The sequence below is a fragment of the Nuphar pumila genome, chromosome 16, assembly GCF_984573655.1.
Source record: "Nuphar pumila chromosome 16, dmNupPumi1.hap1.1, whole genome shotgun sequence".
Classification (NCBI taxonomy): domain Eukaryota; kingdom Viridiplantae; phylum Streptophyta; class Magnoliopsida; order Nymphaeales; family Nymphaeaceae; genus Nuphar; species Nuphar pumila.
The window spans coordinates 76,773,836-76,845,924 of NC_143264.1; the positions used below are offsets into that span (position 1 = coordinate 76,773,836).

Consider the following 72,089-nt stretch of genomic DNA (forward strand, 5'->3'; position numbering starts at 1 on the left):
ACAAGGAAGACCAGATCATGGAAAGGTACCCTGGGTACTTGCCTTGAGGACAAGACAACTCTTGAAGAGGGTGGGAGTTGTTATCGACCCAACCCCTTGGGTGGACCTAGGACGATTACTAGGCTTGGGTGGTTGCGAGGGGCATTGTGGGGATTACTTGTAAAGCCTAAGGGCTACATGGAAATGGGTAGTTGGAAGGTTACTTTGGTCTTTTTATAGACTTGCTAGAGCTATAAATAATTTCTCCCTCTCACTAGTATTCATTCGTGATCATTCTAATGATAATTGGCTTCGTGTGAGAATTGGCTCATCTAGACTCTCTAGTTGAGATTAGACTCTCAACCACTTTTGGTTGTGTGATTCCCCTTCCCTAACTATCCAATCACCCCTCTAACCTCTTCCTAACCACTCTCATCCTCCCTAATCCCTCTTTCATCTTCCTTCCATCTTCCCTAATCCCCTTGACATAGCCACTCTCCATTGATCCTCACCATAGCCAATCCTACCAACCTCCCCATCAAAACCATTTCCACCATTGAACCCTTGTTATCTCTAATTGTTCGCCATTAGAGGGTAACAATTCCAAATTATGATTAATCTGTAAAATTGCAATTGTGAATTTCTCATTATTAATATAAACAGCTACATTTCAAAAAAATAAATAAACAAAAGCTCACTCTTAAAAACATTCTAAAAAAAAAACTATACTCTTAAAATTGACGGAATGTTAATATTTTAATAAAAAAATATATTTGTAGAACCAATAACAACAAATTGCTATAATTGAAGAAACCTGAAAGAAAATATATGGTATACTTAATGCTAAAAAATGATTAAATTTCATTTTATTATTATTTAAGTAAGATGATCGTAGTTGAATATACACTAGAATATTTTCATTGTCTTGCACATTTATGTTTATTTTTTTTCTAAATGTGTACATTACTATTGTTCCTTCTTGTAGATAACCTGCAAATAATTTTGAACATAATAAGGTAATAAAGCATCAGACCTTTTAGTGCACAATGAGGAATAAAGTCTCTCTCTCTCTCTCTCTCGATCCGGCGATCCCTATGCACAAGCCCATACATTGTGGAAAGGCCGTAAATTCGCTGTTAAATTGACAACTAGGGGACTCAACGATTTTCAAGGAAAATCAGGGTGGCCAAATCGTTTGCAAAGAAGATAGTAATCTATCGACAATTTGGCTGATCAACCATCAATCACAGCTTCACTATACTGACAGTAAATAAACCACGTTAAACATGTCTCTATAGTTCGAAAGAGGTCAATTTTGGTGCACATTATCACTAATAATTAGGGGGCTTCTATACGTGGAAGATGCATTCACAAGAGCATCTTGCTTGCACGTGAGTTGCTTGATTTGGTTTTGACCTATTGAACTCCTATGGTTTCCCTAAAGATGGATTTGGAGAAAGCGTAAGATTGTATTAATTGGGACTTTTTAGACAAGGCTATGTTTTGGAGAAAGCATATGTTATGGGCTTCCATTCTACTTGGACAGATCATATTATGAGTTGTGTCAAATCTGCCTACTTCTCAATGTTATTGATGGCTCTCCAGGTACCACCTTCTTGTCAATGAGACTCTCTCCCCTTACTTGTTCCTACTCGTTATACAGTATTTTACCCATATGATTCATGATGATATTGATATTGGACGTGTTGGAGATCCTAAGATTCACAAACGTGTAAAACCAGTCACATCTCTAATGATGCATTTTTTTGTTGGCTGCACATAAAGAATCTCTGCTTAATCTTGAAGAAACATCACCCAAAATTAGTGTGCAGGTATGAGAATTAGTGTCTAAGTCCATCATGATTCCTCTTAATTTGAATGCTAAGCAAATAGATGTCATGAAAGATTCTTTAGTAGAGATGGTCAATGGGCTTGGCAGCCGTTGGTGGGACCGGCCCAACCTGCCACAGGCTGGGCTTATAAATTATACCTAAGCTCACCCAAAATCGGGCCGACATGAGCTTGGCTGACATGGCAAGCACTAAAGCATTAAAGTATAAAGCATAACATAGCATAGCATGTTCTGTTCAAAAGAGAAAACAAAGAGAATGAAACTATGGAGTGGTCCTTCTAAGAGACCCTCGGTTGTATATATATATAGTTCCTGCCCGACCCAACTAGGCTTGCAGGTCAAGGTTTTTTCAATGGCGCGGCCCGAACCGAGGCCAGGCCCGTCCGGTCGGCCTGTTGCCTACTACTACTGTTTAGTTTGGAGGCTTGGAGTGAAGGGAAGTTGCTGATTATCTTGTTCTGACATTATTTAGTGGGAAACTCTCGTTGGAGCTTACTTTCTGAGATACGAAGTCACATAGATGGATGGCAAGCTGGTTCTCTTTCATTTGTTGGGAGAGTATGTTTAATTAGACACATCCTATCAAGTCAACTGTTGCATTGGTTGTTAAAAACTTCCTTTATCCGTCATTTCAAGCATTGAACGTATGTTCTGCAATTTCTTATGGCATGGTGTGACTTGTGAGTATTCAATGGCGTATTCACTTGGTGAAATGGAGCAAACTCTGTAGCTGATAGATGAAGGTGGTGTTGGGCTTAGGCGAGTGGATGGGCACTAGAGCTAAGTTGGCTTTCTTAGCCTTCGACTCAATTTTTTGAATTCATTAGAAGGGAGTATCTGCACAACAAGAGTCTCTAGGCAATGCGTTTATCTCCGAGAGAGAGAGAGAGAGAGAGAGAGAGAGAGAGAGAGAGAGAGAGATGAATCAACGAATTATTCCAAAGCTCAAAACAGATGAATCAACGAATTATTCCAAACTATGAATCATTGAATAGTTCCCAAGTTCAACATCTCTTTTCTTAATGGGATGGAGCACGGAGATGCTTTTCATGCACTAGAATCACCAGCAAACATCATCAAGGAATCTTAGGCCGAGGGCATGCTCTCATAGGGGTTACCAAAAGCACTCAAGTTCCCAGGCCGAGAGAACACAATCTGCATTAACAGGCGAGATTGGTATCAATATTCCTTCCTGATCAGGACATGAAATAAAAGGTTGACTACCCGTTTAACAAAGAAAGTAGATAACATGATGTACTGCACAGGAGAGCTTAAAGTCTGACCTGATAATCACCAAGTATACGTGACATGAAACCAGCTGCACAGTACATAAAGTAATATTCCCATGTACGAATGAACTTCTCGTCGAATCCCAACTCCAAAATTTTACTGAAACACATAAAGCTAGCAATAAGGGTGTTGCATGCCTTGTAGGGAGATTTCTTCAACATAAATACAAAATAACTTGTACCTTCTGTTTGCCATGAAATTCCTTCTCCAGTATCGTAATGTCTGGTAGTAGTGTATGCCAATATCTTCCAAATGCACTATGCTGTATTTCATCAAGCTTTCAGAATTTTTCTGCGATGAACAGAGAGGAGAAAAAGGGAAAACAGAAGAGGAGAAACTAGAAAATGAAGCATGTGCAACAAGGCTTTTACCAAAGTTGCGACGCAGCAGCCATGGATGATGTTACTCTATTCAAGGAAGGAAGACATCCTCCAGGGAAAATGTACTCCTTAACAAAGCCAGGGCTTATCCGGAACTCATCATAAAGTTGATCTGCTATTGATATAAACTGGGAACATAAAGCCATGACCACCGCACAGTTAGTTAATATACATCCTCAAAATAACAGTAGGTATAAGATCAGTATCTGGAGCTTTTCTTGCAACAAAGCCGCCTTTGAATATTTGGAGTGATACAGAGTAAGAAACTAAACATTGCAATAGGTACTCCTAGAAACAGGCAGGTGCATAGACATACATAAATGCATTCATGCACCTATATTTGGTTTAAGCGGACATAGCTAAAACATAGCAAACACAATTTTGTGGAGTGGCATATTCAGAGGTGCTCATGAGAAATAGAACATGAAGAGAGATTTATCTTATATGTGAAAACCTGAAGAACAAATATGCCATCCTCAGCCAAAATTGAGTTGCAACAGCCAAAAAATTCCTCCATGTATTCATGCCCGACAGCTTCTAGCATCTCACTGTTGAAACAAGTGGGGAGAAAAAGTACATCAGAACAAAGCAAGCAGTATCATGTTCTAGTTTCAGAGAAAACAACTTACCAAGATATGATCCTATCATATTTATGTGACTTGGGAAGCTGGCGGTAATCACATAATATGAGTGTAATTCTGTCCTGAAAATACAAATTCAATGCAGATAGGGTGAGGTGAAAAGCAATAGAAAATGGCATGGACATTAAAGTACAAGTTCACCCTTGTTCTGAAAGGTCCAACTGTGCAGATATTGAACTGTCAACAAAGGTGGTAAATCAAGTCATCCCTAGGTCTTGCTTCTGTGGTAAATTTGTAAGGACAACCAGGAGCGAGGAGGGTGAAAGGGAAAATCTTACAAATAAAAAGAAATAAAACATGAACCTAATCCCCGCCTTGCGCTATGAGTGTAATGGTTATCTTGCCATCTAGTTTGATATAGCTAAAATAACCAAAAGACAGGAATGGAGCAGCTAAATTAAGAAGGCATGGTAAATGATAATAACCCAACAAAATGCTTTTATTGGATAAAATTGGACAAAAATGCATCAGGTTTGTCATCGTCAACTAAGGATCCTCACAAGGAGGCTACCGGGCATGAATCATGAGAGGCACCAGGGATAGATTTTTCACAATGAAGGGATGCAAAGGGACTCAAACCCTTTATAGAGATGAGAAGCTGGGCAATATTCTAGAAAGTGGCTGATTGAGGACTGTCACAATGAAGCAATGACTTGACACAAACATTATAGTTCCATTCAACAGATAAACCACCTTCACTAGTTTTGATTTCTTATTCTTCTTAAAGAGTACGGGTAGATAGGTCTGCAAAAATGTCCTTGTACAAAATAAAAATAATTGCTTGATTATTAACAGCATGTTTCCATATTCTTGCATAGAGTTTAGAACTTTAGATCAAATTCCACAAAGCAGAAATGCAACTACAGATGGTACTTTCTTTCTCACAAAAATTACAGCTGCAACTTTGGATAATGTTCAGAGCAAACCACTCACTTCCAGATGAGCTTCCTTGACTCTTTCCTGGGCATATTTTAGTTGCTCTTCAGACAGTGTGATTCCAGTATATCTGCATCCAGTTTGCTTGACAACCTCTAGAGCTAAACTTCCCCAGCCACAACCAATCTCAAGAACTTCATGTCGGTCAGTAATCCTTGCCTATATATAAAAAAATTGTTAACTAGAAAAATCATAGGGGGCTACAGATTACAGAATTAACTAAGATCTTTAGCAAAATGCTTCACCTTTTCAATCAAAAGAGAGATTTTTCTCATCTGCGCAAGTTTCAAGTCTTCATCCCCCCCCTGTCATACAATATAGAAATGATAGCATATAGTAACCTCGATCTAAAGTGAAACATGTTATCTAGATTAAGAAATGTTTCCACAATCATCCAATTGCATGTGTATATTCTTTAAAGTTACTGAAATTGACATTGAAAGTATGCAAACCTTGAAAATTGCACAGGAGTATGCCATTGTATCATCCAAGAACAGAGAAAACACCTCGTTGCTCTGGAAGCATAAAGACAAGGTATCAACTCCCAGAGACAAATATTCATAATGATACCAGTGTCAAGAAGGTAAATTAGCTTTGTTATGGGCAAAATCTAGAACTTGTCAGGATTTCAAAACTCAGAAAAGTCACACATGATTCATGTGACCCTCAGCTAGGGACTCAAAGTTGTGCAACTTAACACAATGCACTTCTGAGACTGGTCCTTCTTTCAAACTTTCTATGATATAGTTGAAAATATGGAAACTCTATTTTTTCAATAGAATAAAATAAATACACAACCCCCCAATTAGGTTGTAAATTTAAAGGAAATCCTAGCCAATAGAGTATTCATTGAGAATCCATTTTGCTGAAACATACACACACAAGTTGCACACTTGCACTCAAGATTCTAAGCCAAACATAAATAATGCCCCAGTTTTTAAATATAATGGTCCACTACTAATGAGCTAAATCTACAGGCATTTCCTGGGACTGGAATGGTAAAGGAGCACACAACAATTTCCAACTTATTAGATGCTACAACTCTCCCTCGCATTTGGTGTTGGTTTCACTTTCATGATGCTGGCGTAACAATTTAGATAGCATAGCATATTCGATACCTAAACTTCAATGCACATGTTATGAAGGCTAACACTGAAACACTAAACTCATTAACATTAGGGTAACATACCTATAAATGCAATAAATTACATAAGAATTATGATAACTAACAATATCCTGATCATATTTACAGAAGTTTCATGACTAAACAATCCCAAGCCAACAAAGAAAACAAACAGCCATGGTCGATCAGCATATAACACTCAATCCATGCCACCAAAAAAAGCAAAGAATATGCCTAAAATGTAATATTCAAAACTCCCTATACAAAGTCACCTAAAGACCACCAAAGAAACATGCAATTGTTAGTCCAGCTTGAAGCTCCTGAAAACAAGGCTATTTTCATTGTTCATAGTTATCGATTTGAAAATTTTATTATCTAGAAGTGGCAATGAGATGATAAATGTGCAGTTATATGATCTGTGTTTGGAGGAAAAGAGTTTGAAGTGAAGCTGCACTACAAGTCCCTTGAATCATGATGAGACGCTCAACTTAACACAAGGCTGGGAAATGTGCTTCTGCTTGCTTCAAGCATAGGAAAATTATCCATGCATTTTATGTGAATCTGTAGCGAATCCCAAAAATCTCAATGCATAGAATCAATAGATGTAAAAGAATCTGAAGCATAACTGGTGATATCAAAGTGCCTTCTTATTGGCCATGACTTTTAGTTGAGATTTGCAGGAAATCAATTAGTTATGATAATTTCATAAATCAAGCTTTATTTTAAACAATGATAAACTTAGATGCGGACATACTTCAACAAAGTTAGATGTGGATATACTATTTCTCCAACATCAATGGTTGGCAACACTAAGGTATGCCAGCAAACATAGGGAAGGGTAAACCATATTGCTGAAGGGCCCATTTTATTTCAGAGAAGGGGAAAATGAGACAGGTTGCATTTTCATAAGAAAGGACACAACCTTCCATGTTTTCATAGGAAGAGAGAAAATAGTGTGGGACAGTGCTTCTCAAGGTGAGAAGGTATGATTGCACTTTTATAGGAAAACCATGGGCTGACTTCCCCAAAGTATGGTTCACAAATTTGAGAAAAAAGCTCATTTTGTGAGAATGAGCCATTTCTGAAACAAGTGGGCCATAAAAGATCTGTCATAATTGACAAGCACAACGTAAAAAAGTGAATTATTCTTGTTTCAAGTTTACTAAAATAGTGGTGCCTAACAACACAAGGCACCATAATCATATGTTAGGTTAGAACGACAAGAAGATAATAAATACACACTTTACAAGTGTGTGTGTGTGTGTGTGTGTGTGTGTGTGTGTGTGTGTGTGTGTGTGTGTGTTACACACGTCTAGAAATTAAACTGAAGAGAGGTTTTGTATGGATTTCATTCAGGAAGTTTTTTTCTTGCAATCCCTATCCTTAAGAACACGAGCGATCAAAGCTTACAACACAGGAAAGACTGATTCTCATACCCCAAAATAACATGAGTTTTCACACAAAATGATTGAGTGACAGAAGACCAAATGTCTGAGACACAATACACCAAATAACTATGCAAGACAAATGACAAAAAGTCTTATGCATTACAGTTAGACATAGTTAAAATATTTACTTTTCACACACAATGATCAACTTCTGTAACCGAACCAGAAAAAGCAGAATGATTTATCCAACAGAAAAACAGTTAAGTTAAAGCACTATAATATTTTTATTTCATATATCATACCAGATCATAGTGATCGGAGATGTTTCGACGAGCTTGTGTGACTGTATTTTTGCGCAAAAGGTGCCGGAAAAAATATTTTGCATATGCTAACCCTGCAGTTAAAAGTATTGAATTCCACCAACCCCTAAAGCATTTACATCAGTTTGTGAGAAAAACTTCAAAACAGTAGCCAGTCTGTTATCTTATTCAAGAAAACTAGCTAAATCAGCAATGATAAAGATGTTACCCATTATTTATGTAGTTCATACAAGAGTCACTTTTATTCCTACCAGCAATTAAAATCTGTCAAAATGCACAAAAGAATGAATTTCTCTGTTTATTAATTCAGAACAACATGAACAACTGAACTTCTAGCACTAAGTATTTGGTTGCAAAACAACAATTACCAAGAATAGGTTTAGAAGGCCTTCCTCTTTATCAACAAAAGATATATCACCATTTATATATGCATCTGCAAGCCCTAGGTCAGCCTCGGCAGCAATCTGTTAAACAATTATGGAGAAAATAATTAACAAAAAGAAAAACTCAAACAATCATATATTATAAACTCAACATAAGGATGTGACCATGAAGCATCAAACTTAAAGTTTGATTGGTCAAGTAGGATGATTTTCAAGATCACTTTCCAATACCTTCCAATAAAACGAAGGATTGTGAATTTTCATCACAGATTTGACCAAGAATTTTTTATTGGTTCCTTGAAATTCAAATACTGTACCACCGACCTCTAGCAAACTGCAGTTATTACCCAGAAAAAAAAGAGAGCAGTGAACAATTCAGTCAGAGAACAAAAAAAGCTTAAGAGCATATGTTTCCCAGACTAGAACTTGGATTGAACAATTAAAGAAACTGCAGACTGTCCATGTAATTCGCAGTGTCAAATGACATAAAAAATGAAACCTAATATATTTGTCAAAAGACAGAATATGCAAATTCGTACAAGAAATATGGGAAGCCCCTCTGATTCAGTTAAAAGGGAGAAATTATTAATCCATAATCATATCAAAATGAAAAATGAAATACACACTAGAAAACAAGTAGATGCCGTAAATTCTCTTCTATAATTTTCATCTATGCAAAATGTTGGGATCACCACTGCCACAAGAACCCTAACCACAAAATCGCAACTGTTGTTTGTGTACACGTGTGTGTAGACACACACACACACAACCACTGATGATCAGGCGAATCTCCTTCTCCGAGGATTGAGTGTTTCATCAATTGGATCTGATGTATTTGATTTTTATTATTTTTTTATGAATAACTATGTTTTAGATGATGATTTTTCGACATTTAGAGATGTTTTCCAAAACATGAAAAATCAACAGCTCACAATGCATCTAAAATGTTACGACACAAAGTATTGCGGACCTTTGATTTTTAGCATTATACAAAACACGTCTAAATATCAAAAAAATCATTAATCTAAAAAATGTTAATAAATAAATGATAAATATGAGAGAGAAGGCATGTAAGGCCACACAGAAGTCCAATAGCCAACATACCTTAAGTAACCTGAGGATATGTACTTTTTAAGGAACCTAGTGACAATAAGACGTGCTCCACTCTCCAACAATGAAGGCACAATACATTCTCTATTCTCCAGAATAGCACATTTCAGCCCCAATAGACCATGTGCTGCAACCATCCCAGCCTTAAAAAGAACAAGAAATGCAATTACTGAAAAGAACTAAATAATGGATGCATCAGATAAATAAAAATAAGAAAACGCCTAGTTGAAGAAAAACAATGAAACACATCTTCATAATCAGACTAGCTAAACAAAAGAAATGGAAGACATTTACACAAAAATTGTGGTGATCTAGCATGAAAAAAGCATCCAGGGAAGGTAAGATCAGGCACTGATTTTATGGTCTAAAGACTTTACACTTCAATGGTATACTTATAACAGAAAAAACATATCAAAATTCAAATTTATTTGTACATTACCAATCCAAATTGTTTTAATGCTTGTAACAAACAATATTTACCTTCAATCCATCCTCATGGAAACCATATCCTGCAGAGCAGATTTAAAATGTAAGTAAAAGATGATCCATTATGAATAATTGATAAAGTGAAACACTATAAAATAAAAGGCATACATATACAAAAGACCAAATAATTAAACATCCCTGTGGCTAATGACTGTAGAAATTGGAAAAAGATTTAGGGCTCATCTGAATAGGAGTTTATAGAAAAGAAATTCTGCACTTACGCAGTTCTAACACCTAAATTTACTCTAATCCAACATTTTAAATCTGTGTTTAGCATCTAGTTTACGAACATGTTGTCAGGATGACATTCTGACTATAAAATTAATTTTGTATACTCCACATTCCAGTCCTCATCATTATTATCATGAAGTCATTCTTATTCTTCCTATCCTAAACCCTAGAATCACAAGGAATGAGTGATAGTTGATCTGTCAATTCTTAGTAGTCTTGCATCAACTCAACTGCCTTCCTTGGCCAGGTAAGCAGTGTGAAATGTGCGGGAAGAAATGATCTATGTATCCAGCTGGCTAGGACTCGGCTAATGACCAAGGCGGCTAGAAATGGTTATCTATGTTTCATGACAGTTGGCAGCCGAATACTACAACATCTAAATGCTATTTATGAATTGCTGTTGCCCAATATGCTGATAATTGCATTTATTAATTATTCTGGAGCATCTGTTTAAAATCCATACTTGGTGAATCTGTTGCATAACAGTCTTAGTTTTTCCGACTGGATTAGAGTAGACAAGTGATGATATCAATGAGAGAGTCTGTGTACCCACCAAATAAAAGCCAGAAGAAGGCACTGCTTTAAGAACCCAAAAGGCATCACAACTTCTAGAACAATATGAAGCTACTGGAGGGGATGAAAAGAATTACTGATGTTTAAAATGATTGGGAGTTCCTATCATTACCTCTAGAATCCAGAGCAACAAGAAGAGGTTACTTATCTTGTTATCATACTCTTTTATGCACATTTTTTTAAGTTATATGTTCTTTACAATTTCACTACATATTTCAGTTGATAAATCCGTAACCATTGTGTCTGCTTGACCAGATCATGGCTGTATGAGACAGGTATAATCAATCCATTGGTGATTAGATAGGAGAATACAAGTCTCTCAGTGAAGTTTTAGTATCTTCGTCACATAGCCTCTAATTCTACCAAATTATACTCTTTTGACAAATCTTATATTTGCACACTATTACACATCCACATTGCATGTGCAAACCCCATCATCAAGTCAAGAAAGATATAACTTCCAAAAAGGCTCAAGGCAAATCGGATGGAATTCAAACACCAAATTCTGTTAGACATGATACTCCTAAAGAACTGCAAATTTATACCTGTTTCATTTGTAAGAATGCAAAGGAATCTCCCCTACCCCCCCCCCCCCCCACACACACACACCCCACACACACACACACAAACCCCTCCAACTGAAAAAAAAGAAAGAACAAAGAAATAGAACCAACCTTGATACGCCCCACAAAACCAGATTCCTCGCTTTCCTTGTATTTTACCCAATTCAAGCGAAGCCCTCACAGCAGAAACCGTTGGAACTGGATGACTTGTTGACCATTTAAGTATTTTATTCCGAGGTAGATGAAGCGGATTCAGGGTTAAAAGAAAAGGTATATCAGTCTCCAAATCCTATGAATTCATGAATTTCATCTAACAGTCAGAGTGTAGCCATATTTACATGAAACCAGTAGAGAATAAAGGTAACTGCACCGCAAAAAAACACATTGGCACATATAGAAGTAAGCAGATAAACCAATAAATAACTCTTTTAACATCACATAGAGGCCAAACAAACACCCCATGTGGAAATATCCTATTCTGTCCACAAAACGTTGTTGGAACCCTAGATATGCTTGAAAACATAGGCATGTTTAAAGATATTTCAGTGTTATTCATATGAAATGAATAAAAGAACAATATTGTCTACTGTATATATGCATTTTTTCAACGATTCATTAACAAGAAAAAGGTTGTTGTCTATATGTATGCATTTTTTTAATGTTTCATCAAACAAAAAAGAGAGCGCCAACATATAAAAATCATATTCAGTACTTAGCTCCCTTTGTATGGGTGATTGCAGTGGTAGTTATGACTTATGGACATCTCTCTCTCTCTCTCTCTCTCACCATACACACACATATATTTTTATGATAGTATAATTCTACTCTTAAATTTTTCAAACAAAATATCACAAAAGTTCCAGTCTTTCTTACATTTTGTATTTTTTATTTTTCCTCTTTTTAAAATGCCAAGATTTTTTCAAGATCTATAAAAAAATTATCCATTTTTTTTCCTCACTGAGATATCACTTAGACTGATTTTGGTGATTATATTCATGTGTATAGGTATACATACATACATTAATATATATATATATATATATATATAAGATTTTCTACAATCATTTGTATGCACAAATGACTTACCAAATCCTCTTTTTTTCGGGTGTAAATCTGACCCTGTGGCTCTGATGTACATGGTCTGTGTTGTTAGGATCGACATTTGGATCACTGGACTCCAACATGTGAGTGGGTTTTTCTGTCAATCCAAAAATCGATAGCCATAACACTTCAAAACTTCTCTTCATAAAAACGTTTTTTTTGGTTCAAAAAACATGATCCGAGGGTTAATTCCTAACAAATCAACCATGCTGAAGCAGCTGAACACATCTATGATGTGAGGTTTGAGTCAAAACAACTTGCATCATGAAATCCCTATATATATATATATATATATATATATATATATATATATATATATATATATATATAGAGAGAGAGAGAGAGAGAGAGAGAGAGAGAGAGAGAGAGAGAGAGAGGACTAATGAGGGATAACATGAGCAGGAAATGTTACAAACCTGAACCACATTGAGCCAATATGTCACGCAAGTTCTGTTGCCCTTGGCTCCAAGAAAATTCCAAGCACCCCAGGCGGCTGGATTTTTGGGCATTAAGGTATCATCATGGTGGAGATATATATCACTGCCAATTAAAATGAAATAAATGATTCCTTACTAGAAAATGATATGAAATGACATTGTTCTGAACACTATATACAAAGTTACAAACACTGACACATGCCCTTAGGGCTCAGTGTTATGATAGCAGGAATGTGGATGGTTGTTTTCATTACTGATCAGAAACACAACAAAATCCGCCTTTATGAACTTCAAGTGTACTTTATGTAAAGATGCCAGCAGCGTAAAATCAAATTGCATAAAGTTTAAACAGGTGAATTAAGGCGAAGTAGAAGAAACACAAACCAGTTTCTAGACCAAAAGTAATTCAAAATTAAGCAGTAAATCTCTCTGTTTAATCAACTGTTCTTTGTTGGCATTGTGCACTGAAAAACAAACATCTAAATGTTAACAGTTACAATCCACATTGGCTGGAATACTTGAACCAACAGCTGTGACCCTATTTGCTTCCTGTCTTGATCACATAAAGCAACTGGTGAAGGCAATAGTTCATCTGCTACTGGATATTCCCTTCCCTGTGATTCATCCATTATAAGATTATTAACCTCTAGAAGGCCCTGTATTTCACAACATGCAATCCTCAAGACTTGTCTTTCAAACCTCCCATTGTGAAGAGGGATTAACCAAAAATATGTAACTTCATTCCCATTAGGTGCCAAATAACTTTTGATCTTTATCATAGACAAAAAGGAAGATTGAGATGATGACTGTTTTGGAACCAAGAATTTGTGATAGTTTTGTTAATTTTAGGTTATCAAAAAGTTTTTGGCATAACTTAACAAATGGACCATGGCTTCTCACAGTTAATGAATCTGTAGAGAACTTTCTTGTAAAATAATATCATCATCATCATCATCATCATCATCATCATCATCATCGAGAGAGAGAGAGAGAGAGAGAGAGAGAGAGTACCAATCAGCATATTGGAAAGCACCAAGAACTCTGGCCTCCTCAAATGTGGCAGCTTCTCCTAGTATTCTTAGAGCATCAGGTGCATGGACAGCCATTATGCATCCATCATATGTATCTACGATAGAATTTTCAGTCATAATGGAACATCCTGAAAAATTAAAATGGTAATCCTTAAATATTATCATTCAAAGCAAGTTCCTATTAATATATTATGAAATGCTATGCAAGTAGATTGAGAATACTTTCATATTATCGTTCATAGCAAATTTCTATTAATGGTTGATTAAATTATAGCACTAAACTACATAAACATGCACGAAACACCATGTATCAAGCTAAAGGCATTTTACAAAGGCACACACTTCTGTGTTGGAATTTCCAATACACAGCTAATAAATGTGCCTTTCACTATGTGTAGATTTTCTTAATTATCCTCGGTGACAATTGATGTATGAAATTATTTGGAATTTCAAAATTCAGTAGGCACCAAGAAATTGTGTTAACTTGCTAAGATTCATTGAAGACCATGAAATTCAACAAACCTCTCTCATATCATATATACAGTCTCTGTTATATCTCGGCAAGGCAAAATCAATGAATATTATAGGTTTCTTGATAAATCTCGAGAAAATTTCTGGAAGATCAAAGCACTTTGGAAAATGAAAAACTAGCACAATAAGAAAGAAGAGAATTGGTTTAGATAATCTTAAAAACAAATAAAAAAATGTTTTATGACATTAAAAAGGTGAAACAAAGAAGAAAAAATCATGTTTAAAATAGAGAGAAGGAATACAAAAGTAAAAAGAATTGAAATATCGTGATAATATTGCAATAATTTCAAATTTATTATATTTTGAAAGCATCATTGTATTTTACCTATTTAATCATTTTGTCATCGTATCACAATCCTTTTATAGTTTAGACTGCTTGTTCATTCATATAGCTATGAACACTTCCAAAAATAAAGCTAGTTACCTCCGGAAGTTGCGGAAATAGATTTTACAGCACAATTTGTTCTTATCTGACAACCTCGTTTCTCCAGTTCATCTCTGATCTGTTTATCATTTCAAAAGGACTTAATAACATGTTGTACACTTGATCAGACAAAAAACTTTAGTCCCCTTTTGTTGTTTACACTTTAGACAAGCAGAAATTTGCTACCTTATCGACATAAGAACGTGAACGATTCTTCACTGTGAGCCACTGTGGCCGTCCGAAGACCTGCAGCAATAATCCACTAACATTCACTAACCAAGACAAACTTCGGCTTAAACCCCGCCACATATTAATAAAAAAATCATTAAAAACTCACACAGGTTGAAAACAATATGCCAACAAACATTACAATCTATACTGAGTAATGCATGAATACATATAGGCTTCTATGACAAGTAGACCTATCAACACGTCCCAACTGCATCAAGAACCAACCTACTCATAATGTATTCTAAAATGCATTCGGTTTAGCTCCACAACTATGCCTTTCTAGGAGATTCCCCTCTACCACTCTGGCTTCTTTCTAGATTGCTACACGTTTTTCCATCATATTGGTATAATCTGCTCCCGTTTAGATTCACCATTCTATCAATTTCCATAGCTTTTAAGGGTTTGGGGCATATTTAGTCTGTTGGGTATCTTACATTCTTATATCTACGGCATTCCACGTTTTCCCACCATATTGGTATAATCTGCTCCCGTTTTTGCTTCACCTTTCTATCAATTTCCATAGTTTTAAAGGGTTTTGGGCATATTTAGTCTGTTGGGTATCATACATTCTTATATCTGCGGCATTCCACAATTAAACCCATTTTCTCAAGAACCAATCTCATTAACTCTCAATCAACGATTCTTAACAAACCCATCTTTCTTCCATCACTTACCTTCAACAGACGCTTCTCATCGCCACCAACGAGGCCGGAAACTTTGGGGAGAAAGTTGCGATGATCAGCAACAACCAACCATCCAAAAAAGAACCAAAGGATCACGAACTCATGATGGCTTTTCCACCATGTTGATTACCCAAACATTTTTCTAGGGATTTTGGAAGGTTGGTTGTTGTTAGTCTTAAGGCGGTCACCCTTCTGGGGTGCCCTGGCTCTGCTCATCATTAGATCTTCCCTCCTTTTCCCATTGCCACAGTGCGGCAGTGTCAGATACATCTCTAACCATTTGCTCCAAGACAAAACTAGACGTAACAATCTCAAAATCGATCTTCCCGGGGTTTCTCCCTTCTCTCTCCCATACTGTTTGCCAATTGCATCCATTCTTCCCGCGGTCCCTTTCGAACGCGATGATATTTTTTTATATGGAAATAATCACTTGGGTGCGTCGAAATGACGTCCTACGATCAGATTTAGTAGGCCTGATTAAATAATGCAATATTCTTTTTTAGGCTTTCCCGATCTGGGTACGATCAATGATTCAGGGTAGGTCGGTTAGTGATGCTGCTTTTTTGGGTCGCAAGAGGAAAATCGAAATGAGTTTCTTAGGTGCTGTTTGACGTTCAAAACTCAGTTTAAAACTCATCATAAAAAAAATCGGTTTAAAATTGGGTTTAAGGGATAGATTAGGTTTTGTGTGAAAAAACCTGATATGGGTATTGTGTCAACGGGCCTGGTTTACCCGGACCCGACCCAAACCAAACCTTATATAATCTGGGTATGGTGATAAATAAGAAGACCCCATTAAGACTCGAGTCCAGACCCAAAGGTCCCATTAATACATGGACCCGTGTATAGTTTGTGAAATTTTATACCCGACCCGAGTTTCAATTAAGAACCACAAATTTTTAATGTAAAAATGATAAAAATATGGTTTTTACCATGTATGATCCGGGTTTGGTTCATGTAGTTTTTATCTGGTCCAGGTATGATTTTTCTTATAGTGAATCCAATTAGACCCGAGTCTAGACCTGAAAATCTTGTCCAAGTGTGGTTCCACTGAGTCCGAACCAAACCCAACCCGTTGATACCTCTAATATGCAGGTGCCACACGATTCCATGGAGCGACCCGGCTGTCAAATAATTAAGTCAGGTACCGGACCATTCAAGGTGTAATTATCTAAATATCTAATCCACCCAAATAACAAATTGTTGGATTTCGGGTTTTACCCTATCACAAAAATGAAATTTCAAACCAGGTATAATTTCAAAAGTTTCCCACATGTTCCATTTACTAGAGAATGCACTTTTGATTGAATGGTTTCAATAAAAGCCATGATTTTCTTAATGGTTTTGGATTTTAGCCCCAAATATGAATCTCAAACGGGATTGAAGTACAAAAAATTTATTAAATTTTGGGTAATTTAAGAAAAAAAATAAGAATTTATATTTTTTATATACAAATACAAAAACCATAAATAAATTATAAAACTCTAAAATAAAAGTAACTAAATAATAAATAAACCAAAGCCTTAATCAAAGAAAAAAACTCTAATCAATGACAATCAAAGAAGAACTCTCTAATCAATACAAATTAAAGGAAAAAACCCTAATAAATGAAATTTTAAAAGATGCTTAATTATTTGAAGAAAACCAAAGAAGATCAAAGAAAATTTTAAAAAATCAAAGAAAAATAAAAAAAATATTAAAGAAGAAGAAAAAAAATCATAGAAGAAAAAACCCTTAGAAGAAGAACAAAGAAGGGAGAGAGAGAGAAACTAAGAAGGGAAAGAAAAGAAGAAGAAAGAGAGAGGATAGAAAAAGGGAAAGAAAAAAGACGAGAGAGGAACAGAGAAAGGGTACAAAGAAGAAAAGGGAGGGGGGGGGAGAAGAAATGGGAAGGTCAGCGACCCCTTCTTCCTGATATTTTTTTTTAAAGTATGTCTCTTCATATCCCTGTTCTCGGTGTAATAGGGGGTGGAATGGTAAAATATCGTTCTAGAGACGCAGCATATGTCATCAGGTCGGGTTCGGGTATGGTGATAAATAAAAAGACCCGATTAAGAACCCGGTTCGAACTCGAAAGTCCAATTAATACATGGACCTGGGTATAGTTTGTAAAATTTTATACCAGACCCAAGCCCAACCCGAGTTCCGATTAAGACCCACAAATTTTCAATGTAAAAATAATAAAAAATATGGTTTTACTGGCTATGGCCCGGGTTTGGTTCATGTAGTTCTTATCGGGTCTGGGTATAATTTCTCTTATGGTAGGTCCAATTAGACCTCATGTCCAGACCCAATACCATGTTCAGGTCCAATTAGACCCATGTCGAGGTCCAATACCCACATTTTTCTTTTTTCTTTTTTTCAATTTTCAACTTTGATGGTGGTTGGGAGGCCATTCTATGGCCAGCAACCAGCCGAGAAATGGCCTGCTTGGGGTCGCCCAACTATTTTTTTTCATGTTTTTTAATTTTTGATCTGGCCGGTCATTTTCCAGCCATCCACCGGCAAGGAAACGGCTGGTCGGCCATTTTCTAGCTAGCAAGGTGATTTTTCAGAATGAGGGAGGGAACCATGAAAGGCAGGTGAAGGACACTCTATGTGTAGTTCGGGAGTATGTATTTCCCATTCTGCATGAGGTGGATCATCTGGTGACCAATAATTGGTTGTATGAGGCAGATAGAGGCTGCTTCCGATGGGATGGATCTCAATGTTGGGGTTTATTGTTATAAAAGAAAAAATGGAGAATAGGCTTTGCTGTTCGTAACAGTGAGGGATTGTTTTTGAAGCTGGGATGGATTGTGCGGCAGGGGTGACAGGCAATGGAAGTGGTGGAAATGGATCATTGGCGCAAGACCGGTGGTTCGAAGTTATTATTAAAACCTCTCGAAAAGATGTGGTCAGTAGATTTAATAAGGTTATAACGAATCAGGCTCAAAACAACATGATAGAGAAGAACTCATTGGATTAATCTTTCAAGAACCTTGTTCGAGTGCAGTGTGTGTGGTTTCTGAAGGAGTGTAACAATATTGCTAGAAATCTTGCAAATTTTGGAGTCCTTGATTGTGATAGAGAGTGGAAGGACAAACCACAGATTGGTGGCCTTCATCTAAATCCTTTTGATTAAAATGGTAACATTTTAAATTAGACAATCATTGAATTATCGTTAAAGTAGTTATGCTATATATGTTACGATATGTATGGAGAACATGAAGCTGGAAACCTGTCACCACGTCATATTATGTGTCATATGCCCAACCAGATATAGAAACCTGTCTCATCACTGGACAAGTCTTGTAGACAAGGAGGCAAGGGCTATAGGATCCCCCATTAGTACCTTCCACCATATGGCATAGGCGAAGGAGATAGGACAAGAAATTTTGATCCAAATTTACCACACCCCATGGACAGAAATAGTGCAGATATAAGCCAAGGGAGTAAAATTATAACTAATAAAGTGGTGATAGACGAAGCTCACCTCGTAGCGTCATGATTGAACGTGAATATTTCTCTAAGCATACGAATGAATGAAGGACTGAGCATGTTCCTCTTCTGTGCAAAGAGGCTCGATAATCCGTTCCTGGTTCCCCATTCACATCCTTTCCCACCATCCAAGCTCACCGAGAAGGACATGTCTGCCACTTGCATGTCAATGCCCAGCTTCTCAAACAGTTCTATCATATTCGGGTACGTAACCTGGCACCATAACCCATAACAAGAAGCAACTCCACGTTAATGACATCAATATATATGTAAGAAAAATATTTTAAAGCTTGAAAATCAACCGTTCAAAACTTTTATAAATATGCAAGCATAAAAAATCACATTTCTTGATTCGATTACGTTGATCCAATAATCGATTTCAAGCAAATGAACCCCACCAAATGCATCTATAGAATTAAATTTGCAAAAAACAAAAAAAACTATGAAAAATCTCAGTTCATGTCCGTTTACTTATTCCAATCTCTCTAACTATATAGATAGATAGATAGATAGAGACAGAACAAGAGGCAAGACTACACTTGTAGACACTCAAGTGTCATCATCAAGCGTCGTAATGACGGATAAGACCAGTCAGGACTGGATATCCATATGTTCTGATGAAAGTTGTCATAGTTTGTCCAAGCGATGAAAGGATCCTATGGTCTGATGGATGATGCCATAGGATCCTACCCCGATCCTGGCTATCCAACAGATGCATTTGGATGGCTCCATATTTTGACCTGGATTGGAGACTAATCCTAATCATTGGTTGAAGGGCTAGAATCGACACATGACTAATTAGAATGTGACCAGAACCGAACAGGTGCATTAATTTCAGATACACCTTAAAGTCTAGCTATGATGGAAGGGACAGATGAAGGGCAATAAAAATAAATTCGTACTGCGTTGAACACCATAAAGGCCAGGTCCACATTGACACCATCGACGCAAACGGTTCGGGCGTGGCCGCCCAGATAGTGTTCCTTCTCGTAGACCACCACCTGAACCCCTGTCTTGGCCAAGACGTAGGCAGAGATGAGCCCGCTTACTCCGCCACCAATCACAGCAACCCTCTCCATTTTTATTCACCTGCACCACAATATTTCACTCCCATCAATCACTTTTTTTTTTTGTTAAACCATGACTAAAGAGTCGCGCAAAAAGAAAGAAAAAACCATTGAGTGAGGGGAATCAGGTCAATAAATAAGTATCGCAATCAACAAAGGGTGGCAAGAATTTTTTTTTTAGAAAATTTCATTTATCCAATATGAGCACATATTTATGAAATTCCAAATATGAGTCGCCTTTTCGAAAAACGGACCTCAGGTCAACACCTATCGTATTGGAAACGTGATTTGCTTTTAACTGAAAAGTACTTATCCCTATAAAAAAAAAATTCAACTACGTTGAACGACAATAAGTTTTTGTTTCTTTAGATGGTTATCCTTGTGGGTCACTTCAGCTTGTTAACTGTTTTTATTATGTTTTTGCAAAAATTGGAAATCTCTCTCTCTCTCTCTGGTTCTATGCAGATCGAATACTGATGCAGTTATGACATATTTTTTGATAGATCTACACTGGCTTTAGACCATACGGCCGTCGCAATTTGAAATGGCGACGGCTCCTGACATTTTCCCGACGGTCTATGGGCTATTACGATGTTATGGTGTAGTGCAACTTCCAAACCTCAAAAGTATTCAAAAAGAAAAAGAAAATAAAAATGGATAAGTGGATCCAAACACGACTGTTGCTTCACGTTTAGTATTGTCCAAAACTACTGAAAGCCATTCAATGTAAGCGTCGGCCATTGAATACAATCATGTATACTATAAAAATTTATACACTCAATTATTTTTTCTCCGATCTCCCTGAAATTAATCTGAAACTGAACCTCTCTAAAAAGATATCATTTGTCAAATCCTTCATCGGTGACGAAAAATTTTAGTTTTTAAGCGATGCTTAAAGTCTTTCTTAGGAACTCAAAACGACACATTTAGAAACATCATTTCACTAATTTGACGTGAAGATGAAAAAAAATCCTTAACACGTAAAAAGTTCATAAAGAACCAAATATTACCAAAACTTACCTCCTAATAAATATCAGGGAAGAAGAATATGGCTCGATACCCTTCTTCTCCAATGCACTTTGTGCTGAGAATGAAGAAACTTTCTCGGTTTATATAGAAGAAATGAGCACGTCACATGGCATACGTCACATGGCATATGATCACATGAGATAGACACCTTTCCCGTGGCGAGAAAGATTATTTTTCTTTTAAAAAATAAAAAACAAAAGTGGCCACCTCCCTTGCTTCCCGCAACAGCTCACTCGGGTTGGATATCCTTTCAACAGGAATCCATTTACTTGGATTTGATAGATTTTTCAATCCACTTAGCAATTCTCGTCAGGTTGGGTTTTTAGAATTTTGCACCTGAATTTGAATCCAACTAGATTGCGCTCCATTTAAGTTTATGGGCAAAGATAAGTTTCTTTTCCATTGTCATTTCGGATGGTGTGTGGATCTCTTAATTAGGGACAAGTCATCAAGCAAAATAGGGGCTGTGGAGAAAGATAACTTTGGTGAGGGTTCCTCGTCATAAAAAAAACTGAGTTTTAGATAAAGCATTATTTCTTGGACCCCCGAATCCCACTCTGGATTTGGGCTGGTTTGGAATCTCAGGATGGGCGTTTATGCATTTGGGATGGAAAGTGAGGCCCTTTCTCCTTTGTATTTACACTAAAGGATGGATTTGGGAGCTACCGTCTCTTAGAAGTTATAGCTGGCAAAGCAGCTGCCACTTCCTCAAATGCATAAACTTCATAAACGCCCATCCCAGATACAGATCCCAAACGGGGCCTTATATTCAACCGATTCTGATCCATTTACATATTTACCTGGCCCTGCCAACCTGCTCCACATGCAAACGGGTCAGACATCAGACAAAAGAAAATCCAATTACGCGCTCATTCAAGGGTTCAATGCACTACCACAGCATGATCTATCTTTAATCCAGCCCATATCATGAGATCCAGATGCTATGTATTTGATGTTGGCATTTTCTGCAAAATCCAATACAAACATAGAAAACATATATGTAGTCGCCGTAGAGTGCACATGCAGAGTAGAGTATTCGACGATCGATGCTCACGATGAGTTCAAGCCTTAGGTCGACGGTGACCCTTTACCATGTAAGCCTTGTGTGGTATTTGGGATAGGCTAATTGCTATGAATCTCTCATCATTTTTTATGGCAGCCTACCTCTTATATAATGAGGGAAATAGGCAGTTACGTGAATGTGGTCTCTCCACATTCACATAACTTTTACCCACTAGCCCCATTATGTGGCCCACTAATGGTGTCAAATCGGGTTACTCTGTGGGTTAGACCCAAACACATTATGTCCAACATTGTTCTATTTGACCCATTGATACCAAAAGTGCACTAAATCAATGTTCATATCGTTATCTCGATTTAATTCATCATGTAGGTTCACATGCTACCCTTTATCATAAGGATGAATCATATGAGTTATGGAGATAAACACTCCTTTATGAAATGCCATATTCTCATGTACTACACTATAATTCACCTTCAGTTCTTAAGCAGGTTGAAATTAACTTTATGAATAGGTTGGTCTCTTACCTATTCTATTAATCCTTTAATATTGTTATTCTGCTATTCTCTCTAACCCATATGAGAGATCCTTTATGCAAAATCAATAATACATAAAGTCATAGAGAATCAAATTCAGATACACAAATGTGATCACATAATATATTATCATATATCAAAAGAAATAAAAAAGACTCATCCCATTTACATGTTGGGAATACAATCCCGGTGCTAGCCTTTTAGTAAAGGGATCCACAGTCATTTCTTTTGTTTCAATTGTATCAATACATATTAGATGATTCTCAGTTCTTTCTTTAATAATAAAGTATTTTAACTCTATGTGTCGACATGAAGTTGAGTTCTTGTTGTTATTTGAAAAGGACACAACTGCTTCATTATCACAAAAGATCTTTAGTGGTCTCTCAATAGAGTCCACAATACCAAGACCTATAATGAAGCTTCTTATCCAAATGGCCTGAGATAAAATCGCTTATAAAATCAATAATTTTTGTTCCAATAGATTTCAAAAATTTCTTCATTGTTCTGTAGTGAGAAGTGACACCTCGAATATTCCGAGTCACTCATAATTGCAAAAGCAACAAGCTAAGAATATTCGAATACTCTCACTTTTCATGGATATCATTTTAAGTGCTCTCACTTCTTATAGACAACCTTCAGAATGACTGTCCTATTTTTCGTATGAGTGAGAGATAAATCGCTCTATATAAAATTCATATTGAAAAGGTAAATATGAGTCCTCTTATTATTCACCTTTTCTGAGACAAACATAGTTAAGTCATTATCATTCCACTTTGGTAGAAACGACAATATTCATAGTTATTTTGTCTCTTCAATTCTCAAAGACTTTAGTTGGTGAAATTAGCAGATCATGTAATTAGAGACAATTCAATATTGTACCTTTGGGTACAAACATGGTTTATAGGCTAGAATACATATCTACTATAACACCCGATGTGAATTTGGAACACAACAACCAACCTTTAGATAAAATCGATATTTCATAAATTCGCACACAATAATAAAAATGAATCTTAATACGGTTCAAAGAATTTGCAATCAATACAACTCAGATCACTTTGGTGATTACATGAATTGGTCAATCAAGATCTTTTAGTGAAAATATATTTGTATTATAGAGCATGCCCATGCACACATATAAATGCATGTATATTCATGACAAAAATATAAGTTCATGCTTCAACTAATATACATAAACTAATTATCATAAATTTAGTTATAATTTATGCTTAAAATCATCATGCATAACTTAGCTAATCATAAAACACATGAATTAATATGCATAAGTCATGCGTTTCATATAATAAACACTTTATAAAGCATGAAAAATAACAAAAGAAAGCTCATATGGGTAAAAACCCAGGGTCCTCAAGCAAAAATCGGTTTAAAAACACCCTGCATCGGTTTGAAAAAGCCCTGAACCGGTCATCTAAGAGTCCAAACCGATTCTAAACCTTATGAACCAGTGCCAAGTATAAAAAAAAGTTTATAAACCCTATAATCATATGCCAAAATCCCTGTATCTTTAAATATTTATGAAAATATGGTCTTAGCATCTTGGAACCGGTGAAAAATTGGAAGAAACATGTCAAAAATGATTCTGAACCGGTCCCAGAAAAGGCCATATTGATGTCTGATCTGGTTCGAACTGGACCCAGATTAGACCTGGTTTGAAATAGACTCGGGTTTGACTAGGTTCGAGCTGAACCCGGGTCTGAAATAAACCCGAATATACCTAGATCAGACCCATAACCATTATGTGTTTGGGTCCGATCCAATGAAAAATTATAGACCCGATCCACCCAAAATGGGTTTGGATCAGGCTTGTTACCGAGTCAGAAAGCAGACCCGATCCGGCTATCCAGCATTAAAACAAAAACCTGATTGTTTTTTTTACACATTTGAGAAACCAAAAGGTTTCTTCGTCTTTGATTTCAGCAGCAACCCACGTCGCTTGAGCGACGACCCACATCGGAGCCCAGTCGACGATGCACCTTCGACAATATCCCGACGACAGGTAAGACTCTATTTTTTATTATTATCTATCGCCGAAGCTGACTGCTATTACCGATGAATCGCGTCTCCTGCCTCTGCCAGCTAGCCACGACGCCTGTCGATGACTCATGTTGCCTGACAGTGATGGCAAATCCATCGGTAGACCCCATGGTTGAACGAGCAGAAAAAGATGTTTTTAGACGCCGAATGCCCCTAGTGGCCTACCGGTGACCCACATCGTCTACCAGCGACCTAAGCATCGGCTCCACCATGTTGGGATCCCATTCTTCGGTGATTCAATCACAATTGTCGTGGTCACGAACATGCTTCTACAGCCAGACAAAAAGCATCTAAAGCTTCACGACGAAGCTCTTCCACGACCCGTATGGCTAGAACTCGAACTTGTCGTCGGTGAGGCAGAAGATGACGACCTCGACGAAACACCACCGATCGAAATCCCCAGCCTGACGACTGAAGAGGCAAACAGGGAATGGGGGGAAAGAATTTTTTTTAAACCGTTGTTGCCACACGTTGTCGGATGAACGTCGGTGATCCAGCGAAAACATCCCCCCCTCCGACGATGTTCCGCGACGACCCCGGATGTCAGTCGACCTCCCTACAACCCAACGACACAGGTAAAAAACCCTCTAGCCGACCTTTTTTTTATCTCCTGTTTGATGCCGGTGATGGTCGACCAGTAACTGACGAGCCACATCGCCCCACGGTGACGGGCTGCCGCCTTCAGTCGGTGACCTGCTGTCAGCTACTAGCATCTAGTGCCAGAAAATGATATGTCCGATGGCGACAATTGTTGGAGTTCAGGCGACTGTTTGCTGAATACAGAGGCGACTATTTGATGAATGCATATGATCCACGTCACCCTATGGTGACATGCTCAATCTGTTACAATCATCCCACAACGATGCGACTTACCTCGCCCCAAGGTGACAGTCGCATGCAAACGCCAAAAGGCCCTACAGGCACCCACGCGCAACAAAAATATGCAGCATGGGCCCATAACTTAGTGTTGTCATTTTCTGCAAAATTCAATACAAACACAGAAAACATACATGTAGTCGCCATAGAGTGCACGTGTAGAGTAGAATATTCGGCGTTCTTCTCAGCCGATCGATGCCTACAATAAGCTTAGGCCTTAGGTCGGTGGTGAGCGGAACCCTTTACTATGTAAGCCTTATGTGGTATTTGGGGTAGGCTAATTAATATGAATTTCTTGACATTTTTCATGGCAACCTAATCTTTATATAATGGGAGAAATATGTGAATATGATCTCTTTACATTCATGTACCTCCCACCCACTAACCGTCGTTATGTGACCCACTAATGTTGTCAAAACAGGTCACCCTGTGAGTTGGACCCAAACTTATTATATCTAACATTTGAATCTTGATCCAACTCTTGAAAAATCTGATTACGTGACTGCAGATCCGATCAACCCACGCAAGCAAATGTGGTTGGATTCAAGCCACGACTAACCCAACCAGTTTTGCCTTTTTCCACACAAAAAAACAACAACAAAAGGTTTTACCCCGTATATGGTAGATCCAGTATGGTACCTCAAAAATCCAGACCCAGAATGGACTTGAAACTTCACTGCAAAAGATCCAACTCTAAAGAAAAAAGATGTCAACTACTTTCTTGGGGCGAGTGTTCAAAATTTTTATTTATTAAAGTTCCCACGTTAAGTCAAGTCTCCGGGGAAGCGTCTAAACGACGTCACCTGATGCAAACGTAAGCGCACGAACAGAGAGGGGATAGGTGGGTAATTAGGCGAGCATCGGACTGTTATTTGTGATTAAAAAAAAAAAGGAGCCACAATCAATCGTACATGGAGACCATCCCGCTCCTTCAACGGCAAGAAACAACGAGGAGGAACTTTCTTGCGGTTGAACATCCAAAGGCTGCAAACGATGCTGTTTTCTTCTTCGTAAAGATCCAACAAAAATGTTGTCATCGAGAGAAAGATGCTGGGTTCAATTCAGTCCGCAGGCCTCGCACCAAGGAGATGGTGAATGCAGCCAAGTCACAACATCGATGGACATTAAGGGGGTACACATATAAAGTTATAAACACATAAAAAATCTACAACTATGTTGACTAAGATAGGCACGTCTCAATCTTCATCTACATGTTGACGTTTAGTTCTGCCTTCAAGACTTAAAGCTAAGTAGGACCACTCTCAATTAAGATGACCTCTATCATATGATTTGATTTATTAGTTGACTAAGATAGGCACGTCTCAATCTTCATCTACATGTTGACGTTTAGTTCTGCCTTCAAGACTTAAAGCTAAGTAGGACCACTCTCAATTAAGATGACCTCTATCATATGATTTGATTTATTAGTTGACTAAGATAGGCACGTCTCAATCTTCATCTACGTAACTTTAGTGACGCTAATTAGCCCGTAATACTTCCTATAAAACGGGAATAATATATTGATGTGGGACTCCCCTTCGCTTCCAGCTTAAGCTGACCATTGGTACAAAAAGGACCCTTCCTGCCATTTTTGACCAACTACGTTAATCTTAGCCTTCCACTGCATCCGGCATCCAAGTGAGAATGGTGACAAATCGTAACCGTTGGTTGTATGGCTTGGATTGAACGTACGATGAATCCCCACCATATTCAGATGATGGGATCCGATCTCCCGCTGGCGGCTGGTGGGCAATACCCGTAGACAAGTTTACCTGTGGATGCCTCCAACAATAGGTTGTGCAATGCATCTATCCAAGTTGAACGAGCGATTTAAATCTCTCTCTCTCTCTCTCTCTCTCTCTCTCGTTATGTACTTATCATTTCGTCACAAACCAAAAAGGATGTGGGTCCATGAGTTCACACACAGTTGGATTTGCCTTTAGATATACGTACCATTGCATTAAATTCATTCCATTAAGTTAATATGGTCACTGGTTAAGCTAACTAGGTTTCACCCACATGAACCCATGAGGTTGGATGAGAGTAATTGAACCCATTGATGGCTTGGGTTTAATTCCAGTTACATCAACATTAGAACAATGACTAGCCTTTTACCAATTCAGAACGACCCTTTTCTGGTTATGTATAACGAAGTATCCTGCCAGAGAGAGAGAGAGAGAGAGAGAGAGAGAGAGAGAGAGAGACGAAAGAAGATCATCATTACCACTCATGAAGATCAACAAAATGCTGAACTCATGAACCGAACAACAAAGAAAACAGAAATAAAAAATAAAAAAAATAAAAAGCTAAAAAAAAAAGAAACTACAAACAGATAGCAACAAACAACAAAGCTCAATCAGGATCCAATAAACTAGAAGGCACCATGGTTGAGTGAACAGTGATCAGATAGAAAGGGAGGGAAGGAGAGGTCTCTAATATGCATACACAGAATCACATATATTTCAACCAAGATTTTATGTACAAGATTATTAAGAATGACCAAAATTTATCAAAAAATAGCATCATTAAGTGCCATCCAAACAAACCACGTAAGCAAACACATCTTCCAGATCAACTTCCATGGCTTGCATCATCTAATCTGAACAGGACCCAAGAGCAGATCAAGCGCGAAAGATTCCTCTTTGACAATCATGTCCTATTAAAGAAGACCACAAAAATTGGGCAGGACTAGAATAAATGAAAAATAGTTTCTCAGCATCTTGACAAAACACACACCAGTTAGGCAACTGAAAACCCAACCTCTTTAAATAATTGTGAGTATGAACCCTATCATGCAAAATTAACCAAGTCAAAATCCAAGATCTTGGGGGAAGGACCCTTAGTCCATAACACACACTCAGGAAACCAATCAGCCCCCCGGGAGAGCAACGATCTATACACTTTATGGGTATGAAACACACCATTTGGTGCAATCGCCCATTGTGACCACTGATCATAATTTCCCGCATTCCCAATTTGATCTCTGAAGAACGATAAGGCTCTCAACCACATGCTACGCAAGTGCGAGATCGCCAACCCCCGATTTCCATGATGAAGAAGAAATAAATTAGGAGCACCATATTTAGCATAAGCAAACAAGCATATGGAAAAATCGATTGATGGGCAACTAGAATTGCTTGGCCACAAGAGCAATACTCCTCTGTATGGGCGCAAAAACACCTAAGTCAGCCATATGCCTAGGTAACACCACCGTTCACCAACCAACCAAATGAAGCTTACCTTGGAGTTGACACTCAGACCAAAGGAAATCTGCTATTAAGAGACAAATATGCTTCTCCACACTCACGGGCATCACAAACATTAACATGAAAAATTCAGGGACAGAGGAAAAAACATATCTGATTAAAGTCAGACGGCCAACGATGGAGAGATAAGACGCCTACCACAAAAAAAAGCTTTTTTTCACTTTTTGAATAGTTAGAGCCTAAGCAATGGAGGAGAGACACTTCACTTGTAATGACAGACCCAAATACGACATCGAAAACTCAGAGATTGCGTAATTAAAAATTCGTTGTCCAACTTCAAGCATAGAAGACTCAACATTGAACATAGTAAGAGAGCATTTGCTATCATTTAGAGAAAGCCAGAAAGAGAGAGAAAGAACTGAAGAGTAAGTTTGAATCTAAGCATTTTTTGTACATTTGCTCACCAAAAAATAATCATATCATCAGCATAAATAAAAATATGGTACAGAAAATTCGAAACATCTAAAGGATCTATCAGACGCTTCTCTGCAACACGCTTAAGCAGCACCATGAGGCCCACAACAACGACATTGAACAACAAAGGTGAGAGAGAGCAACCTTGCCGTAATCCAACCCCAACTTGATCTGGCCACCTCTAATGCCGTTAATCTTAATAATGGCCTGAGCATTAGCGACCAATTCCCTCACCCACCCAAAAAATGATGACCAATGCCAAAATTGGATAACATTTGAAATAAGAAGGGCCAATGCACAAAATCAAAGGCTTTATGAAAATCTAATTTAAGAGAAAAATAAGGGTGACCACTAAGATGTAAGGAGTGAATGACTTCAGAGGATAAGATGAAAGAATGATGAATCCTCTTATTGTGGATAAAAGCAAACTGAGAGTTCAAAAATATTTGGTGAGCCATGACCTTCAACCTATTAGCTAACACCTTGGCGATCATTCGATAGAGGGCACTCATAAAAGAAATTGAGTGAAACCTAGAGATATCAGTGGCATTATCATCTTTCAGAATTAAAAATATAATAGCCAAGTGGGTTTAAATAGACAATTTGAAGTTGAAATAGAACTCATAAAACATGTTAATAATATCAAGCTTGACATAAGATTAAAAAATTCAGAAGAAATCCACTTGGAGCTTTTCACCTTGACAAACCTTTGATGGCCCCAAAAATCTCATCTTCAGAGAACTTCATTTGCATAGACCTGGTTTGATCTTGTTGAATCGACCCAACAGAAACAAGACCAATGACACCCTCTGCGGTAAGCAAAACAGAGTATAAATCTTTAAAATACTGAGTGACAGTTGCAATAACGTGTTGATTAAAGTAAGGAACACTCTCAATGGTGATTGATAGAACGACATTCCTTCTATGACGATGCAAAGCATATGAGTACAAAAATTTAGTATTACTGTCTCCAGCCGCAAGCCATTTCACCCTAGCTCACTGCTTTCATCTAAATTTCTCCTTGACCCTCCAGTTTTTCAAAAGTGTTGATAACTCAATGGATCAAGCCTGCAAACTCTGCAGATGAAAATTAGAGAGAGACTCTGGGGAAGACATAGTTTGATACAATGCCAAAATATCTTGATCCCAAGCAACCATTTGTTAAAATTTAACCATATCTCGACTATGGAGCCAAGCCTTGATATCTTTAGCGAGACGAGACAACTTCTCATGACACTGAATAGCCGCCCACTGCTCATTTGAGGGCTTGTTCCAAGAGTAAAAAATAACCGTGTGAAAGTCTGGTTCTTGGAGCCACCATTGTTCAAACACAAAACTCCTGACATCAGGAATGAGATGAGATCCAACATATTAGGAGTGACAAAAACCCTGCCAAGAACTCTGCAGCATGAACGAATCTGCCTATTCGACCAAGAGAAACACTCCTCGATAAAAATAATAGGGTAAAGATGATGGCGGTGAAAAAAATCTTGGAAGCCTCACATAGATGGATTAGGAAGAACGATGTTATTAGAATCATGGATAAACAAAAGGCAATTAAAATCCTCCATTAGAAAATGATACTCTTTGTTTGAGACAACGATCCTATTTAAGTCGTTCCAGAAAGCAGGCCTCATGACGATGTGATTAGGGTCATACACAACAATGACCATGACTCTCCTACCACTATCTTGCAAAGTGAAGGCAACAGACAATGAAGAAAGACCCATGTTCAGTTGAGAAATTTGTAAAAACTGCTTCTCTAAAATAAGGATACCACCAGCATGACTGACCACATGCTTAAAAAAATAGTCAGCACCCCTCCATATACCAGAGGCAACAAAATGAGAAACGCCATCCATCTTGGTTTCACAAATAGCAATCATGTTGGGCTTCTTCTGTCTAGCCCAATTAGCCAAAAACATACGCTTGGAAGGGCAATTCAAGCCCCTGATATTCCAACAGAGGAACTTCGTAACACACAATCAAGAAAAATCTGGGTAGTGTGTGGCCTCATCGACCTTCGTGGAGACCTGCCATCGAAAGACGTAACATTGAAGGGGTTGCTCTTCCTACTTCTACTACTATTGTTAACGTGCCGAACAACCCCCACATGCTTAGTAGCCCTCTAAGAACTAAGATAATCACCCCTCAGACCAGAGACAACACCACGTGAAGGACCTAGGGAGTCACATACGAGAGAGAGAGACTCTGAATTAAAAAAAAATAAACATCAGCTAGTAGAGTTGGCTCCATGGAATTCGGTTAGACTCATCCACTATCTCACACTTCATCTTCATACCCTTCTTTAATCTTATGATGTAAGTTGTTTTGTTCAAATCTAACCTTATGAATGGATTCAACATGGTCGATTTATTAAGAATTAACCCTTGAATTATATTTTTGGATGAAAAAATCTAAATTTTTAAATTATAAATTTTTGTGTTTCCTCAACTGTTGATATTTGAATTAAAAAAATCATGTACACAAGTTGGATTTAAGCAATTTCAATATCGATCTTCACTAAATAAATGATGTAGATCACATTTGTGGAGTCCCACTTTATTAGAACAACTTGCATCAATGAAATCTCATAGACGGGGTGGGGTTTGTGGTTGTAAATGCACCAACGTTTGACAAGATCCGTTCTCATTTGGAGATGGGGATGACACAGGGGATGTGTGAAACCGATTTGAGCTCAATGGGTTGATGGCATATCCACCTGTTATGTCTGTGTAAGTGGCAATCTTAGGGCATGTTTGTGTGTCACAAAAGTTTGAGGGAGTAAAAATAACTCAGAGAGATTTTGAAAATTTTCATAAATCTGGCATTTTTGGCAATAAAAAATAAAGGAAAAAATACAAAAATAAATTTTATAATAAAATATAAAAAAACACATCTCAAGAGTTTTCATGATAAATTTTTGCTAAAACCATAAATATCATGATATTTGTTATGATTTAAAAATCTCACGAGAAATTGTCGTTTTAAACTTTCAAGCAATTTCTCGCGATACTATCACTAGTTTTTTATAAATCTCATGATATTTATTATAGAGGTAAAAGAAAAAAGAAGGAAGTATTTTGTTCACCATGACAACATAAACATGGTCACCCGCTTTTGTCATGGAACTGAATGCCTTTTCTAGTGAGACCCTCAACTAGAGATGGCAGTGGACAGGGGCCTCACTCTGCTTAGACAAAAAATGGAGGACATGAAACAGGGATGGAGGTTAAAATCAAAACCCATGCAGGGATGGACTCATGCTTTCTTCCGCTTTGCCCCGATCCCCGTTAGTAAAATACTAAAATACTATTTAGGGATGGTAGTGGACCGAGGGAAAATGTGGCACTGCTCTGCCTTGCCTCATTTGGAATGGGATGGAGGACATTAAACGAGAATAGTGGTGGGGATGGAGGTTAAAATCAAAACCCATGCAGCTCGTAAAACTTTTCTTCTGAAAACAATAGCCCGTAAAACTTTTCTCACACCTAGAAAACATAGATTTTTTTGAAAAGAATTTAGCCTAAAATTTTATTTGACACAAAACATAAAATAAAACCCATATTTGTATATATTAGCGTATTCACAAAATCAATCTGGAATGCAAATATGTACTAGTAGGCGTCATGGATGCAACGTGTGGGTGCTCAGCGTTCTCCTCATATCAACGCCCACAATGAGCCCAGGACTTAGGTCGATGGTGAGCAGAACCTTGAACCCTGTATATGAAAGAATTATGCACCTTATGGTTGTTCTCATCATACAACCAAACCCTTTGTATAGCCTTATAAGGAAGGTCTACAGTGGGAGGAGTGGGTGGTTACCACTTCTAGTTGTTGCCATGTACGTGTAGTTGCAACAACTGCCCTCCACCCTATGATGTACCCATATCAAATCGGGTTACATCAAGTTGGATCTGATTCATATTCCAACATTCTCCCACTTGACCCATTGACATGAAAAAACATTATATCAAGGTTTTACTGTTATCTTGATTCAATTTCCATGAGGGTTCATATGCTATCCATTATCACAATAATGAATCAAACGAATCATGAAGATGGACACCTCTTTATGAAATACCATATTTCTATGTACTATAATATAATTCATTTTCAGTGCTTTAGCATGTTAAGGTTATCTTTGTGAATAGGTTGGTCTCTAACCCTTTCTATTGGTCATTTAATATTGTTATTCTGTTATTCTTTCTAACCAAATGAGAGATCATTTATGCAAAATCAACCATACACAAAGCCATAGAGAATCAATTGATTTTTAAAAATGTGATCACATAATATATTGTCATACATCAGAAGGAATAAAAAAGACCCATCCCTTTTACATGTTAAAAATACAATTCCGGTGCTAGCCCTTTAGTAAAGGGATCCACAATCATTTCTTTCATACCAATTATATCAATACATATAAGATGATTCTCAGTCATTTCTTTAACAACAAAATATTTTAACTCCATGTGTTGACATGAGGTTGAGCGCTTGTTGTTATTTAAAAAAGACAGTTTTTTTATTATTATAAAAGTTCTTTAGTGGTTTCTCAATACAGTCTACAATACCAAGACCTATAATGAAGTTTCTTATCCAAATGGTCAGAGACAAAGTCTCGTATAAAGTAATAAATTTTGTCTCCATGGTATAAGCAACAATTAATAGGAAAATATATCCAGTAGTGGATTTTCTACTGTTGAGACATCCTCCTAAGTCCGCATCAGAGTATCCAATGACCTCTAGGTGGTCAACTTTTCTGTAGGTCAACATGTAGTTCTTCGTTCCTTATCAATATCATAGGACCTTTTTTGCTACCTTCTAGTGCACAATGCCTGGATTTGACTGATATCTACAAAGTATTCCTACAACAAATACTATATCAGGTCATGTGCAGGTCTGCGCATACTGCAAACTCCCAACTGCTGAAGCATATATGACAGTTGTCATCTGAGCCTTTTCATTATCATTTTTAGGACATTATTTTAAGCTTAATTTATACCTTTTCACTATGGGTGTTGAACCAGAAAAATAAATCTCCATCCCATATCTTTTAAGAACCTTAAGGATATAGGATTTTTGAGAGAGGCGAAAGACACCCTTAGTTCTATTACGACGGATCTCGATTCTAAGGATATATGTAGCCTCACCCATGTCCTTCATATCAAAATGAGAGGAAATAGAATCTTTTGTCTCATATAGTAGACTGAAATCATTCATCGCAAGAAAAATATCATCAACATATAAAACCAAAATTATGAACTTACTCTCACTAGTCTTAATGTAAATGCATTGTTCAACAATGTTTTTAGTGAATCTAAAGTTCATAATTACCTGATTGAACTTTTTATACCACTAGAGGGAGGACTATTTAAGTCTATAAAATGACTTTTTTAATTTATAAATTAAATGATTTAAGTCATCTACAATGAAACCAGAAGGTTGTTGCATGTATACATCATCTTTTAAATCCTTATTCAGGAAGGTAGTTTTTACATCTATTTGATGTAGCTTTAAATCAAAATGATCTATGAGGGTCATGATTATCCTCAACGATTCCTTAGAAGAGACAGGAGAAAAAATCTCATTATAATCAATGCCCTATATCCGTGTGAAATCATTTGCAATAAGCCTAGCCTTATACCTCTCCACTTGACCTTTAAAGTTTGTTTTGGTCTTATAGACCTACTTACAACTGACATGTCTAACTCCATTAGGTTGAGGTACATGATCCCACACTTGGTTCTTTGCCCTAAAGTTAAACTCTTCTTTCATGGCATTGATCCAATGTGTTGATCTTTCATTTTTAATGACTTCTGTACAGGTAAAGGGATCATCATTAATATCTATGAAATTATTAAATTCTTATAAATACACTACATAGTCCAAATGGATAACAATTTCTTTGGTCCTCGTAGACCTCCATAAAGGTGCTACAGATGGTTCAAAATGAACTTTTGTATCCTGTTGTTATTATTGTTGTATATCCTCATCAACAACTGGCTATATTTGGGATTGATGTTTATTTATCAGACTTTTCTTGGCATTATCTAAAGGGACAATGACAAAAAACTAAGTCTTTCTCCTTTGCAGGTATGAAACCTGAATCTTACATTTTCTCAAAATCAATATTTTGAGATGCATCTATCCCAATAAAACCATTTTCAAGAAATCTTGCTTTATCTGTTTTCACTATCTGTGGTGTATGACACAGATAATAAACCATAAAGCCCTTTGACCTTTTTGGATAACTAATGAAAAATTTACTAGCCGTCTTAGGATCAAAGGCTTTTATATGTGAGTTCTACAATTTAACTCCAGCTAAACATTCTCATATGCGCATATATAATAGAGAAAGTTTCCTACATGTCCATAACTTGTGAGAAATCTTCTAAACATCCTTCGCAGGAACCTTATTCAAAATATGCACTGCTATCCTAAGAGCTTCACCCCACATGGTCAAAAGAAGGTTTGAGTGATTCAATATCGCTTAAACTATTTCTTAAAGTGTATGATTTCTTCTTTCAAGTATACTATTCTGGTAAGCACTATCGAGCATGGTATACTGAGGTACAATGTCTTTCTCTTTTAGAAACCACGCTAATGACCCTTTCTTTTGTCTCATCTCAATGAAATGACCATAATATTCACCACCTCTATCAAACCTAACAACCTTAATAACTTCATCGGTTTGTTTTTTAACTTCTTTCTTGAAGTCTTTAAAGACCTGAAAGACTTCTGATTTTTTAAATAATAAGTAGAGATATATATACCATGAGTAATAATCTATAAAGGTGACAAAATACTTTTCACCCGTATAACATGGTGAAAAAGGGTCACAAACATCCATATGCACTATCTCCAACTTTTTATTGCTACATTTGGCATCTTTCTTATACGTATTAGACTGCTTAGTCTTTATGCAGTCAACATATATCTCTATATCTGTGAAATTAAGGGATCCAAAGATTCTTTCTTTAATAAGTCTTTGGACTCTCTCTTTCGAGATATGTCCTAACCTTCGATGCCAAAGCAAGTAGGATTGATTTTCCTTTAGACCACATTTATTGCCAATCAATGTGTTCTCAACAAAATAGGATTCTTGAATTTAAAATTTGGTTTTTAACCGATATAAACCATCACACACATATGCGGAACCTAAATTTATAATTTTTTTGATAATAAAAAGCTTAAAGTTTTCAAATTTAAAACTAAAACCAAACTTATCAAGTTTTGAAATTGAAATCAAGTTCCGACTATAGGATGAAACATAAAATGTATCAACCAAATCTAAAATGAATCTCGATTCCAATTTAATTCTGCAGGTCCCAACATTCTTGACATGCGAATGCATCTTATTTTCTAAAAAGATGTTTATTTTATGCTCTGTTGGTTTCCTTTTACTCAAAAATGTCTGTAAAGAGTTAATAATGTGAATCATGGCACCAGAATCAATCCACCAACTATGAAGTGGAACATAAATCAAATTGTACTCATAAAAAACAAATGACTTATTACCTTTATTTTCGAGCCATTTCTTATACTTCAAGCAGTCCACCTTCTTATGTCCCTTCTTTTTGTAGAAGAAACACTTTATAGAAAAGTCTACTGTCTGAGATTTGGCTTTTGCCTGAGAGTTAGAACTCTTCCTAGAGACTTTCTTTTTGTTCTTTCTTTTGAAGGAATCTTTCTTTGGCCCAGGCCTCTATTTTTTATTATGAGAGGCTATATGTGCACTCAGCACCCTCTCACCCTTCAGTCTTTCCTCTTCTTCAACACACTTGGATAAGAGGTCATTAAAATACCACTCATCATTATGTGTGTTGTAAGATATTTTAAAGGGTCCATATTCAGTAGGCAATGAGGTCAAAATCAGATGGACCAAGAAAGAATCAGAAATGACAAACTTCATGTCATTCAGTTGAGATGCAATGTTCCTCATTTCTAAAATGTGCTATCAGATGTGATTGTCACCAATATATTTCATAAATACCAGTTTGGATATTAATGTACTGACCCTTGCCTTATTAGAACTGATAAATTGAGCCTCAATGGCTCTCATAAATTTCTTTATTGTCCTGCAGTGAGGGGTAGCACCTCAAATATTCTTAGCTACTCAAGATTACAAAAGCAATAGGCTAAGTCTGTTCGAGCGCTCTCACTTCTCAAAGGCAGTCTTTTGTTTGGTTGTGCTCTGCTTTGTAAAAGTGAGAGGTTCATCAGTTCTAAGGGCTAAATCAAAGTCCATATAATTCAGAGTGAACAACACTATCTCTTTCTAGTTTAAAAAATTAGATTCGTCTAAATAGAGAATATTGCTAGAACTGTCGATAAGAAAAGAACTTGATACAACAAGGAATAAAATAGAAAACTTTATTATTACTCAGACAAGACTTGTGATGAAAAGGTAAAAGTGATACCCTTTATTATTCACCTTTTTTTAGACAAGCATAGTTGATCCATTATCGTTCCACTTTGGCGGAAATGATAATACTCATAGTTGCTCTGTCTCTTTAATTCACAAGGAATTGACTTCAATTGGTGAAACTAGCAGATCATGTAACTAGACATAATTTAACACTGTACCTTTGGGTACAAACATGCTTCATGGGCTAGAATACACATCTACTATTACACCTAGTGTGAATTTGGAACATAACAACCTACTTTTGGGTAGAATCATTGTTTTACAAAGTCACACACAATCATAATAAGAAATCTTAATATGGTCTAAAAAATTCTTAATCAACACAACTTAGATCACTTTGGTGATTGCATGAATCAGTTAATCAAGATATTTTACCAAAAACATATTTGTATTATGAAGCATGTTCATACACACATATTCATGACAAAATATACATTATATCATTAATATACTAGTTAATACTTCAACTTATATATATATATATATATATATATATAAACTAATTTTGATGATAAAATGTTATGAATTTAGTCATAATTTATGCTTAAAAATATTATGCATAACTTAACCAATATAAAACACATGAATTAACCTGCATAAGTCCCACTTTCTTAACAATGAACACCTATAAAGCATAAAAAATAACAAAAACAAGCTCATATGGGTAAAACTCTGGGTCTCTAAGTTGAAACTGGTATGAAAATACCTCGAACCGGTCTGGAACGGCTCCAAACCGGTCATATAAGGGTTTGAACTGGTTCTGGACCTAATGAATCCGTAGAATACATGAACAAAAACTCATAAACCCTATAACCGAATGAGAAAATCCCTGTCTTTTCATAGATTTATGAAAATAGGGTCTCTATATCTCAGAACTGATGAAAAATTGGTCAAAAATGGCTTTGAACCGGTCCCAAAAGGGCCATATCGATCACTGATCCGATTCAGGTTTAAATAGTGTCTAGACCCTGTTATGGATCCTATCCAATCTAATTCAGATCTTGATCCAATCCAAAACAGAAACTCAGGTTTAACCCGACCCAAACAGGTTTCAGGTCTAACCCGGTCCAAACAAGATTCAGGTCAGACCTGATTCAAATATGATTCGGGTTAGACCTAATCCATATAGGATCTAGGCTAGACCTGATCCAAATAGGATCCAGATCTAACCCACTCCAAACTAGATCCTTGTTAGGCCCGATCCAAATAGGACCCGGTCCATACGAAAAACCAGGCTATCCGGATCTGACCTAGACTCAGACAAACCCAGGATATCGGAAGACCCGATCCACCCAAAATGGGTCTGGATCAGGCCCCGATACAGGATCAGAATACTTGATATGGACCCCAAAAAATAAGCTAATAAAAACAACTAAGGGTATTCGATTTTTGAGATGGTTTCTCAGAAATCGAAAACCACCGCATTGCCCCTAGTCGCCCACGTTGCCATCCGGCAACCTACAACGGTGCTCAACCAGTGAAGGTCACCTTCCCTCCGACGATGCACCCTGGCGACACCCAGTGTCATCGATGAGAGATGAGGCAAGATGCGTGCCATTGCCATGTTGCAGACGCCACCAGTGAGTAGGCAACCCTCGACAACGAACCCCTCTTTCGATGATGGCAACCGACAACAAAAGCAACTCCTACTCCCCGACGAGGATCCTGTTAGGTGTAAGAAGGGAGGGGAGAGAGAATTCAAAAGAAGAAACGTGGGCTGTTTTGGAAAAGTTTGGTTTTGATGATATGGAATAGTCCCATATTGAAGATGTTTGAGTTTGTTGTGGGCTTTATAACCCACATGTAAACTCTTACACTTGTTCCTGAGAACAAGGGGTTGGGATGACTACCACACACACGCGTGCGTGCGCGTGCGCCCGCCCGCCATGCCGTGCCGAGACGAGTTGGGCCGGGCCGAGCTCGGGTTCGGGTTCGGGTTCGGGTTCAGGTTCGGGTAATTGGCCCTTTAGGGCCATATCCAATCAAGACCAAAGTATCTTTTTGCTCAAAGTTTCTGTGGATATTTGGATTCTTTAACAGGTTATGAGAAATGATAACGGGTAACGACTCCTCATAGTTCGTGCCCATTTATGGCTCTTTGAATTCCATTAATGGATCTCGACTCTTCAAATTCCGTTAACGGGTCATGTCTCCTCGGATTCCGTAACGGGCTCCTTCCACGCTTTGTAACCGTTCGTGGGTTATAAAAGCATGGTTAGGGCTGGGGTTACGAGGATCATATGCTTTACGCATAATTCTGAGGAAGAAAAGCTCTGCGGTTTTCTCTTTCCCTGTTGCTCTCTCTCTCTCTTCTGAGTTATCCCGAAAAGGGTTTTCTACAACATCGGTTTGTAGAGGTTGTTTTCAAAGAACGATCCGTTAGAGTGCACCATTTTGATCATCGAGGCTATTGTATATTGAGGGAAGGACGTCGAACCCTGCTTGCACTGTATGTGGGGGCGAATCTTCTCTAAGGAGAGTACTTTTGTATGCTTTAGCCGTTTACACAATATTAACATGCTTTTCTTGTTTTTATTGTGTTCTGTGCATCTGTTTGTTCATATGTTGTTGTCTAGATTTTGGTTTTATGCAGAAACCGTCATGCTTGCTCCCTGAACCTGTTTCGATCGAGTGTCAATCGTGATTTCAATACTGTTGTATTTTCTGCTTTATGTCACGATGTTGATTGTGAAACTGCATGATCTGAAAAATGATCCAACAGTCTTAGAGAAAATTCTAAGCATGTCTTCCTCTTCTGCTTTTGTACCAAAAGTGGACATGTCCGGTATGCCAGAAAAATTTGCCGGTCAGAATTTCAAGCGTTGGCAGCAATGCATGAAAATTTGGTTCACTACGATAGGGTTGTTATCTGTTCTGGAACTCGACTGCTCTTCGGTTTCTGATACTGACCCTGACCCTGATGCGGTCACTGCGACTGTAGAATGGAAAGAAAAGGACAGTATATGTCATGGTTGCATACTGTTGGCTTTGTCCAACACTTTGTTCGACGTATATTGTTCCTCGTCTACCACTGCTAAGGCTCTATGAAATCAACTTGACAAGAAGTACAATACCGAAGACCAAGGTCTTGAAAAGTACTCAGTTGCCAAGTTTCTGAAATATCAGATGGTAGAAGGCAAGTCGGTTATTGAACAAGCACACGAGTTTCTGTTGTTGCTCCATAGTTTGGCTGAGGCTGATATGAAGCTTCTTGAGAAGTTTCAAGTTATGACCATCGTGGAGAAATTTTCTAAGTCTTGGGTAGACTTTGGTATGTCTCTCAAGCATCGTAGATGTAAGATCTCCTTGGATGATCTTATGGTAGCCATTGCCATTGAAGAGGAGCATAGGAACCAAAAAGAGGTCATGATGCCAACTGAACAACCTAAAGTGAACATGATGACTAGATCTTTTAAGGGCAAAGGACAAAAACCAAAATCTGGAATGAAAAATCAGTTTAAACCTAAGGCCAAAATCCAGAAAAAGGCAAAGAACAAACCGTGCTGGAACTGTGGGCACTGGGCTAAGGAATGTCCTTCCAAGAAGGCCAAAGCTCATGGGACCACAGATGGAACGCCTCAAGTCAACATGGTGACTAAGGTCATTGGGATCAGTACTGGGTATGTTTCTGTTAACCCACAAATCTATCACGTTTATGAGACAACTGAGTGGCTGGTTGACACTGGGGCTAATATACACGTTTGTGCTGATAAGTCTGTCTTTGTCTCATACCAGGCTGCTGCAGGCATATCCATGACTATGGGCAATTCAACGATTGCAAAGGTGTTAGAGATTGAACACATGGATCTAAAGTTTCCTTCGGGACGAGTTTTATCTTTACACAAAGTGCATCATGTGCCTGTAGTTAGAAAGAACATTATAAGTGGTTCATGTCTTGTTAGAGAGGGTTATGAATTTAACTTTAAATATAATAAAATTGTTATTTTACATTCTAGAACCTTTATTGTCAAGGAGTATTTAGATGATGGTTTGTTTAAACTTCATGTTGAATATGTTTGCAGTGATAAATTAGAGAATGATGTTTCTTTTGATTTATCGTATAATGTTGCATATAATATAGAATCATCTGATTTGTGGCATAATAGATTAGGTCATGTGAATTTCAATTCTGTGAAACACATGATGAACTTGAAAATGATTTCTGAGCATTCTAATGATAAAACTAAAAAATATGAAATTTGTGTGCAAGCAAAACAATGTAAGAAACATTTTCATATGATTGTTAGAGATTCTAAAATATTGGATTTGGTGCACACAGATATCTATGAGTTTAATGGAGTGTTAACCAGAAATTATAAAAAGTGTTTTATCACTTTTATAGATGATGACACTAAATACTGTTATGTGCATTTGCTAAAATCAAAAGATGAAGCTTTTGATAAGTTTCTTATTTTTAAGAATGAAGTAGAAACACAAACTGGTAAAAAACTTAAAAGATTGAGGTCTGATAGAGGAGGAGAATATACCTCTAATAATCTCGATGAATATTGCAGATCTGTTGGCATAGTTCATGAGTTTACTGCACCATATTCTCCTCAATTTAATGAGATTGTAGAAAAAAAGAATAGAACTCTAACTGACATGATAAATGCTCTACTTGAGAGTTCTGGATTACCTACCTATATGTGGGGGGATGCTCTGAATACGGCTTGCCATATTCTGAATAGAGTTCCTCAGAAGCATAAGAACAGTAACCCTTTTGAACTTTGAAGAAATAGGAAATCTAGCTTGAAATACCTTAAAGTGTGGGGGTGCCTTGCTAAGGTGCTTGTCTCAGAGCACAACAGGAAGAAACTGGGTCCTAAAACTGTAGATGCTGTCTTTTTGGGTTATGTAAAGAACAACTATACCTATAAATTCTTAGTAATTAAGTCTGAGATATCTGACATAGATGTAAACTCTATTGTTGAGCTTCGAGAAGCTACGTTCTTTGAGGATATATTTCCCATGAAAGTTGGTGTACCTCAGAATCTTTCTTTTTTAGATATACTTTCAACTTCTGGTTCCATTCCCGAACATGTGAAAAAGATGACAGATGTGGGGGTAGAACCATCTTGTTCTCATCCTAGACTCATTGAGTCTGAGGAAGTGGTTGAACCTAGAAGGAGCAAGAGACCACAGGTTACCAAGGATTTGGAAAGTGATTTTATCACTTACATTATCGAGAATGATCCTCCCACTTTTTGAGATGCAATGGCTTTATCTGAAGCAAGGCATTGGAAAGACGCCATAAAGAGTGAAATGGATTTCATTGTCTCTAATGACACTTGGGAACTGGTTGACCTCCCTCGTGGTAGTTCCACCATTGGGTGCAAATGGATCTTTAAGAAGAAGTTGAAACCAAATGAATCCATTGACAAGTACAAGGCGAGACTGGTTGCCAAGGGGTTCAAACAAAAGGAGGGAATAAATTACTTTGACACCTATTTTTCGGTTACTCGGATGGCCATAATTAGGGTGCTTATTGCACTAACTTCCATTTATGATCTCTCGATCCATCAAATGGACATGAAGAGCGCTTTCTTGCATGGCAATCTTGAAGAAAAGATTTATATGGATCAACCTGAGGGTTATGTGGCTCCTGGTAATGAAGATAAAGTTTGTTGACTTATTAAGTCATTATATGGACTAAAACAAGCCCCTAAACAATGACATGAGAAGTTTGATAATGTTATTTTATCATATGGCTTTGTTGTTAATGAATCTGATAAATGTGTTTATTGTAAAGTTAAAAGTGATGGTTGTATTATTTTATGCTTGTATGTAGATGATATTCTATTGTTTGGTTCCAATATGGGAATTGTGAATGAGACAAAGTTATTTCTTAGTAGTAAGTTTGATATGAAGGATATGTGTGTTGCAAATGTGATCTTAGGCTTAAAGCTGACTCGTTTAGCTGAGGGAATAGTCATTTCTCAATCTCATTTTGTTGAGAAAGTTCTTGAGAAATTTGGCTATAACCAAGGGAGATCTATAGTAACTTCATATGACCCTTCTATCCCTCTTCATAAGAATACGATTGGTGTTCCAATGTCTCAATTGAGGTATTCCCAGATTATTAGAAGTTTGATGTATCTTGCAAATTGCACGAGACCAGATATTTCGTTCTCCGTGACAAAATTAAGTAGATACACAAGTTGTCAAAATCGCACTCATTGAAATGCATTGGACAGGGTACTTAGGTACCTGAAAGAAACCATTTTCTTGAGTTTGCATTACAAGAGATTCTCTGCAGTCCTTGAGGGATATAGTGATGCGAGCTGAATTTCCATGAACTTTGGGAGTTATGGCGTGATAGGGTATGTATTTACCTTGGGTAGCGGAGCAGTCACCTGGAGATCAGTAAAGCATACCATCTTGTCTCGATCTACTTTTGAGGCTGAACTCTGTGCTTTAGATATCACAGGATTGAAAGCTGAATGGTTAAAAAGACTTCTTGAAGAACTTCCTTTAATGTGCAAACCAATTCCTGCGATATCTATGTATTGTGACAATATGACAACAATTGCAAAGATCAAAAGCACAAAATATAACCAAAAGCAGAGAAAACACATCCAAGTCAGAATAAAATCTGTAAGGGAACTGGTGTCTCAGTTAGTGGTTGTTGTGGACTATGTTGGATCAAAAAAGAACACAACTGATCTATTAACGAAAGGACTAGATAAGTCATTGGTCTTGAAATCTAAAAAGGGGATGGGACTGAAACCCATTAGTAGTTTATCTACAATAGCAACCCAATCTATCTGAGTGGAGATCCCACAAAGTAGGTTCAATGTGGTAATAACAAGCTGTAGGGTGAACTGGATAGCACTTGATTTATGAGATACTATGTATCTGTGTCTGTTCCCCTGATAACTCTGGAAATGTGCTGTAGCTGCAAGTTAAGGAAGAGTTAAAACTCTGAATGAGTTCAAAGCCTTTTAAGCGAGATGTTAGCAGTGCATCTCTGAAGAAGTCCACCTACGTGAGTGTGACTGTGTGACCACAGTTTAAGGAATTGGGTTATTCCTGAAGTTACTCATGAAACATAATTCGGGCGCATGGCCTTTAATGCGCCACCCCTAAAGATTACAACCAGAACCTTTATCGTGTTGTTGCTAATGGACACTCCTACACCAAAGGTTCAAGTTCAAAACTTCAGTTCACTTGGTTCCTGTGGGGATAAAGTTAGTCAACTAAGGTAGTGGTTCAAACTGAAAGGTACCATTACTGAAAGCATGATATGTCCTGCTGCAGATTGTCTCATCTTGCTTCTTGGTTTCCTTCTATTTCATTCTTTGAATTTGTGGGGGAATGTTAGGTGTAAGAAGGGAGGAGAGAGAGAATTCAAAAGAAGAAATGTGGGTTGTTTTGGAAAAGTTTGGTTTTGATGATGTGGAATAGTCCCATATTGAAGTTGTTTGAGTTTGTTATGGGCATTATAACCCACATGTAAACTCTTACACTTGTTCGTAAGAACAAGGGGTTGGGATGACTACCACACACATGCGCGTGCGCGTGCGCCCTCCCGTCGTGCCGTGCCGTGCCGAGCCGAGCAGGGCCAGGCCGGGTTCGGGTAATTGGCCCTTTAGGGCCATATCCAATCAAGACCAAAGTATCTTTTTGCTCAAAGTTTCTGTGGATATTTGGATTCTTTAACGGGTTATTAGAAATGATAACGGGTAACGACTCCTCATAGTTCGTGCCCGTTTATGGCTCTTTGGATTCCGTTAATGGATCTCGACTCTTCAAATTCCGTTAATGGGTCATGTCTCCTCGGATTCCATAACGGGCTCCTTCCACGCTTTGTAACCGTTCGTGGGTTATAAAAGCATGGTTAGGGTTGGGGTTACGAGGATCATATGCTTTACGCATAATTCTGAGGAAGAAAAGCTCTGCGGTTTTCTCTTTCCCTGTTGCTCTCTCTCTCTCTCTCTCTTCTAAGTTATCCCGAAAAGGGTTTTCTACAACATCGGTTTGTAGAGGTTGTTTTCAAAGAATGATCCGTCAGAGTGCACCGTTCTGATCATCGAGGCTATTGTATCCTGGGGGAACGACGCCGAACCCTGCTTGCACTGTATGTGGGGGCGAATCTTCTCTAAGGAGAGTACTTTCGTACACCTTAGCCATTTACACAATATTAACATGCTTTTCTTGTTTTTATTGTGTTTTGTGCATCTGTTTGTTCATATGCAGCTGTCTGGATTTTGGTTTTATGCGGAAACCGTCATGCTTGCTCCCTATTTTTGTTTTGATCGACTGTCAATCATGATTTCAACACTGTTGTATTTTCTCCTTTATGTCATGATGTTGATTGCGAAACTGCGTGATTTGAAAAACGATCCAACAGATCCATGGTTGGAATCCCTCTAAAAGAAACCCGTCCAACAATGGTTTTAGGATTTCAGCCAGCTCGGTGGTTCGATGATGGCGGTGTTGTCGATAATGAAACAGAGCTGCCAGTTGCACCGACGAGGCCGTCGATGATCGAAGCCCCTCATCTCTCTGATGAAACACTACTGGCAAAAAGGGTAAACTCTGTTTTTTTTTAATACAGAGTTGTTGGTGGCTTCATTTGCTACTGCAGGAGACCAACTGATCGGCATTGCTGACAAGGCTAGGACCAACTAGATCCTCGATCATCGACAAAGCCCTTCCCCCTTCCTTTGTGGCGAAAGCCGTTTCTCTGAAGGGGGAGGCCGGATATCTCCTGTTGTTAAAAAAAAGAACAGTAACAAGGGGAGCAATACTTATATCACTGACGATCAAATCTAGAATGTCGCCGGTCACCAGTAGCAGAACGAGCATACTCACATGCCGACTCCGATTCTGCTACTCGCCCGATGACCACAATTGTCGATGACATAGGAAATCGACAACATGGCTATGACAGATACGCCGATATCGGTGAGCATAAATTAAACGCTTCTGATGCACCCACATGTGTAGCAGAATGCACAATTCATGGGCCCATAACCCAATATTGGCATATTCGCAAAATCAAAATCAGAATGCAAATGCATACTAGTAGACATCATGGATGCGACGTGCGAGTGCTCAACGTTCTCCTCAACCTATCTACGCCCATAATGAGCCCAGGCCTTAGGTCAATCGTGAGCAAGACCCTGAACCCTGTATATGAAAGATGAACCCTGTATATGAAAGAAGGATGCACCTTGTGGTTGTTCTCATCATGCAACCAGACTCTTCTTATAGCCTTCTAAGGAAGGCTTGCAGTGGGAGGAGTGGGTGGTTGCCACTTCTAGTGGTTGCCATGTATGTGCAGTTGCAACAACTGCCCTCCACCCCCATGATGTACCCGTGTAAAACTGGGTCACATCAGGTTGAATCTTATTCATATTCCAACAATATACTCAAATCATCATATCTTTTTGGTACATTGGTTCAGATCTCGATCAATATTTTATCACATCTATATCTGGATACAAGTAAAATCCGATCTCTTGTAGCTTTTATATATAAAATGCATGTTCCTAACCGTCTTCCTTGGATCTTGTTTCTGTTAGAAAAGTTTTAAAATATAAAATCCTTTTAAGTTTTGTTTCCCACCAAAAGTGCTTTGAAAATGTTTAGTCCCATATCTAAGAGAGAAAAGTTTTTCAAGTGGTTTAAATAGAAGGTTTGTTATCTATTCTTTACTTTGGTAAGCCTTGAGTCTTTAACGAACATGCCATTCATGCACACGCATGTGCGTGCGTGTGTGTGCGCAAGGGCGCTTAAGGCGTAATGTGGTGTTTTGATGGCACACTTTGCACTTCGCACGCTCATAGTGGTGCGAGGTGTATATGAGGCACAAATGTCTATTTGTTTTTTCGATTTTGATATGTCTGACAGTTTGAAAGGTTTTAATTGCATTTATATTGAGTTTATGGTGCATTATGGTTGTTGGACAGTTTTGAAGGCCTTTAATCAACAATTAAAGGTGGGTGACCATTCAGGGACCTTTTCAAATCGTCAGATTTATGAAAATTAATCTCATTTATCGCAAAACATGTTGGCCTTACTAGAAGTCTATAAATCTCTTCGTTTTCTCACCTTTTGAGGCATTTGAATTTCAGACTCCCCAATTTTCTTCTTTCTTTTTTTCTGGTTTGGCTTGCAGAGTTCAAGTGTGGGAGCGGTCATCTGTTCTTGCGAAGCAGTGATTCTCTTGAGGTTCAAGCCTAATTGTATCTTGGGAACTCAGTCATAACATATCCCTTTTCGCATCTTCGAAATTTCTGAAGTGGGGCGATTAAAGTTCTAAAGATAGAGATCTTAAGAACGTGCCTCTAGGCTTGAGTTCTCCATTTCCTTAAATCCTTTTTTGCCACCTGTTTGCACTAACAATTTAGAACTTCATTATGGCCTCTGGTTTGACATCCAACTCTATCAATCTGCTTAGCCGTGACTTTGAAAAAAATGATTGATTTGATGGGTCAAACTTCAAGCGGTGGCAATCAATGGTCTCCTTCCTATTGTCTGAGCTGAATATCGACTATGTCCTCAAAAGGCATGTCTCACTGTTGTTGCTGGAGAAGTTGAGATAGAAGAACATAAGAAAGAGCAAGAGAAGTGACATATTGACAACTACTAATGCAAAGGGCATATCCTGAACACTTTAGCTGATTCTCTCTTTGACTTGTATTCACCATTAGACTTGGCTAGAGAGTTGTGGAATGCTCTCGGGATCAAGTACAATGCAGAAGATGCTGGTAACAAAAGGTTTATCGTAGATCAATATGTTATTTTTCTATTATTGATGATAAGGCTATACTTGCTCAAATTCATGAGATGCAAATATTGACCTATAAGATCAAAGGAAAAGGCATGTATCCCGATGATGACTTCCAAGTTGTTGTCATCATTGGAAAACTACCAGATTTCTGGAAAGAATATAGGAATCACCTAAAACATAAAAATAAGAAAATCACTTTAGATGGTCTTCTTAAGGACATCCGAATTGAGGAGAAAACTCATCTTTGTGACAAAAAGAATTCAAGTCCTAAAGAGAATTATCCTAAAGTGAATTTTGTTAATAACAAGGGTGGCAAAATCATGAAAACCCCAAAGATCAAAAAGAATTTCGTGAAAGGAAAACAACCAACTGATAAAAAAAAAAGTTGCTATGTTTGTGGTAAGTTTGTCCATTTTGCTAGAGAGTGCAGAGAAAGGAAGATGATTGGTCCTAAGCCAAATGAGTCAGAGGAGAGGCTTGTTGCTGTAATCTCTGAAACCTTCATGGTGGCAGCAAATAAGGACTGGTACCTGAATATTGAAAGCACTGTTCATGTGGCAAATGACACTATTCAAGTCGTATGAAATAGTGGAGGAGGAATGCAATCTCTTTATGAAAAACTCTTTCTCAACTAAAGTGCTAGGAAAAGGGAGTGTGGAAATTAATTTCACCTTCGAGAAAATCCTAACACTTGAAAATGTCCACTTGTGAACACCCAAAATTTTACAAAAAATCCAAAAAATTCCCTCTTTGCCCTTGGGCCCATCTTCTGAATAATCAGGTCAATGTTTTTTTTAAAATTTCCACTCATTTCTCGGATTCACCGGAATTCATACTCAATTTCCATTTATGACACAATTTTTTGATCCAAATCGGATATCTGGATCCAATTATGATCCTGAATCTCTTATTTCACAAAAAATCAATTTCTTCCTATTTTCTCGAGGTTTTTCTTAATTCAAGGTCCAAACCCAATCCAAAATCTGAGTTTTGAAGCTTTATAAAAAAAAAAACTCTGGATCCAGATCCATTCTGAAACAATTCTGTTATTCCAAAAGCCTCATTTTGTAAAAAAAAAAAACTTCAAGATTTCAAATTAAGTATTTAAAAAAAAAGAGACCTCGTCTGGATCCCATCTTCTAAAACCTCAGGTTTCCCCTCTCATTCCTCTCGCATTTTTCCTCAAAAACATTTCTTTTAGAAAAATAACTTTTTCCCCTCTTTTTGAAATTTTTTGTAAAAGAGCCCTCCCTTGCGAAAATTTGGAAAGCTGAAGGGACCCGTTTAAAACTTCTGCAATAACCTCTCCCTGTTTTAATGGCAATCGCAAAAACTCCTCGCCTCACCCTTCGATCTTCCCTCTGGAAGCATCCGTCCCCAACCGTTTCCCTCTCTCTCTCGATCAAGTTTGTTCCCTCTTCTGTCCATCTCCAACCTCCATCCGATCTTCTTCATCCTCCCGAACCTTCTTCCCCCTCTTTAAAAGGGGCACGAAGGGAAAGCCTTCGACATCGCCTTCACCCCTCCATCTTTCTGACTTTTAGATTCTCCGTTCTTGAGCCTTCTGCTCTCTCTCTTTGATTCTTTCTCACTTCCCCAATTTCCCTTCGTTTCTTCCCCTAGTGCTTCCTCTCTAAGCAATTGAAGAGGAACGCCTGCAATTTCAGTTTGAGACCATTTGCCGGATCAAGGAAAACTTCATCTTCTGCAACAACGAATCTGGAGGAAGTATCATCCGATCGATCAAACTGATCGATTTGATTTTGTTGGTGGTTCACCATGTATTGGTCAGGTTTGTATAAACACAATCCCACAGTCCTTTGCTCTGTTGTTTTATCCTCCTCTGTGTGATCCATGCTTTCTGTATTTTGAGTTACATTGCCTTTATTTTATTTTCAATAATTTGATGATTTCGCTAACAATATTTTGCCATTTCTAAAGTTTTTAATATATGCACATTTCTATCATCCTCACTCTGCATTGTATATCGGTGACACCTTGATATTACAGTGTGTCAGTGTGCTCCACCAATAATCACTCCATCGAGCTCTCAATTCGTGTAAATTGTAAGATATATCCCTGTCAGGGGCATTACGTTCTCAGGACTCCTTTGTTGTAGCAATAATCCATCCCAGTTCATGCCAATTTACCTATACATTCTTATGCAATTTGAGGAAAGATGGTTTCATAATATTTTCTAAAGATGGTACAGTCTTCGGTCTCGGTGATTTCAGCATGGTATGTCCTGCTAGTACTAAAGAATTGTTAGAACCAAAGGGGAACATAGTTGTTTTAACAACCAGGAATAACGGAATTTAACAATCCCATGGATCTGTTTGTGGTTGAAAAGAACTAGTTTGATAGAGAGGAATGACTGCTTCAGGGAAAAACTTTGGTCTTATGAGGGCCAATGCCTGCTGCTAATGTTTCCAATATATCTTTGATTGATCTTTGCATTAGCTATGTCGAGGGAAAATGGCATAATATCCCGACAGTGGGGTATTCATGGCATGCTATGATGTGATAGCAATTCAAGGCAACACTACTCAGAGATTGGAGGGATGTCTATATCTTGCTTTCTCATTGGTTCTTTTCTCAAATTTATGGAAAGCAGTGTTCATGTAGTAACAATGGCATAATCACCTCAAAAATTGTATCTGGTTTACACTGGTTGATAAAGCTTTTATGCATAAATCTGTCAGATACTTGAGGGAGTATAAAAATGATAGGTTTTGCATTTTCTGTTTCTTTTAGACTAGAATGTCAGGGTGAATATATTATCAATGTATTTCCTCATCTTCACTATTACCATCACACACCATCCAACATTCCCTTGCCTCCCTTGCATTTCATACACCCACTTCATTATCCCCCTTTACAGTACAACACCTATGCATTTCCACAACACCATTTCCCTCCAAACTACCTTCAGCCAGCTATAGTACCACTTCCCTGTCATCACAGTGCTATCCACCACCTACAATGGCTTACCACTCACATGCTTCATCTATCAAAACCCATCTTCACGACTTCCTCTTGGATTATGAACAATCACAGCAGCTTATAGTTGTTGTGTGTTATCTTCCCCTGTGTTATAAACACCCCCTTCACCTATTGTCACCTTTACCACCTCCTAGTTACAACCTAATTTCACCACCTACAGTACATCATTCACACTTCCACATTTTGTATATCCACACACCCTCTGCACCTGTGCTCCAGCACCTGAAGATGTCATGCCTTATTCAGAGTCATTTCGTTATGCTATTTAACTAGTTCTTTTGCAGGGATTAAGTTGTTAGTCAGACTATTGTAGTTAGGTGTGAGCCATTTATTCATTTGTCTGTGGTTTAAAGTTTACAAGGTGTGTGATGCTTTCACTAACCTCTGCGTATTAGTTGATTCCTAACATCCATCTATACCTTCTTCCCTTAACAGTACATTCGACAATTCTTATGCTCTGTTGCACAACAAAGCCTCATTACTTGTTTTCACACAGCAGCACCTTCACATTACTCTTCACTTCCAGCATGTTCACTGTGTTGTCACCAGCCCCTGCACACTCACATTTTCATCACTGCATTACAACACCATTCACCACCATCTTCATCCACTGCCCTGCACCATGACTTCCTTCATAAATATTCCAGCATCACATCCACCTTTCGCATATACACCACATCATCTATATCACTGTGGTATCCTTTACACAACATATTTATTGTTAATCCATGTAACATACCCTCATCCTCTACACTCTCATAGCATCAGTCCCTCACACCTCAGGCACAGCTGAAGCACATAATCTACACTTACCATATGACAACAATCTTCAATCACCTGTCATACTTCATACCTTTCAGTTGTACCACCCTCTTCCACTTAACATCACACCTAGATAGTTGAGCATATCATCACTCACTATGACACTCACTAAGTGTGCATGCATTTTTATATAGTCTGCACTCATTAGTATACAGGCATCCTCATAGATACTATAGTTCCAATATAACCTCTCAAATTCTTTTATATTTTATATTCTTGTCATGTGCTAAACCTGTTTTGCAGGAAACGTGTGGGAAACATCATTCTTCTCTAGTTTAAGAAATGTCACTTCAAATTTCAATCTCAAAATTATAATAGCTAGACATTAATGAGAATGTTACATTCTCAACTTTTAGATAGAGTGAATGAGCATTGTAAATATTACTAATTTGCTTGTTTCATATTATTTTCTTCTTATGAAGCACGAATGGCACATGCACCATTCTAATAAGAGGTATTTAATCCTAAGCAAATGACCCACATTGATGACCATAGTCAAAATGTGAACAATGCTTAGGATTTTTATCTTTTATGGAATAACATTAGATCTACACTGAATCTCTTTTCAAAAATCATCATATTTTAAATATTTTCTTCCTTTATCGGAGTTTAACTTAAAATTAACTCAAAATATATATCAATGGCCATAGTCAGAATATATTGAGAGTTAATTTCATTTTAAACTCTATAAAGGCACCAAAATATGTTTTATTCTTCACTTGAATTTAAATACGATTATTATATAATACATCTTATGACCATATTCAGAGATGTATTATATCTTCAATCTTATTTCAATTCATTTAAAGAATGAGATATTATTTTCAAAACTCAATTTCAAATTCTTTTTCATTCATCATTTAGGATAGAATTACATCATATTTTCAAAATTCTTTTTCAAAATCCAAGTGATTTTTAGATATATTTTCAAATATCTTCTTCATTTTTCAAACCAATCTTCAATTTCTATTTCAATTCATCTTTCTATTTCATTTCAAAACTCAATTTCAAAGTCGAATTTGACTTTGAAATTTTGAATTCTCTTCTTATATTAAAAAAATCAATTTCCAATTCAAAATTCAAAGTTCAATTCAACTTTGAAATTCCAAATTCATTTTTAGGATTCAATTTCAATTTAATATCTCATAATTCAAAGTTCAATTTAAAACTTTGAAATTCCTGATTCATCTTTTGATTTCAAACTCAGACTTTAAATCAAAATTTATTCTTTATTCTTTAAAATATCTAAAGTTCTATCTAAAGATCGAGTCTTGGCTTTCAATTCAAAATCAAGGTTTTGAGATTTACTCTGAATCTCAAAGATTCGATTTTTCCTAAGCTTTAAATTCAAAATCTAGGTTTTCAAAACCCTGATCCATCTGGATTTTCAAAATCCAACTCCATCTTAGACTCTAGGTTTAAAATCCAGTTCCACCTTAGATTCAGATTTTCAAATCCAACGTCATTTTGGATTCCAAATTTCGGATCCAATTTCATTTAGGATTCCAGATTTCAGATCAAATTCTATTCTAGATCTAAAATCCAGTTTCATTTTCAATTCTCATTTTTAAAGCCAATTTCAAATCTATTTCTCAAATCTGAATTCAAATCCAATTCCTGTTTTAGGTCTTAAAATTCAAAATTTCTTTTTTTAAATCGATTCTTGAAAATCGATCCAAATTCAAAGTTCATTATGACTTTGAAAATGCATTCTTATTTCAAAATTCCAATTATAAATTCCTTTTTCTCTTTATCTGAAGATTTATCTTTCCAAATTCTGATCACTCCAAAACTTGGAATTTCAAGTCTCTTCTTCCAGATCTATTTCAAATTCTGAGTTAGATTCAAAATCTAACTTTTTCAAATCAAGTTCAACTTTTTAAATCATTTCTTCACTACATTATCAAATTTATTTCAGAATCACTTAAAAAATCTCAAATTTTCTAAACTATTTTCTCAAAAGCATACATCCTTGGATTTGCATTGCACAAGTATGATTCTTTGTGCATTCTAGACTTAGAACAAATTCTTAGATAATATTTAGGCAAAGCAAAAAGGCATAAATTCGATCCTTGGTTCGATTACCCCTGGTAAAGGCATCAGGAACGGTCGAACCTCGTACCGACGAGCGAGCCCCGTCTCTCAATTTTTCCACAAATATTTCAAAATGAAGGCGAGTAATCTTTTAAATCTTTTCAAAATTAAGGTCAAGTGAGACCTTCGCAAAAGAGTTTCTCTCTCTCTCTTCTTTCTTTTCCCTTCTCTCTTCTTTTCTGTCTTTTATTTTCCTCTTCAAAAAGAGAAATAGAGGTTAGAAAGGAAAAGAGAAGGAATACCAAGAGGAAAATTTTTGTGATGATCACACCACTATGCTCCAGAAATTCAAAAAAATTTAATCTTTGCAGATCTGCTGTCATGAAATAGTTTCAAGATTGTTATTGAGTCTGAGATTGTAACTATGACCAAAGGAAAAATCTTTGTAGGAAAAGGGTTTGCCACTGGTGGTATGTTCAAGATGAGCATAAATGAAGCTATTACTTATGTTTATATGGTTAACTCCTATTTTCTTTGGCATTCACGATTATGACATATAAATTCTCGTTGCATTCATAACATGAATAACTTTCATCTTCTTTCTTGTCATGCTAGAATAAAACATAATAATAAGTGTGAGACATGCATTCAAACCAAGCTAACTAGACTCTCATTTTCCAGTGTAGAAAAGAATTATAAATTGCTTGAATTAGTGCATTTTGATGTGTGTATGATGGATAATGTTTTTAGTCATGGTGGCAATAGGTACTTTATTACCTTTATAGATGACCATTTAAAATTATGTTATATTTATTTGATGAAACATAAATCTGAAGCATTTTCAAAATTTTTCCTTTACTTTGCTGAAGTACAAAATAGATTTAAAACAAAGATTGTACATTTAAGAACAGATAGAGGAGGTGAATACTTAGGTGAAGAATTTGATAAATTTTGTGGAGATAATGGTATTATCCATCAAACATCAGCTCCTAGAACTCTTGAATAAAATGGAGTAGTAGAAAGGAAAAACAGAATACTTGTAAAAATGATGAATGCTATGCTTCTTAATATAGGTTTGTATTCCAACTTATGGGGAGAGGCTATACTTTCTGCTTGTTATATTCTTAACCAAGTTCCTTATTCCAAATCTGAAAAATTATCTTATGAATTGTGTTTTGGTAAGAAACCTAATCTTAGTTATTATCGTGTTTGGGGTTGTTTAGCATATGTCAAAATTCCAGAAAATAAAAGAAAGTTGGACCTAAAGCATTTAAATGTGTATTTGTTGGGTATGTTAAACATAGTAAAGCATATATATTTTTTGACATTGTTAATGATGTTATTGTAGAATCTAGAGATGCATCTTTCATAGGACATAAAAATGCATTTGATTCTCTTCTTGATGCTGACCCCAATTGTTTTGGGATGAAGGCGTAGTTGTTGTTGTTTTTTATTCTCTTCTTGATGACAGTCATATTATAGTAGATGAGCATCCTATTAATGACATAATTGAATATTCTGATGATTGTACTGTTGAACCAAAACCTGAAGTTAGGCACAATAAACGTATTAGAAAACCAACTAATTTTGGTTATGACTATTATACCTTTCTAATTGAAATTGATCGTGTGTCCTTTCGAGAAACAATGTCTTCTCAAGATGCTGCCTTTTAGAGAGAAGCTGTAAATGATGAAATTGAATCAATAATGTCTAATAATGTTTAAAAATTAGTCGATTTACCTGTTGGCTGCAAAACTATTGACTGCAAATGGATTTTCAAAAAAAAATTAAAAGCTGATGGTACAATCGATAAATTTAAAGCTCATTTGGTTACAAAAGGATTTAAACAAAAAGAAGGTATAGATTTTTTTGATACTTTTGCTCCTGTAACCAGGATTTCTACTATTAGAATTTTAATTGCCATGACTGCCATATATAAACTTCAAATCCATTAAATGAACGTGAAAATAACCTTTTTGAATGGAGAATTAGCTGAAGAGATATATATGAAGCAACCTGAAGGGTTTGTAGTGCTAAGGCAAGAGCGCAAAGTTTGAAAACTTGAGAAATCATTATATGGATTAAAGCAAGTCCCTAAGCCATGACATGAAAAATTTGATAGTTCTCTGGTTAATAATGGTTTTAAAATACATGATGCTGATAAGTGTGTCAGCAGTAAAGTAGATTGTAACTCAATTATTATTATTTGTTTATATGTTGATGATATGCTTATTTTGGGTTCCAATAGTGAATGCAAAAATTAAACAAAAAGATTTTTATCTTCTATATTCTGTATGAAAGATTTGGGTGTTGCAGATGTTATTTTAGGAATCAAAATTATAAGAAATGATAATGGCTTTGCATTATGTTAATCACATTATATTGAGAAAATTCTTACAAAGTATGGATATATTAATAGTTCACCGGCATGCACGTCATATGATCTAAATATGAAATTGACTCCAAATGTTGGTACAAATGTTCAACAATTAAAATATGCCAGTGTTGTAGGTAGTCTTATGTATGCAGTGAATTGCATAAGGCCTGATATAGCCTATGCAATGAGTAAGGTATGTAGATATACTAATAATCCTTGTCATCAACATTTGAATGCAGTGAAAATGATTCTTAGATATCTTAAGCATACTTTAGACTACGAAATTCACTATACTGAGTTTCCTGCTATATTTGAAGGGTATAGTGATGCAAGTTGGAATACCAATTTTGAAGATTCCAAGTTTATGAGTGGTTGGGTTTTTACCCTTGGTGGAGGAACAGTTGCATGGGGGTCTAAGAAACAGACCTGTATAAATTATTTTATAATGGAACATGAGTTTATTGCTTTGGCATCTGCTTGTAGAGAAGCAGAATGGCTTAAGAATATGCTAGTAGATATTCCACTAGGTGAGAAGCCTATACCTGCTATTTCAATGTTTTGTGATAGCCACTCAGCTATATGTAAAGCAAGTAATACGAAATGTAATGGTAAGTCTAGATATATTAATCTAAGACACAGTTTTATAAGATAAATGATTAATGACAATATTATATCATTGAAATATGTGAAGTCATATCAAAATTTAGCAAATCCATTTACGAAAGGCCTTTCGAGAAATGTCATCAATAAAACATTGAGGAGAATGGGAATTAAGCCAATTAAGTCATCATCTAAGGATACCCAACCTAAAGCGTTGGGGATCCCACTTGCCTAGGTTCAATGAAAAACAAATTGGTGAATGACAGATATTGAGCATATTTATGTGAACCCATTACTGATGTTTGCTCATGAGCTATAACTAATGTGAGGGTTGAGCTAATAGCTCTTAATGAGTTTGTAGGCCTTAAGGCTAGGGTGTGTGTTACAGTTCACCTAGATAAACTCACCTATGCGAGTGTACAAGTGTGAGCCGCTTCTTATGAGATTTGACAGTTCTCTAGAGCACGCATGAATCTAAGGAAGCACAAGGCTCAAAATGTGCCAACATGAAATCCACACAATTGAACTTTTGGAAACCTATGTATGATTAAAAACTCGTTAACAATATAAGGAGCTAAGTTCAAAGTAAGTCCACTTAGCACCTTGGTTAATTTAGGTTTTCTTTCAATAAGTGGGAGCTCAAGTCTTACAGACACTCTCACTGATGCATAAGTTTCTATGCAAGCCAAGTACATTTTAAAACTAGTAGGGGATTGTTAGAAAAGTTTTAAAATCTAAAATCCTTTTAAGTTTTGTTTCTCACCAAAAGTGCTTTGAAAATGTTTAGTCCCATATCTAAGAGAGAAAAGTTTTTCAAGTGGTTTAAATAGAGTTTGTTATCTATTCTTTACTTTGGCAAGCCTTGAGTCTTTAGGTGGCTTGTAGATATTGTTGTGCATCGTGCAACAACGAATGTGCCATTCATGTACACGCGTGTGTGTGCAAGGGAGGCACAATGTAGCATTTTGATGGCACACTTTGCACTTCGCACGCTCGTAGCGGTGCGAGGTGCATATGAGACACAAATGTCTATTTGTCTTTTCGGTTTTGAGATGTCTGACAGTTTGAAAGGTTTTAATTGCATTTATATTGAGTTTATGGTGCATTATGGGTGTTGGACAATTTTGAAGGCCTTTAATCAACTGTCAAAGGTGGGTGATTGTTCAGGGACCTTTTCAAATCGTTAGATTTATGGCAATTAATCTCATTTATCGCAAAATATTTTGGCCTTACTAGAAGTCTATAAATCTCTTCGTTTTCTCATCTTTTGAGGCATTCAAATTTCAGACTCCTCAGTTTTCTCCTTTCTTTTTTCCTGGTTTGGCTTGTAGAGTTCAAGTGTGGGAGAGGTCATCTGTTCTTGCGAAGCAGTGATTCTCTTGAGGTTCAAGCCTAGTTGCATCCTGGGAACTCAGTCATAACATATCCCTTTTCACATCTTCAGAATTTCCGAAGTGGGGCGATTGAAGTTCTAAAGATAGCGATCTTAAGAAGGTGCCTCTAGGCTTGAATTCTCCATTTTCTTAAATCCTTTTTTGTCACCTGTTTGCACTAACAATTTCACCATACATAAAATTTGGATTAAGATTCAACTCTACCTCATGAGATCTCCTTAAGGTCTGAATTCAAATTCGGATCAACTGCAGATTCAAAAGTGGATTAGCTAAGATCTTACCAGCTGTGGTCATAGTGACAAAAGTTAAAAAAATGGCAAAATCTCGACAGTTAAAAAACCTGGGAGATTTTTTATTTTTTCATAAATCTTGCATCTTTTTCCGGCAAAATCTTAGGAATAAAAAATAAAAAATATTTTTTACAAGAAAATATATAAAAAAACATTTAAAAATAAAAATATCGGGAGTTTTCATGATAAATATCTTTTAAAAATATAAATATTGTGATATTTGTCACTGTTTGAAAATCTTTCAAGAAATTGGGTTTTAAAGTTTCAGGCAATTTCTCACAATATATCGGTGATATTTTTATATATATCGCGATATTTGTTACAGAGGCTGGTATATATATATATATATATATATATATATATATATATATATATATATATATATATATATATATATATATATATATATATAGATAGATAGAGAGAGAGAGAGAGAGAGAGAGAGAGAGAGAGAGAGAGAGAGAGAGAGCAGTGTGTGTATGTACGTGCTTGAACAGAGTTGAGGTTAGATGATTAATTTTCTTAATGAGAAGAAGCTCAAAACGAAGAACCACTTCATGACAAGCTTCTTTTAATACTTTTTTGGGCAGACTAGTTTTCTTTTCCCTTTTCTAGAAGAATCAAATTCCAAAATAAATAACTGAAGAGATTAAAAATATTACAACTATGGGGAGAGGTCAACCTTCAAATGGCTAAACACAAACAACGAAGTTAGAACAGCATGATTTTTGGTAGGTAAAGCCCTCAAACATAAATATAGGTTGTAGAGTTTTTTTTTTTTCTTAAAGATGAAGCTTCCTGTCAAAGCGGGTAATCTTCAGGTGGGGTTGTTGAGATGACTGTCCAAGGAGTCCAAGGCCCGGAGCTTATCTAAGAAGAATCCATGAAGCCCAAAAAGTCCTGGGGCTTTTCATATTCCATAGTCACTTCTTGGAAGGACTCCTCCTAATGTCAAGAACTCCTTTTCATAAAGAACTTTTATTGATTGTAAGTCTAATGTTCTAAACCAAATCAATAAAACCCAAAATGATTGAAAATTGTAGTCCTAGATAATCTTATTTGTACTCTTGTTGCTTATATAAATGAAACAAGTTCTCCTTTCTAAAGTGAGAGTTCATCATGAATGGGGGTCACATTAGATCGAACCACGTTAAATCTTATACCTTTGTATGTGTTATGGACAAGTTGATATTGTTTACAGGGGGTAACGACAACCAAGCCCATTAACACCTTAGTGCCACAAGGTCGAAGCTGGGTGTACTCCTGGGTGGACATAGGGGTTCTCAAGGGTTTTATGAACAGGAGGCCAGCCAATGTCTAACTCAAGAAGACCTTTCTGGGTCAAGACTCTCAAAGAGTCCAAACCTAAAAAAAACATTTAGACTTTCAAGAGTCCTTCACTTTCCCCAAAACGTAACCCAAATACCTTCACACGGTTATAAATATACTAATAAACAAAGCTCTCCCTTGTACGGTTTGATTGTGCATGTAGTTTTATCTTAAATTAGCAACAGCAAATTCAATGACTGGTGAGTATTCCTACAAGCAGAGTAAGCCACAAATTAAGAGAACTGAAAGTGTCTTGGTGGTCATGTTACACAAAGTAAGCATTCAGAATCTGCTAAAATGCACCATAGGTAGGGATGTGAACACTGAACACAGGCTGGCCTAGGGCTAAATCTGGACAACTAGTGGGCCAGGATAGGATCTAAGCCCAATTTTGAGCTAGGTCAAGACTCTAAAAACCAAGCCCAAGCCCAAGCCCAAGCCCAAGCCCAAGCCCAAGCATGTGATTGGTTAAATATATTCTCAGGATCTCATTTAGCCATAAACCCAAGCATTTCACCAGATCCGTAAGCCTTTGAGTTTAGACTTAGGATTCTCAGGCAACCAAGTTGAGGATTAGTCCATTGCAAACACAGAAAAGGTACATTGAAACAGAGAAAACCAGCACTTTTGATGTGTTTGAAAGGTGATTGCTTTTGCATAAACCATAGTCACAAATCCTGGGCATTTTCTTGAAAAAATCTTGCAATTTTATCACGAGATTCTCAAAAACTGATACAATCCAGATTTTTCAAAGAATCTCTTAATTTTTGAAAATATAGTGTTTTATCACCAAATGGGGCTCCGCTTGTCTGGTAGAAGCAGCTAGTGCACGTCACCTTATGTTGCAGGTTCAAAACCCAATGGTATGGTTGTATAACTGGTAGGGGTCTGCCTAACTAACCTCAGTTTGTCTTTCAAAAAAGAAGAAAATAGTGTTTTAACGTAATATTTTTTGAGCAATCTAAGGGAATCCCCCATCACCCACCACACATTGGATCCCCCTACCGGATAGCACACCTAGCTTAGACCTTGTGGCAAGGGACACCACCGGTGGGTTTCAAACTTGTGATATGTCAGCTTGGTGACATTCACAAGTTTCCCCTACCAGATGAGCGGAAACCTTGTGGGCATGCTTTATCACGATTAACACGACAATATTTATTTTTAACATATTTTTATATAATAATGTTTTACTTATATTTTTATATATTTTCTCATATATTTTTAGAACTTAAATAAATATGCTGATATTTTTCAGAGATTTTCACTAGAAAAACAAACTTTTTTTAAATCTATCGCATGATTTTCCTTTGCCGAGAAGGTCGTGATAACAAGATTTGTGACTATGGCCTGAGGCCCTAAACATTCTGGGGAGAAAATAATTCACACCTTTTGTTTGCCATGAAATTTCTCCTCCAATATCGTGTCTAGTAGTAATGTATGCCGATGTTCTCCACATGCTCCATCCACGCTGCATTTTCAACAAGCTTTCATCCTTTTCCAACGTGAACAGAGAAGAGGAAAAGGCAAAAATAGAAAGAGAAGAGCCATAGGAAAATGACGCTTCTGTAGACAGGCTGTTACAAAAGTCGTGATGCAGCAGTCATGGCTGATGTTACCCTGATCAAAGAAGGAAGACATCCACCAGGGAAAATGTATTCCTTTAAAAAGTCAGGGCTTCTTCGAAACTCATCGTAACGTTGATCAGGTATCGATATGAACTAGAAGCAGAATTAAAAAAAAATTGATATGAACTAGAAGCATAACCTCCCAGTTAATAAGTTAATATATGTCCAGAGAATAAGCATGAGGAGCATTTCTTGCAACATAGCAACTTTATGATATTTTAATCATTTAATAACCGAACTTATTATACCCAAACCAACCCGGCTCTTCATCCATGGATTTTACCCAGTCTGTTTATTCATGTGAGTTTATTGCATCAATATATGATAGGTTATCTACTATATCATCAACGGCTATTGAATAACATGGTTTCTCCGATAAATGAACATAATAGCCATCAATGTATAAAGGAAGGACAGTGAATCATCAGAATTATAGATGAGATCAAAAGGATTATCTCTGTTTATATCAGAAATTACATGTTTTATGTTTTGATCTTTCAAGAATGCATCTTTACTTTCAATTAGACCCTTATTAGAATGATAGAATACATAACCTTTTGTTTCTTTGAAATATCCAATAAAGGTACGTATATCTTATGGATCTGTTATCAAGTTTATCTCTTAATCAATCAATTATCTTTATGTGAGCTATTGAATCCCATTTATGAAGATGACTAAGGTATGGTTTTTTTCTCGTTCATAACTTATAAGACGCAAAGACAATAACCTTACACAAAACCCTATTCAGAATGTATGTTGCTGTAAAAATAGCTTCTCTCCAAAATACTTTGGGTAACGAAGCATGAGACAACATGCACCTAACCATGTCAAGAAGAGACTTATTATATCTTTCAGGTATACCATTTTGTTGTGGTGTTATAGGTGTTGTCTTGGGTTTTATTTTATTCAACTTATAATATTCAGTAAATTCCTTTGAAGTGTATTCTCCTCTTCTGTCAGACCGTAAGACCTTAATTCTTCATTCAAATTGAGTTTTTACTTCTTGATGATATTCTTTAAATTTGTCTAATGTCTCAGACTTATATATTATATAATATATAACTATACTTTGAATAATCATCAATAAATATTATAAAATATTGAATACATTTATGAGTTTGGGTCCTAAAAGGTCTATAAATATTTGAATGAATAATTTTTAATTACATCAATTGAAAAAAGTTTTCCTGTTATTTTTTTATAGATACATGATTCACATCTATGAAAAAATGTTTTTTTAAAGTTTGGTATTAGATTTTGTTCAATTAGTTTCTTTATTTTCTTTAAATTAATATGTCTTAACCTCTGGTGCTATACATTTACATCTATATTAAAGACATTATCAATATAAACAGAAATTGATGATATTTTATTTATATCAGAAATATTGAGTTAAAACTGTAACACTCCAAAATTTACCAAGTTTTTTTATAATAAAGTATTCTTTTACTAATACATCGCGAAATACTGTTCTTACTTTAAAAACCCTTTTCAAATCCAAGTTCCAAACCAGGATCCAAATTTCATAAGACAATTATACACTTTTTTTGCAAAATATAAAGGTCATTCTATTTCATAAAATGTTATCTACATTTACAAAATGTATAAAGTTCTCAAAACCCACAAAAGCAATTTCGGCTCCATGCCCACTAATGTCCATAAACTGATCATGTGTCTTTTGTTGCCATATCTACCTACTATTGCATACCTAAAGAATAATAATAATTGTGGAGTGAGACAAACCACAATCTTAGTGTGAACCAACTACTCACACAAACATCACGAGGTAGTAGCACGCGATTAAGTCCATTCGAAAAGGTAACTATAATTAAAAATTATTTTCTCAAGTAGAAAAGATCGATCCACTAAGCATCCAAAAGTCGACCTTCGAGAGAATTATTATTCAAGAGAAGAAACTCAAAGGAGTCGACTCGCCCCACCTTGAGGCCGACTTGAAGACTAAAAGAACACATATAAGAAAGAACTCAAGAGGAGTCAACTCTTTTAACTCAAGGGTCGACCCTCAGCTAAAAAGGAGGAGTCAACTCGGATACATCCGGGAGTCGACTCTCAGCTCAACAAAACCATCCATCATAAATGACTAAGACTCTGATACATCCAAGAGCCGACTCTTAAAGTATGACATAATATATAACAAGAGAGGAGTCAACTTTAAATTCTTAGGAGTCGATTCTCAATGCAGAAGACAACACCAATATAAGCTAAGAGGAGTTGACTCGCCCAACTCAGGGTTTGATCCTCAGGTGCGTCATGCATCGAACACATAAACTCATGCCATGTCTATCTACATGCATGAATATTTTATTAATTTTTTTAGTTAATTACTGTTAAATTACATGCTATGCTCCACATACATTTATTAATTTAATCCTACTTATCCAAAGGGGCATTAGTCCCCTGGCCACTTGGGCATCATCGAACTATTCAATGGGTGTTTATTCATCCATTTTGTTTATAAAACCCATATGGTTATCTTGATGCTTGCACCAGGGTCCAAAATCCTTCATCAAGGCATTCCTTTCTTCGGGACCTAGAGTTTGGGACCTTATCCTTCTCCCTATACTCAACGTAGTGTACACTACAAAGCATACTGTAGCAGCTCCACCTTCATCTCGAGTATCAAAGTTTGGTGTTCCCTAAGCCTCGTGGTGGGAAACAGATCCCTTAGATCCACATAACAAGATCTCACTTAATTGTCCAAAAATTGTTCTATGAGGTTGGTGCAAAGTTGTTCACATATGACAAGCTAGATCAAGCTATAAGAAAACCCAGCAAGCATAAACAACCATTCAATATAGCTTGTTATTAAATATTAATTCATTATGCATCATACAATTCCCTCTTAGTACTCAGTGTCAACACCCAAGTATACTTGTGTAACAAGATACACTTAGATTCTTTATCCTAGAATATAAACATCACGTACACACATCCCTTTTAGTTACCTTAAAATTTCTAGTTTAAAAATACTCATAATTGAAATTTGCAAGATTGCATATCCCAAATGCATCACACAACATTCAATATGCATCAATGCACTAAATGGGTTCCTCTTGGACCATCCACACTCACATAAGTGCATCATCGTACAAAAGTGAATCCAAAAATACTAAATATAGGTAATGCAATCCATACAGAACAATTCTCCAGCTGATAGATCGAACCTTAGGCTTAACAACTCACACTCAAAGGCAAAATTTCAAGAAAAACACATCCAGGTGTCTCAGGAGTCGAATCTTTTATTCAAGGACCGACTTTATAAAAAGAGTTGACTTACAAAATACAGGGGTCAACTCTCTGTTCCCACAAATGCCCAATAATGTTCTGAAAATGAGGTGTTGACCCTTTATCTACAGGGGTTGACCCTCGAGAACATAGCAACAAGCATATTCATAAAGTCAACTTTTGACTACCAGGAGTCTATTCTAAACTAGGCCAAATCTAAAATCCTTTCTCCAAAATAACTTTCAACAAAAATTCATGGATCCTCATTATAAAATATGAAACAAACAATTCTAACATGTATTTTTACAGAAAAACTGGATCAAAATTACATTTAACCTTATGAAAACACACACATGCATACTTTTCAAAATATTATTTCCTAAGCGTACCACCATCATGGGTATATGAAAGTTCAAATTAAAAATAATGTTGAAAAACTTCATAACATACAATGAACTTTTCAACAGAAAACACACATGATTTACACATTAAACACTTTCAAAACATGCCAAAATTTTACCTAACGAGCATGGTTTTGAGACCAACTTCATTTATATGCTTACATGCCCGTAGAATTCATGGAGTAGAAAGCTCACACCTTGAAACTATTGAAGAAACAAGAAATCTACCGAATACAAATCCTCAAGTGAGTAAACGAGTACCCATGAGACAAAATCTCTAAAATAGAGACTCCAAATCCGTTCCTATAAGTCACAACCACATCCCAACCAAAATGAAATGGTAGAGAGAGAATGAGGTGAGATCAAAGGGAAAATAATGTGTGGTTCGGTGAAGAAGATGGGCAGGAGAGTGAAGAAAAAGCGAGTGAGAAGAGAGAAAAATAAGAGATATACATAGGGAGAGAGATGAATATATATTAGCTTATGTTTTAAAAAAAATAAGATCCTTTTTAAAACTTAATTTAAATCTCTCTTAACACATGTTAAGTTAAACAAAGTTGGTGGGGGCTGAGCTGCCCTCATATATAATAGTTGCCTTTTCTAAATTACCAAATTGCTCTTGCATTTTATACCGGTTTTAACCCTTTTAATAATTTATTTACAATAATGCCATTGCTCAATAAAATCAAATTATTTTAATCAATTACCTAATTTATCCCTTGCCAAATTAAGCCTTCATAATTTTTGAAAATACTTATTTGTTTCTATATTAATTATCTGTTTCTATAAGAGCACCATTGTCTGGGCCGCTATAGCTTTATCAGTTTATATTAGGGTGTATTTTCAAACACTTATAATTTATATCTTTTATTAACCACATGAGAATGCGGTTACACTAGCACCAAGAGTATATAACCATTCATCATTGATTTATTTTCTTGTTAAAGTCATAGTACACTATCGCTATAGCACACGTAGCTGGACCTCCTTCAAAAAGAGTTCTCATACTCTAAGCCTTCGTGGTTGGTGACTGGTCCACCATAGTGACCAAGACAGTGTGCGAGTGTAGGATCTCACATGCATGCCAACACAAATTTCTTGATTATGTTGCAAAATATTGGGAGCATGCAGACATAAAGTCTCATATACTTATTTTTGAAAAGAGAATTAAAGCAATATACACATGAAAATGTGCATAAGTAAATCATGTGTAATTTAAATAAAGCATCGTACGCAAAACTTCATACATAAATAAATGCATGCATAATTTAAAGAAAGCAAGAGTACGCAAAACTGCATATTTTAAATAAATTGAACATATATATGTATGTGTATATACAAAGTTGCATCCACCAAAAGGCCATTATAAATAAATGTATGTGTAATTTAAATAAAGAATTGTATGTAGAACTGCGTGCGCAAATAAATACACGCATAATTTAAAGAAAGCATCATATACAAAACTATGTACATAAATAAATACATGCATAAATTAAATAAAGTAATGTATGCAAAACTGCATGCATAAATAAATCACACACACACACACATATTTATATATATATATATATATATATATATATATATATATATATATATATATATATATATATATATATATATATATATTATTTACGTAATAAAAAATAAGTATATTAGGATCATATAAATAATGTCATCGCGTGTATTTTCCTTAGCTTAAAGTATGTGTGATTTCTTGGCAAATCAAAATATAGGTGGAGGCTCGATCATGCCTCGTAAAGCATGTCTCTCGAACGAAGATACATATGATTTTCAAGTGCCTTGGTTTTTTGTGTTGCTAGCATAGAAATGTGTGCATGTGTAGTGTCACACTGTAATGTGTGCCCGATGTTGTAGGCAACAGAGCAAATCATGATGAGAGGTGATGACGGATCTGTCAAAGCAAGCAGCGTGATTCTCGAGGTGCATGGATCCCGAGATACACGAATCCTAAGAAGTGGTACCCACCGCAGAATCCACTTGACTCAGCGACGATTTGTGGGTCACCCATTTTTCTTTCTTTCTCTATCTTTCCATGGCAAAACACAGGGAGTGTTGACCCTTCCACGAGGAGCCGATCCCATACAGTGGTTCTTCAATCACTAGTTGAAACCACAAGCAACAGTAGGGAGATGCGGCAGGCGAGGTGGTTTTCGCACGCAGAAGAACCAAGAGTACCAAGGGTGGTGCTAGCAAGTTTCCAGCCACCACAAAAGTGCAAGAAGTAGGTGTAGGTGAGGTCTGCCTTCCGCCCAACAAAAGAGAAAGGGGCGCAAGCGGCGGAGAAAATACATTGTTTTAGAGTTGGAAGAAATAGAATTAGAAAAAATACTTGTGAAACATAGCTAAATTATATTTCTTTCTACCTAACATGCTTATATGAGTCAAGCTGTGCCGAGTATCTATTGTTCATATTCTGCTTGCCAAGCCTATTTTATGAGTTTGAACGAGCTCTTTACCTGAACATGAGTTGAGCCCCTCGTCAACCCTACCCGTACACTTGTTATAAAAAAAGGAATTTTATGTTTAGGCGCCTAACCTATGGTAGAATTATGTTTCAATGCCTCCATTCTAAAAGTTTTTAGAGAAGAACCTGCGTTTTTAACATATTGCTTATATGACCAGTTTAGGCTACTTTTTTTTATTTGACTCTAGTTAGCCTATTGAAAGGACATTTCCATCATTTCTTATTTTAAATGACTGAATGTTACTTTTTATAGTTATATTACAATTAAGGCTAAATAAGTAACTTTAATATGTCAAGCCTATTCTTTAAAATGACACTTTAACCATTTTTTTTAAGATGAATGTAAATTTTTGTTGGAGTATAGTTAAAGATAAATCAGTAACTTCAGCAAGAAAAAGGGATAGCAATCATGTGAGTAATAGACTGAAAACACAGACACCCATTTGAAAAGTTTCAAGGTTAAATGTAATTTCGTCAGCAGTTAAACGCAATTTTTTTCTAAAAAATATTATTTTTTAATATAAAAACTTAAAAAGTTAAGAAGTGACAAAAAGTAATGAAAAACATTAAGAAATAGCGAATCTATTTTGAAAACGAGGAGGAAGCGAGTTTCCCACTAAAGAGAATCTAAGTTTTTTATATTTTAGGAAGCGGGTTTCCCAAAAGCTTCCCCTTCTTTTGAAGAAGTGAGGATTTTTTCACTTCCGAAATGAGCTTTCCCATATAGCAAGAAGCTTCCAGCTTTGGGATTGTAGGATTGAAACAATGGACAGTGAGGATGTTAGATCACTTAAAGTGACTTGACAGATCATCAGATCTGTTCTCCTCATAATGCATAATATGAGAAAGTACGAGCAAATCAGAGTACTTACCACTACAGTGAAGCAGGTTATATGTTCCCCCCCGAACAGGGCAGTTAGCTACATCTCATGATCGGGGGTCCCAAAGAGCACCACGTATGTAAGCATGTGTGTCTCGTATCCCCATGTTTGTCAGCATTAATTAGCGTTGGAGTTTGATGCGATTGCAAAGACTTAAGTACCCTCTCCTCCATTGGTGCAAAAAAAAATGAATGCCCTCCTTCTAGAAAACTGAATCGTCGGTTCCTCTTCCTCGGACGAACATAAATGCCCTCCTTCTAGAAAACTGAATCGTCGGTTCGTGAAAATGACAAAACTGCCCTCCATCGATATCGCGGGAAAACGTTCCGCAGAGTTTGCGTATGTAGCAAGCGTTATGTTGTATGATACAAATAGTTCAAAAAAATCCTTTCTCGCTCTAAGCACTCTACCGGAGATTCTTTGCTTTCATCTCGAGTTGCCGGAGCATCCTTTCCTATTTACCAGAGCATCTGTTTCCGTCTTACGTGCAGTCGCAGCATCGTTGTCACCTTCTGTTGCGTATTAGTTGTTACTGTTGCTTACTCTACAGTTGGAATATCCAAATTCCCATCGTTTCGGTGAGTTTCGTGTAAGTTTTCTTTCTTCAATCTGAAGATTGGTTCTTATACAAGGATTTGTATTATGAACCCAAATATTCCGACGATTTCTAATGATGATGATCGTGTATTGTGTTGTGCAGGTTAGCAATGTCTGCGCCTCATCAGATTAGAGATACCCTGTCGTTCTATGGGTTGTCTATTAGAGAAGTGATCCGCCAGTCCCATCTATCTGAAGTTTTTGAAAGATACCAAAATATACTTAAGATTGAGAACGATGAAGACAGGGAAAAAGCCTTGGAATCGTATTTTGCGGAGGATTATCCATCAGATATCGAGGCTGCGGACCAAAGAAAGAACTCTGAAGAACGAAAGATGCAGAACAAGGATGACGAAGAGAAGGCAAAGGCCAGAAATATTGATGAGAATATAAATAGAAGGCGGAGGATTAACGCACAGCATATGGAAAAGAGGAAGAAGAAGGCGGAGGAGTGGGAAAGGGATGTTAGCAATATGATGGCGGAGGCTCATAGGAGAAACTTGGAGAGTAGAGTAATGCGACACAAGGCAAGGCTACTGAAGGAGGCGAAGGAGAGGCGAAGGCAAATGAATAAGGAGGAGGAAGAGAAGGAACATAATATTCCTCAGTTTAGGAAGAAAAAGAAAGGCGAAGGAGGGAGTTGGAGTTCGAGGAAGCTAAGGAAATGCAAAGGCAGCAGAAGGAGAATGAGGAAAAGAAGGAAAGGCAACGAAAGGAGAAGGAGGAGGAGGTAGAGAAGGAAAGAGAAAGGAAGAAGCCGGAGGAAAAATTGCAGGAAAGAAGGAAACAACAACTGCAAGAGAAAGAAAGGCGGCGAAAGGAGAAGGAGGAAGAAAAGGAAAGGGAAAGGAAGAAGCAGGTGGAAGAACTGCGGCAAAGAAGGAAACAAGAAATCGAAGAGAAAGAAAGGCGGCTGAATGAGAAGGAGGAGGAAGAAAAGGAAAGGGAAAGGAAGAAGCAGGAGGAAGAGGCGAAAAGGGAGAGACAAAGGAAGCAGAAGGAGGAGGAGATAAAGGAGAGAGAAAGGAAGGAGAAGGAGGAGGATGCGAAAAAGGAGAGAGAAAGGATGCAGGAGGAGAAAAGGGAGAGAGAAATGAAGGAGAAGGAGGAGGAGAAACGCGAGAGAGAAAGGAATCAGAAGGAGCAGGCGGAAAAGAAGAGAGAAAGAAAGCAGAAGGAGGAGGAGGAGAATAGGGACAGAGAAAGGAAGCAGAAGGAGGATGAGAAAAGAAAGGCGAGAGAAAGGCATGCGACGGTGGAGCCGGTAGAGATGGAGATTGAAAGGCAGTTGGAGGCAGTGGACCCACCAGAAAGTCCCAGGTTGGAGGGAGAACAGCAGAAAATAGCGACCAAGGTAAATATATTCGTCCTGTCTGCGAAGATTTAATAATATGTTTAGCGATTTTGGTATAGCGATTACTGTGTTAGGTATTGATATTTATAGCGATTACTGCGATAGTATGTCTGCAACCGATATTATTTATAGCGGTTAGTAGAATAGTATTTATAAGTACAAATGGAAGTAATTTATAATTTGTAGGAATAATATGTTATTTTGTGTTACAGGGAGGTCATAGGAGAAGTAGAGCACCAGGTGAAAAGCTCGGAGGTCGCTGTCAATGGCCTGTAGTTCTGTCTTGGTATGGTCAACTGAGTGCATATCAGAAGGACCGACTACGAAATATGCACTTCGGTGGCCTTTTGGACCAGCAATATTTTGAAACTTGCTGGAATACCATGACTCACCTGGTAAATAAGTGGAATGATAAGACTAACACATTCCAGTTTGATTCTTTTGAGATCACCATGACTCTAGAAGATGTGGCGAGGATCACTGGCCTTAAGTGCGATGGCAGTGCTGTCCTATTACGGCATTCAAACTATAACGCAAGGGAAAACTGCACTGCCCTTCTAGGAATGTCGATGGACGAATGAAGTCAATGTATTTCTGGTGGAAGCAATTCCACATCAATGAAGGTCTCAGTTTTTCGTAATAAATGGGAAAGCCACTCCGCTACTTGTGCATCTGAAACAGCTGACCAAGAGTTGCGCGGCTTCCTTCTATATTTTTTTGCTCTTACATTATTTTCCGATTGTTCTGGTTCGAGAATAAGTTCCATGTGACTACAGTACCTGGCAGACTTAGACGAAGTCGACAACTATGCCTGGGGTGCCGCTATGCTCGCACACCTGTACAGTCAACTCCACCGTGCGAGTAATGGTACGAAAACAGTTGGCGGATTTTCGCCATTTGTTCAGGTATTTGTTGATTACATACTTAGTATTTGTAGAAAAATCTCATTGCAGTCGGTGGCGTTGCTAATAATATTTTTTTTGTTAGGCCTGGGCGTTGGAACATATTATCCCATTACGTCCACGATGTGGCCCTTC

The 72,089-nt window shown here is 36.9% G+C and overlaps 1 pseudogene; it reads right to left on the reverse strand.

Moving 5' to 3' along the window:
- Positions 1 to 2,917: 2,917 nt before the first annotated feature.
- Positions 2,918 to 20,252, reverse strand: LOC149813685 (uncharacterized; annotated as a pseudogene).
- Positions 20,253 to 72,089: the final 51,837 nt, after the last annotated feature.